This window comes from Neopsephotus bourkii, unplaced genomic scaffold (assembly GCF_033783945.1).
Source record: "Neopsephotus bourkii isolate Nb327-2 ecotype Australia unplaced genomic scaffold, CSIRO-AGI_Nbou_v1 NB_39, whole genome shotgun sequence".
NCBI classification, from domain to species: Eukaryota; Metazoa; Chordata; class Aves; order Psittaciformes; family Psittacidae; genus Neopsephotus; species Neopsephotus bourkii.
Genome location: NW_026900556.1, coordinates 427,274 through 495,986, shown reverse-complemented (window position 1 = coordinate 495,986; position 68,713 = coordinate 427,274). Strand labels below are relative to the sequence as shown.

General features: G+C 49.6%; 5 protein-coding genes across 5 annotated transcripts; 3 read left to right on the top strand and 2 right to left on the bottom strand.

The window, feature by feature from the left end:
* The first annotated feature begins 41,969 nt into the window (after positions 1-41,969).
* ATP5MF (ATP synthase membrane subunit f) lies at positions 41,970-43,761 on the top strand. The gene is made up of 4 exons (XM_061346392.1): positions 41,970-42,118; positions 42,214-42,321; positions 43,138-43,254; positions 43,581-43,761. Exons 1-4 carry the CDS (start codon positions 41,998-42,000, stop codon positions 43,607-43,609), a joined length of 375 nt encoding a protein of 124 aa, XP_061202376.1. The 5' UTR covers positions 41,970-41,997; the 3' UTR covers positions 43,610-43,761.
* A 1,104-nt stretch (positions 43,762-44,865) lies between these two features.
* CPSF4 (cleavage and polyadenylation specific factor 4) lies at positions 44,866-51,743 on the bottom strand. Its single transcript, XM_061346413.1, has 8 exons — positions 51,464-51,743; positions 50,487-50,537; positions 49,591-49,743; positions 48,710-48,805; positions 48,468-48,561; positions 47,702-47,774; positions 46,776-46,868; positions 44,866-45,905 (listed from the first exon to the last, which is right to left on the bottom strand). The coding sequence occupies exons 1-8, from the start codon at positions 51,564-51,566 to the stop codon at positions 45,837-45,839; spliced, it is 732 nt and encodes a 243-aa protein (XP_061202397.1). The 5' UTR covers positions 51,567-51,743; the 3' UTR covers positions 44,866-45,836.
* Positions 51,744-51,854: 111 nt separating this feature from the next.
* PTCD1 (pentatricopeptide repeat domain 1) lies at positions 51,855-57,082 on the top strand. The gene is made up of 8 exons (XM_061346222.1): positions 51,855-52,291; positions 53,397-53,537; positions 53,735-53,953; positions 54,549-54,650; positions 54,967-55,722; positions 55,949-56,065; positions 56,408-56,590; positions 56,802-57,082. The coding sequence occupies exons 1-8, from the start codon at positions 51,875-51,877 to the stop codon at positions 56,985-56,987; spliced, it is 2,121 nt and encodes a 706-aa protein (XP_061202206.1). The 5' UTR covers positions 51,855-51,874; the 3' UTR covers positions 56,988-57,082.
* Positions 57,083-57,427: 345 nt separating this feature from the next.
* Positions 57,428-59,512, bottom strand: BUD31 (BUD31 homolog). The gene is made up of 4 exons (XM_061346402.1): positions 59,318-59,512; positions 58,392-58,514; positions 58,009-58,175; positions 57,428-57,692 (listed from the first exon to the last, which is right to left on the bottom strand). Exons 1-4 carry the CDS (start codon positions 59,409-59,411, stop codon positions 57,642-57,644), a joined length of 435 nt encoding a protein of 144 aa, XP_061202386.1. The 5' UTR covers positions 59,412-59,512; the 3' UTR covers positions 57,428-57,641.
* A 606-nt stretch (positions 59,513-60,118) lies between these two features.
* Positions 60,119-67,969, top strand: PDAP1 (PDGFA associated protein 1). The gene is made up of 6 exons (XM_061345928.1): positions 60,119-60,264; positions 62,971-63,062; positions 64,965-65,072; positions 65,358-65,479; positions 66,473-66,624; positions 67,157-67,969. Exons 1-6 carry the CDS (start codon positions 60,252-60,254, stop codon positions 67,213-67,215), a joined length of 546 nt encoding a protein of 181 aa, XP_061201912.1. The 5' UTR covers positions 60,119-60,251; the 3' UTR covers positions 67,216-67,969.
* The last annotated feature ends 744 nt before the right edge of the window (positions 67,970-68,713 follow it).

The window sequence follows — 68,713 nt, the reverse complement described above, 5'->3', positions numbered from 1 at the left end:
GTGCCTTCAGCACTGCCTGCACAGCACCCTGCTCCTCTCCTCATCCCCTGCCTGAGAAGTTAAGGTCTTGTTCCTTATGTTCCTATGGTGCCACTTGCTGAACTAACCCCCGGACCCCCACATGCCCCATCTCCCATAGGCCCCAGTGCAGCTCTGCTCCCTCTCCAGCACAGAAGCCTGTACACTCCTCAGACTCAATGGGGATTCACTCTCTCTTCACACCCTGCTGGGAAACAGAAGCTTCCAGGGACGCAGGTTGTTCCTAGCGGATGGAGAAAGCAGGGGGTCACACTCACCTCCAAGAAGGGGCTCTGTTGAGGTTGTGGATGGAGCTGGAATGGTTTCTTATGTGCAGGGTCTCCCTGCATGGCCAAGGATGCTGGGAGCCAGTGGGGCATCCCTGAACCCCAGCTCTGAGCGGTTTGGTTGCACAGCTGACCATTGGGAATGCACCAGATGCCCATGGCATTGAAAGGAAATACCCCATCCCACCATTCCTCAGACCAAGCAGGACTCTGAACCCAAATCCTGCCCCCAGCCCCTGTGTCATGGTGCTTTCTGAAGCTCAGATTGCCTTGGTGTGCCCCAGGGACCCTCAGCATTGATCGGTATGTCAAAGACTGTCCAGATTTGGCTGCCTTGCCAAGGTTATCTCAGTCACCTCTGCCAGGCTGACTGCTCCTTTGGGACAGCATGGAGTTCTTAGACCCTGCTCAAACACAACCCAGTGTGGAAACCCTATGGAAGGAGGCAAGCTCAGAGATGGAGACACCACACTGGTCCTTGGGAAGCTGGGCTTCCCCATCTCTGCCACAGTCATAGAAGCAGAGAACAGTTAGGGTTGGAAAGGACCTTAATACCATCCAGTTCCAACCCCCTGCCATGGGCAGGGATGCCTCACCCTAGGCCATATCGCCCCAGTCTCCTTGGTCACCTCCCTTAATGCCTACGATCCCATCAGACACTGGTTTCCAGCTCCCAATCCGCAGTCACTGGTTTTGATTCCGGCTCTCAGCCAGGCCAAGCAGGATCCTTCACCCACGCGATGGTACCCAGAGCGTGCTCAGCCAAGAGACAAGGATCCAGGAGTGCGGGTGCATCCCCCTGCCCACCGATCCCTGCTCCCTGCTCCATGGACACGTGCACACGCGGCAGCAGGATGGGCGATGCCAAGCGCTCCTCAGGCACCGTCACCTGATCTCCACAACCCATTCCAAGCCATTCCCGGACAAAAATAAACCCGGGAGCGCTGCAGCGGAGCCGCTCTGGCACCGAGGGCCCAGGCTGAAGCCATTGTTCCAGTGAGCGTGCTGGTTCCAGTGACTGATCCGGGAGCAATGCACATATTCCCCTCGTGGCTCCCCATCTTCCTGCTGCAGAGAAACAGGAGCGGGTGAACAGAAAAGGATGTGCTTTTCCCTCTACTGTATGACTTCTCTTGTTGATGGAAGGTTCCCTCCTTGCAGGCCAGGCCAAAGCTTCCACAGGGATTGGCTTTTTCCTTGGAAGTTCCTATTTGTTTAAATTAAAAGGCCAAAAAATCTCCCTTGCATCCTGAAAATTGGAAGCCTGAAGCTCCATCTCCCCCCGTTCTGGCAGAGCACCTCACCCCTGCGGTGCAGCAGCATCTTTTTGCTACGTCAAACTGGCATCTCCTCGCAGCTACAGCAGTGCTTCCAGCCATGTAAAGCAATAGCCATGGTGGGGCAGGCTGAGACCTGCCAAACTCATTTCACTCCTAAGTCGGTGCTAACACTCAATGCAGTAGCTGTGGTTTTGCAGGGCAGTTAGAGCTGGGTGGTGACTGAGGGGACACCATTGGGATGCAGGCTGAGGAGGAGCAGCAGTTTGGGGTCAGGACTCCACCAACACAAGCAGGATTCACCCTTCCCCTGGTACACGCTGGGCTTTCGCATTCCTTTGGGAGGCTCTGAAGTTGCCCTCACATCCCTCATGCCTCCTGCGCTGCAGGAACAGTGCAGGGACTCTGCCCCAGAGCATCTTTACCTGCAGCTATCCCAGCACAGAGGCTGGCTGAGCTCTGGGCACAGAATCACAGACATGCCCCAACCCTGCATGAAAAGCCCTGGGAAGGCTTTGCCACAGGAGCCTCCCCCCAGCAGAACTAAGAGCGGGCATCAACTGCATCTCTTCACACTCCAGGTGGCCAAGTGACTTCCAGGGCCGCTGCCTGGAGCAGAAGACATCAAAGTCCCTCACATGCAGCCTCCTTCCAAAGAGCCCGGTGTGCTCACAGCCTTGGCACAGTGATAAAACAGCAGGAAAAGCCAGATCGGAGCAGCAAGCTGGGAAAGGAGGCTGCAGCAATATGGTCCTGGAGGAAGCAAGAGCACAACCCCTCAGCTTCCCATCCCTGCTGCTACCCTCGCTTTCCAGTGTGCCTCAAGTGTCTCAGCCTCACAAAGAGCTCATCTCCTGGTGTTTGCTGGACCGCAGCCCCATCCCCATCAAACAACAGCTTAAACTGTGGGGCATCCACCAAAGAGCCTCCTTGCTCTCCCAGCAACATTCCAAGGGAAACCACAAGGCACTGGGGTGAGCACCAGCACCATGCAGGGATAACACCCTGCCTGCCCTCATCCTGCTTGCTTCTTATCCCTCTTCTTCCCCCCAAGCCTGACTTCTCTCACCCAGGCCATACCTGGTTCTGCTGAAGGCATCATGACTTCACTGTCTATTTTTACCCAGCCCACTGCTAAGTAAAAGCAGAGTTGACACTGGCTTTTGTAGGGGAAAAAAAAAAGAAAAGGCATTTTTCTTATTGTGTGGGAAAAGATCCATGGGTTGGGTTTTCTTTTTCTTCCCCCTTAACTTGGAGATCGCCCAAAGCAAACAAGTGCTGTTAACTGGAAAATAGGATGATTCACCAGTCCCCTGGGCAGATGGTACCCGGGTCCTCTATTCTCCAGCTCCTGGCAAGGGAAAATACCCCCTCTAAAACTTAAATAGATGATCCCGTATCCATCACAAGATCCATTTGGCAAAGGCAGCACATCTTCAGTGACCTCCTGCCTGTGCCCAGACCGCTTGGTTCCATCTCGGTGTCCTGCATCAGAGGGGTAGTTTGGGGTGTAAAGGGACAGAATAGGGGCACAGGAGGTTTCCATAGCTGGAAGCTGAGCAATGCGTTGTGTTACAGCCCTGAGCAAAGGGATGGAGCAGCACTGAGCCACTGCAGGGACTGATCACTATGACAAGGTGTCTCCTCCTCCGTGGAGCATCTGCCACGCAATGCCCTTGCTCTAGGGTGGTGAGAAGATGCTGACATAGGGAAAAGCTGGCCAGCAGTTCCCTGTGGGTGAACAAACAGTGGGGCCAGAGCAAAGAAGCAGCATTCCTTTTCCCTGAAGCCTCTGACATGTGCCACAGAGAGACCGTTTCCTTCACCGTGTGACTCAAATCCCATCTGGATAGTGCTGGAATCTGCTGTCCTTCCCAGAGATAGGGAAGGTCTGTTTTTAACTGTCCTCAACTCCTCTCTCCCCTGGGCAATGGGACCACTCAAGCTTATTCACCCTTCATACATTCCCCTCACAGATACCCCTATTCTGGCCTCACCAGCAGTGGGGCTGTCAGTGCACCCCAAAGCACATCCCACAGAGGAAGTGCTGTCCGTTACCAGTGTCCTTTCAAGGCAGGAGCTGTGATGATGGAGCTGCGGTGAAACCAGGAGCTGAGCAGGTCCTGAGCTGAGCCAGGAGTGAGCTGTTCCCTCTGGAGATGCTGGTGCTGGACATCAGGGTCTGCCTTTCCCTGCCTGGGACATTACAACAGCAGAGGAGCCCGAAGCACAGGCTGAGAGGCCAAATTCCCAGCACTTTAAAATTCCCCCTTGGAAGCTTTTTGGCTGCTGGAGGCCTGGGTTATTTCTGGCTGTGCTTGGCAGCAGTGTTTTCTTCTTGCTTTGGAGCAGGGCAGGGATGAACAAAGAGCTCAGCTCTCTGCCTCCATAGGGACAGCCCCGATGCCCTGACAGCACTGATGTGGAGCTGCATGTGCCCTCTCCCTGCTCTCCAGGCCAGGGATGGGGACCAGCTCCTGAACACAGGGAAGTTTCTTCCTTACTCACCTTGAAGTCAGACCTTTTCAGCCCAAAGAGGCCCCCACTCCTCCCAACAGGTCCTGTTCTGCTCCATGGACTTTATCCTGCATCACTGCCGGAGGCAGATCGGAGACATTCGGGTTGCAGCAACGCTTCCGCTCCTACGAGGGCTCTTGGGACAGAGAGAACAAGGTTCCTTAAGCAAGCCAGACATGATAAGCCCCACAGTAAATGCAGTGCCACCTCATTGCCCACATTGCCGCTCTCTGGGCACTTTTATTAGCTCTGCATCCTCCTGTTGCCTTAGTGCTTTATGCAGATGCACCCACTCAACCCCCTCAGCCTTGGGGTAGGCAGCGACCTGCTGCCTCAATACCCACTCCTCCGCCTCTTCCCCAATAGGAGGCTGTGACAGCCACTAGGTCACATCTAGGAATGCCTGGAGAGGGATTGAGGGGAGGAATCCCATTTGTTTTTGGATGCCAAACATCTCAAGTAAATGATGCTGTTCCAGTTTTAGAAAGAAAACACAGGCAGCACCCAGGAGTTTAAGTTTGGCAGCGATGTGGGCACCCTGGGGGTGGGAGGTGTTTGGGTCTGGTGGGTGTGGAATTGTTTTAGGGCTACGGCTGCTCCTCTAAATCCCCTCCTTGCTCCCAGGGAGAGGGCTGGGAAGCGCTGTCTCTTCTGCAGAAGGCTCTGAGTTTGCACAGGGATGCTCAACAGAGGCAGGTTTGTACCGGAAGGGTTAAACCCACCAGTTCTCCCAGTAAACTGAACCCATCCCCTCTGTAGCACCCAGCAATGTGGTGTTCAGCTGCAGCAGCAGGAAGGGGGTTATAGCCCCTGCTCCAAACCACCCCAGCTCCTCCAGCTGGAGGAACAAGGACCAGCGGATCAAGGGCTCGGTGGTCCTGGGGGTGATAGGTGCAGAAGTGACCTCAGCATCCGGAGCAGGGCAGGTGGCTGGGATGGGGTGGGTGGTCTCTGGTCCATGGGAAAGGGCAGGGATGTCCACACTGAACCTCCCTGCACAAGGAGCCGATGTGCAAACATCCCATTCACTCTGACCACAGACTGTTTCTGGGTCTGGCTTCAGCTCAGAGCACAGCGATCTGGCACCCCCATACCCAAACTGCCCCACAGCTCACCTCAAACTCATCCCCAGGGACTCCTTCCTTGGATCCAGCCCCCATCCGAGCTGGTGGATGCTACAGGAAGCTGGTGGACACCAGTTAACATCTTTCCAGAGGGCTCAAGGCCTCTTTGTTCATACCCCAGCCGGTGCATGGTGGCAGTTCAGATGGACACTGGGGACAGATTGCCTCTGCGATGATGTCTGGGGGTGGGAAGGCTGTTCCTCCTGTGCAGAGGGGTCAGTATGGCATCAAGCAGCCCTGGGTACCCACATATCGCTGTGAACATCCCATAGAACCTGCTCCATTGGCCTTTCCTCTCCCAGACCTTGCTCAGAAGCAGAGGGGAACAGTGGGCAGGAGAGATCAGCTTATTTTAGCCCAAGCAAATAAACCTGCAGGAGATCATTGCTGCCACAGGCTTCTTACAGACAAGGACCTGCTCCCTCTAACAGCACTGCAAGGGGCCCAGCACCAAGCCCCACAAGGTGCCAGGAGACAAGGGCACTGTCCTTGTGTCCCACACATCCTGCCTCTGCCATCATCTGCTGCTCCCCATGGAAATGTGCTGTTTTCCCTCTGCTACCAAACCCTGCCCAGTGCTGGGTCCAACTGGAGCTCCCCTGCAGCGCTTCAGCCTCCCAGCATCAATCCATCTCCCAGACTTAGTGTGGCAAGTGCATCATGGAAAATAGTATTGATCCAGCAAGGTGGTGACTTAATCTGAGGGCTGTAATGAGGCAGTGATTTACCCTTATTACACAGAGGTAAGTACAGCTTCTGGGTGCCCTGTGCCAGAGGGGAGGACGGGAGGTGGCTTTGCTCTTGCCCAATTCCTTATCTGGGAAGGTGCCTCCAAAGCCACAGTGGTGTTAGGGAAAGGCTTGGGGTGGTTGTGTCCAGAGTGGAGTCAACACTTTGTGCTGGAGTGTCCAGGCTCTTGGTCATGTCCATAGTCACAGGGAGTCCAGATCTAGCTCCCAGCTGCATCTCTCAGCATCTCTTCAGAGCTTTCCTCCATCTCCTGGCTTCTTTCTCCCTGCTCACCTCTAACTCAACACTAAGAGGCTTCCTGTTTTGAAACAACATGTCTTGGCTTCATGAAAGATAGAAAACCCAGGAGAGAGCACCCGTTAGGAGAGTTCCAGCCTGTCGCTAACTCACTTCACATCCCAGATGAGGTCCTTCAGCTCCATTTCTCCATTAATGCATTACACAATCACCCTGTAACTCAGATGTATTTGCCTTCCCTTCGCTCAGATCACGCAGCTTAACTGGACATCTCCTTTGTGTCTTCAGGGCCTTTGGGACATAGCCAGGATAGAACTGGGGGTTCTATCCAGGACTAAGGCACTGCTGTGGAATGGAGCCAAGAGCCCCAACTGTGCCTGAAAGCAAGTGGGAGGGTGATGGGGTAGGGTGATAGGGCAGGGTGATGGGGCAGGGTGATGGAGCAGGGTGATGGGGCAGCGTGATGGGGCAGGGTGATGGGGCAGGGTGATGGGGCAGGGTGATGGAGCAGGGTGATGGAGCAGGGTGATGGGGCAGCGTGATGGGGCAGGGTGATGGGGCAGGGTGATGGGGCAGGGTGATGGAGCAGGGTGATGGGGCAGGGTGATGGGCAGGGTGATGGGGCAGGGTGATGGGGCAGGGTGATGGGGCAGGGTGATGGAGCAGGGTGATGGGGCAGGGTGATGGAGCAGGGTGATGGGGCAGGGTGATGGGGCAGGGTGATGGAGCAGGGTGGGGAGTGGGGCAGGGTGATGGGGCAGGGTGATGGGGCAGGGTGATGGGGCAGGGTGATGAGGAAGGGTGATGGGGCAGGGTGATGGGGCAGGGTGATGGGGAAGGGTGATGGAGCAGGGTGATGGGGCAGGGTGATGGGGCAGGGTGATGGGGCAGGGTGATGGGGCAGGGTGATGGAGCAGGGTGATGGGGCAGCTGAGCATCAGCTGAAGTGCTCCTCACTTGTGAGCAGCCAGGTAGTGCAAGGAGGGAAGCTGCAGCCCTTAGTGAGCCATGGGCTGGGGGACATGTCCTCTGTGGCCTGGGGCAGCTCACACTTACAGCAGCAGCTCGGTTCTGCAGACCATCAGGGTGATGGCTTTCATTCAGAGCCCTCTCTTGCTGATAGCAATGATTTTTCCACCCACCCCAACCACAAGCTTGCAGTATCAGTTTCCACCATCCTGAGCCCAGCAGAGACATGATCATTCCCAGATTCCCGAGACACCATCACCATTCCTCCTCTCAGCTGGAAGCAAGTGCAGGCTCCTGATAACTCTTCTTTCTGTCCATGGAGGAAATGGGGTGTGAGAACAATCCTGCACACACACACACACACAGGGTAACAGCCCTGCTCCCCCTGAGCTGAACTCAGGCTTGGAGATGCCTCTTCCCTGCTCTCTGCCAGGCCTGGGATTGTAAGACACTGTGAATAGAAAACAAGTGCTTCCATCTCCTTAAACCAATGATCCCATCGATGTCTCAGCACAACCTAAAACAAGGATCTCCTCCTCCTCATAGCTGGTGGAGGCAGGACACAAGCACATGTTGGTATGACTGTCCCTGCCTCCAGGCCTGTCGCTGCTAGCTAAAAGAGGGTCTCAGCACATGCAGAGCTCTCCCCAGTCGTGATTATGGAGGTGCTGGTATCACTGGGACACTGCAGGGTCAGATTGTCCTGTGAGCTCCTGGTGTAACCAACCTCAGCATCATGTGAATGTGCTGTCTTAGTGGTCTCAGGAGCAGGATGCTGGGAGCAACATCCTGAGGTTCATTCGCTCTTCCCAGCTGTGTGTGAGCTTCTTCCTCCTGCTGCAGGAGATCTGGGCAGTGAATGTGGATCCCCACAGAGATGTGGAACATAAACCAGGCAGCCACATGCGATTAAACCCAAACAAAACCAGCAAGAACAAAGCAAACAAAGCCAAAACCAAACCAGATTAAAAAACCTCCTGGAAACCAGGAAAGAACCACAGGGAAGGGAAGGAAAACGCTTTCTACCTTCTAGTCCTTCAGGAGGGCATCATGCATAATGCATCCAGATCGACAAAATCCGGGCAACCTCATCCCTTCTCACGTGTGTACATAGGAAAAGGAGACCACCAAGGAGAGGGGTCGGGGAGGGATTGCCCCCTCTGCTCCTTCCTCCCACCCACCACCTGGCAAGGACAAGGAGCAGCGTTAGCGAGCTCGGGGACCCCACTCTCTCCCCCGTGGATAACCCCATCCCCGATGCTCTTGTCTCTGCACACTGAGGAGGCACCGCTCCAGAGACACGTTCTCCCAAACAGCCTCCCCTCACCGCCTCCTGCCTTGCAGAGCCTCGTACGTCAGCGCCTGTGGAGGAGAAGCGGTGGTGGGCTGGGGACCGAACTTTGGTCGGCGTGGGCAGCTCCACCGACACGCAGCAGCAAGGGCGAGGTTTAACGGGGATGTGCGACAGGATCCAGCAGCTTCAGAAAGCCCCAAGGGCTCTCCCAGAGGCTTTCATGCAGCGCTGAGTCTTTAGCGGCATAGGGATGCCAAGAGGGGAGATGGGGAGGGGGAGAGAGGCTCGAATAGGATGAAGAGGCTGGAGAACTGCCCCGTCCTTTCTCACTCTTTGCCATGCAAACGACATTTCCCTTTCAATGAGCTCTGAAAACCCTCTCCACCTTGGCAGGGCTTGGAGAGAGCAGGCTAAGTCAGATCCATGCAATAACCATGCCCTGCAGCCAGCCTGAAATTGTACCCCGCGGCTTGATGGCAAACTCCTGCCTTCGTCCCCAGTAACCCTCATTTTCAAACCAGTCAGCACGGGGGGTTCTTTGCAAGCAAAGGAGCTGCAAAGAGGCTGCTGAGAGAGAGGGAGAAAGGTTAAACAGACATTGCACTCTGAAAGGGGGGGGAAAGAAGGATCCAATTCAGCTTTGCAGCTTCTAAAAGAGCCTCGTTAGATCCTGAGTGAAGCGTGCACAAGCAGTTTTGGCAAGGAGAAACAAAAGACCTGAGGGGAGTGAGGGAAAGGATGAATGAACAAAAGACAGGAAAGCTGCACACGCTTCACAGTCCCTCACGTTCACTTGTCTCTTGTTAATGCCCAAGCCCTTTTCTTCATGAGGCACCTTTGGGAAAGGTGGGAAATGGGGCTTGGGAGATTTACCGCTACCGGGTTTCTCACTAGATCCTATTAAATGAAAAGAATGGGACTGAGGAGAAATTCCCAAGGCGAGGAAAAGAATCCATCCTTGATTGACAGGCCCCTGGGGGGGGGGCTGTAGCGGAGATGCTGAGCTGAATTCAATTACAGACCTGGTCAGAAGGAGGCAGGAAGATGTGGCTTCTTTCACGGTGTCAATTAAAGAAGCAACTGGGGAACAATAGACTTCTCCACAGAGCCTCTGCCCCATGAGTCAAAACATGCTTCCATCCGGCACTGCCTGATGGCTCCGTGGCTCCCACTGGGAACATATGGGCTCGCGGGCAGTGCAGGGATGCCAGAAGGCATCTTTGCAGGCTGGGCACTGGACAAAAGCAAGGCTTGTGCCCTCTGCAGAGATCACTGCTCTCTGCAGGAAGGTGGCATCACTAGCAGTGATTAATTTGCAGCCACTGGCCTTTTCCTTTGTGGCACCTGAGCAGAGCCAAGCGCACCGCCTAGCTGCATTACTGAGCTTCCTCACCACATTTGGGTATAGAGCTTCTTGTGTCCCTGGTTAGCATTTCCCTTAGGGAAGGAGGAAATAGCTGCTCACACTCCCCTCTGGCCCTGTGAAGAGACACAAGGTGCAGAAGCTGTCAAAAAGGCATCTGGGCAGTAAAGGCGTAGCAGCAAGTCACACGCACACCTTCCTGGCTCATGGAAGCGGGTACAGTCCCACTCGTACCAGCTGGCTGCTGCCCTGCTTGCATCAGGGGCTGGGAGCAAAAAGCAGATGCCAGGGAATGTCACATCCTTTCGCCTCCACTGTCCTCTCTACATCTTAAGCTAGGTTTGGGTCTCCCCAGTTTCCAGTCTTCCATCATTTCCCTTGCAAGACCATCACACAGTTTAAGACCTCCTAGGCATGCAGAGCTGTCCTGGTTAATCCACTTACCTCTTCTCTTCCTCCTGTGCCTTGATCTTGTTCCCTACAGCTCATCTTCAGCATTAGAACAGGCACTGATAGAAGAGAAAAAGCCAACAGCAATCTGCACCTCAAACACCACGCACATGGATGCACCCAGGGATGGGCTGAGAGAATTTGCTAGGTGATGTCTTAAATGCAAAGCCAGGGGAAATAAAGAAGGGAAACCATGGAAAAGGACAAACAGGAGCAAGGAAGTTCCATGCTCAGCCAGGCAGGGCTCTGAGAGCATGGCTCAGAGAAAAGACAGGGTCAGATGCATCCGTGCTGAGCACCACCAAAGCAGGGCAGAGCTGAGCATGGCCACATCCTCTGCTTCCGATTCCTGTGGGAATGTGTTTGTAGGACCTGAGCACTTCAAAGGAGCCTCCACTCCATTGCCACTTTCTTCTCTACCTGGGATAACCCTGCAAATCCTCCCATTTCCAGCTAACGGGTCTCATCAAAGCAATAACAATACTATGTTCCTACTGACACCATTTTACGCTTTCAAAAGGATCTCTCTTTCTCCAGATTCCCCTTCAAGAGCTGAAAACATCCTTTCTTCTGCTGGTTCCTGCTACTTCCCTTCTCCTTTGAAACCATTCGTTAATGAACAGTCTCCATCACAACACAGGCGCCTGATTTCATACCACCCTGCATCCATCACACCTGACCAGGTCACAGGACACCATGGGCTGGTTCAAAGCTTTCCTGGCATCCTCACACACTGCCTCCAGCAAAAAGAGCAGGGAAATGGGTGCCAAAAAGAGCTGATCCCCCTCTGCCAGCACAGCCCAGGATGCAGGACTCATCACTATAAGAAGGATATGAGCTGATCCTGAGCTCTCTGTGTACTTACTGAAACAGGGAGCACCATAAAAGTAGCAAGAACAAAGAGATCCTACACAAGTACTTATATAGAGAGCTCTTGGGTGCTCCTGTCTCGTTGGTGCTAAAGTGGCATGGCTGGCACCTGAGGCAATGGATCCTCAAGAGATGGAATTATTCCTGGCCAGTTAATGGATAACTGCTAAGTGATGGAAGAGGCTGAACAGAGGGGATGTGTTATTGGAAGAACTTCTCTGAGGCTTTCCAAGGGAGAAAGAAGCCAAGAACAAAGGATTTGTGCAGTGTCACTTACAGGAGGAATTTCTGTTTCTCGTGCTCTTGGCTTATTTACAAAGATTCCCCAAAATCCCATAATGAACGGATGAGCAACGCTTCATTCCCAGCCCCAGAGCACAGTCCCTGTGATTTTAGGCTCATGCTGGAATCACTTTTCCATCCCATAAAGCATCTCCGTGCTTCTAGACACTTGCAGCATCTCTTCCCCTTCTTTCCCTGCCTTTCTCAGCTTCCTTGGAGCTTCAGAGGGTATCAGGATGTCCTGGAAGTGAGAGAGAAGGCAGCCCTTACTTGAGATGGTAACAAATGCTCTCCTGCCCCAATCAATAGGCTCATTCTGCAGAGTGGCTCTGGAGCCAAGCAGGCACCACATGTTCAGGAGAGCTGTCAGCAGGAATGAAAGGAGGGGAGAGAAGGAAGAGGCACATGCTGTACCCACTGACTAAACCCTGAGGCTTTGCTTGCTTGGTCCCTCCAGCCCTTGTAAAAGTCAAATGGACTTTTTAGCTGCGAGCCTGAAGGGGAATAGGGAGGGCTGGGGTAAGTGATGCAGGCTGGGCCATCACCTCCAGCAGCTCCCCCTGTTGCGGGGCTCAGGGGAGGCATGTCAAGGCCTTTGGTCTTACAGGAAGGTCTTACGTTAATACCTTGGTCTGGAGCTCCTTCTCCTGCAAGTTTCTCCTAGGAGCAATTTAGGAAGGCCATAAAAAGGTGGCCAAAAGTTAGACATCCCAAAAGAGACATCAGCAGAGAGTGCTGAAGGGCTCAGCATGAAGCTGAGTGGGGACTGAGGACTGCGAGAGGAAGGCAGCATCACCGCCTCTTTTCCCCCGTGCTGAGATGTAAGGCAGGACCAAAGGGCTGCTCAACACGAGGAGCGTTTCAGAGAGCACAAACCCTCCCAAACCCCTTCCTCCAGCCTCGGAGCAACCATGGCAGCAGCTGAAGCAGCAGTTTTCCCTGTTGGGAGAAAGGGAAGAAGTGAGGAACGCTTAGCAGGGAGGCGTAAAGGGAAATCCTATTTCACAAGGGCCCAGCCAGTCCTGCTTGTACCAAGTGACAGACCTGACAGGAGCGCTCAGTGACAGGATGCAAACAACGTCTGGCAGGTACAGCACACCAGCAGGGACTCGGCGATGGCTGCCCCAGAGGGTATTTGGATGCTGAGAGACAGCTCCCAGGTAACACGTGGGGCTTCTTAGTTGAAAACTGCTCCTTTTATCATTATCTCGCCTCCCACTGCGAGAGGCAAAGAGAAAAGAGAGAGGGAGAGGGAGAGTGGTTTGACAAGCTGCAAACTTTTTATGGGGGGAAGAAATGAGTAAGTGGGGGGGGGGGGAAGAAATGAATAAGGGGTGTAGGGGGGGGGAGAATAAAAGTACAAATCACTTTGTAAAGGAGGAAAAACAATGTCAAAAGGCTCCGAGCTGAGTCAGTGCCTTACAGGGCTTGTGTCTGTTGGAGATCAGGAAGCCAAAGGACTCCGCGTGTGTGCGTAAAGTTGACTTGCCTCCATTGCATCCACTTATCCCCCATTAAGCAGCAGGCTCCGGCTTGATCCCAAACAGCAAGGAATTAGCGTTACTTTACCCAGTGTTTCTAGAAAGGTTTCCATCTCCAAGGAATCCCAAGTGCTTCAGCATTCACCTGTGGGGAATGCAGGACTGACATCCAGGCGCTCCTGGGGTGCAGGCTGGCGGTGGGACAGGCTGCTGTGTACAGCAGTGATGGGAGGGAAAGCCTTGTGCTCCTGTGACAGCTATAGGATGTCTATTATGCAAGCAGAATGGAAAAGGGTTGGCTTCCAAGGACACGGAATATAATTAGCCTATCTCAGAACAAGCAGCAATCCCACCCCTGCTAAGCTGCTCTCAGTTCAGCTTCAAACAAGACATCTCCCCTCGCTGCTCTGCTGCCTGCATCTCCACACACAAGAACCAGACACTGCTGAAGCCTTCAAGGGACGAGTGGCTGTAGGTCTCCATATAGTTACAGGAGATGTTCAGTGGTGGAGCTGACTTAGAAAGTTCTTCCTTTCTGCCCCCACTTCAGTTTTCCACCCCCTCAGCTGTACTGATGCAACTGCTCGGTGGATCTGTGGGGAAATCAGGCTGCAGGAATGATCTATTTCTTAATGATTTTGATCCTTCTTTGTTGTTTCTTTGCTCTCTTTGAAGACACATTCACTCACATCACTTCAGCACAACGGGTTCCTCGCAGCCCCCAGTCTCAGAGCAGCACAAAGCTCGGTGAAGAGCGGGGAAGAAGCTCCCAGGGGTGAGAAGGAAAGCAAAGGTGGCCTCAAGGTCCCTTCCCCAGCTCCCACTGCCTTGTGGTGGTCTGCTATGGACCCACCGTGATGCATGCATCCCCCTGGGGATCCCTGCAGCTCTGCCAAGCCAGCTCCATCCAGATGTGCCTGCAGCTGGCACAGGGGGACACTTCCACTCTCTTGCTTCAAAGATGCTTTGCTTTGTGTCTCTGGCTTCATTGCCATGCCCCAGCTGACTCCCAGTATGGCAAAGCTGCTTTGTAAAGGATGCCATTGAAACTGCTGCTTCTCATGGAGCTCCCTCCAGGGGAAACTGAGTCAGCTGGAAGTGCAGGGTTCCAAGGACATCCCAGAGCTCTAGGAAAGAACTTGAAGGAATAGATGAAATCAGAGCATTTAATCCCTAATGTGACAGCAGCCATGGAGGTGCCAGCCCCTGCATGCTTTATGCCTTACCTGCCTCCTCTCACAATACAGCTTCACCTCTGCTACAACACATGGCAGTGGTCCTCAACTACATTGCCTCTGTCCTGCACCATTCCCCACATCCTCCATATCAGAGCTAGGGGTGATTTTGTTTGTTGCCTTGAAAATAGCTGGTGTGCCGATGCCAATGGCTCCAACAGGGAGCTGTCAAGCTTCCCTGTACACCCCTCTGCACCCTCCAGACAGTGCATCGGAGAGGCATCTTGTTTATGGGCTTGACACCGGGTATGACTTAACCAGCTTTGACAGGGGTGATCCTATTTATAGGAGGAGGCTCCTAATGCCTCTCATTCAATGTCATGTTGGGGAAAAGGTGAAAAATGAAACAGAAATGACCCCTGAGTTTCTGCTTTCAGTCATGGACATTTCAGCTGCTGACCCAGCCAGGATGGGCAGCACTGAGCCACTTTCCTCAAGGTCAAGGTTCACATCGCAGTCCAGCTTCACCTCTTGGAATGCCCTTCCCATCTCGGTGGGTGGCAATCCTGATGCACTTCAAGTCTGGACCCCTTGCGTTTTGGAGCATCCCAGAAATTCAACCCTGGCTCAGCTCATTCCATAAGGATGGGCATGGGAGGAGCTCAAAGAGAGGTGCAACTGCCATCATTACCACTCAGGAGTTGCACAAATGCTTTGCTGAGCACCCTGAACACAGGTCAAGCAGAGAAACACCAACCACCTTTATCCCTCCACACACACCAAAGCCTTCAGCAGGGGTTAGAAATGAGTCTTTTTCCTTTTTCCTGTGGGTTATTCCAGCATTCCAAAGGATGGCTGGCCACCAGTGAAAGGCCTATGGTCAACTCCTGCCTCACAGGGCGATATCCAGAGCCCACCAAAGCTGCACCGCTCTGTGATGAGCTGTGCCAGGAGACAAGCACAAGGCATCTTGAGCTCCAGGCGGCTCGGATGAGTCAGAGCCAGTCGCCTTTTTCCCTGCGGTGCAATTGTACCAGGCCCTGACAGCATCAGCATTATCACTGCTCCACATCAGAGCTGTCAGTCCTGAAGACAATGGAAGGTGTGTGGAGGGGGAGGAATTGAGCATCTCCGCGCTCAGTTGGCTTCCCAGGCTGATGGCAATGTGGCGAGCGAAGAGTTTTTGATGAGCAGCCTGCTGTCGCAAGAGGATTAAGCGAGGACGTCAGTGAGTGAGGCAGCACTGAAAGGGAAAGGCAATACTTCTTGAGCTCCCTCCACTTCTGTTTGGTGGGGAGAGCTCTGGAGGGCACTGGAAGGTTCAGATCCACCGGCTCCACTGGGGTCTGTGAAGGATTCAAGTCACCTCCTCTATGCAAACTCATCTGTAACATCTCAACCTCGTGGGCTGCTGTGGCAGTGATGATGAGAAGGAGAAGAGCCTTGAAAAGCAAAGTCCAGGGGCATTTAGTGAGCGAAGAGAAAACCTCTTGATGCGAATGAAAGGATCAGACCCTGCCAGAGCTGAGCTCTCTACCGAGGAAGGGGGTGTTTGAGCCTCCCCCAGCCTTGCTGGGAAGATCACCCACATGGATTCTCAAGCGGCCCCTCGTGTGCATTGTCCCGTGCCTCTCCCGCGCGCTCGCTCGGGGGTAGCTTCCTGCGAACACCCACGGCGTGATTCGTTCTCTTCCCTGCGCATCCCTGACGAGATGCCGATGGAAAAGCTGACAGCAACCGGTGGGCAATGCTTGGGGTCTCTTTGCCCGCCAGCCCTGCCTTGTCTCACTGCTTTTCAGCACCTACCTGTTGTCCCCATCTTGCACTTAACACAGTGAGGTCCCTCCGGAACACAAATCAGCTTCCTATGCTGTTTGTACAGCACAGAACACAAGGAGTCTGATGCCATCTAGATTCGATGTTAATCCTCCTAAAACCAGACGTGGGGAAAAGCGTTGTGTTGTTTATTTTCCAGATACAGAAGTTAGGTTCGAGATAGGGTAAGTGATTTGATAAAGGTCTCAGGAAATCTATAAGCATTGGCAGAATAGGGATCGTTTCTCCTGGATCTCAAAGCAATCCCTGAAGCTCCAGAAAGGGCTTAGAACAAGTCTGTTTCTCTAAAGTGCTGAGGCATTATGTGAAATGAACTGGCTTGGTCTGCAAAGAGCCAGCTACAAAGGGTTTCTACATGGTCATGGTAAGACACTGATGAGAGAAGATACCTACAAGCTGGAAAGCTTAACCAGAAATGCAAGTTGCTGAATGGATCACAGTCATTTGGGTGCTTTTTGCTGCAAAATAGCAACAAAATGGCTGTGGTTTTACTGTCCCATGCAACCTGCTCTGCCCATGCTCCAGATATACCCAGGCACTGTGTCACTATGAGCTGCTGCAGGGACACAAGTCACCAGCTGTCCTGTATGATCCCAGACTGTGACTTGCCATCCAGCTTCCACAGGTTAAATGCTCTGTGATGGCTGTGAGTGGCATTTTGTCTCCACATTCTTCCTCTGCAAGTGACACATGGGGGAAAGAACACATTCAGCACCAGGGGAAAAAGCAGTAAAACAAGCAGAAAGGGAGGAAGCTGAAAAATTAATCAGAGCTCAAAGTGCTGTCAAGTTTCTCCTCTTCCCTTCCTATGTGGCCACAGAGCCATCACCAGAGATTAAAACTGATCGACTGACCAGGTCAGGGCAGGGAAGATGGGATAATAACACAGTTTGTCAGTCATTGGCACAGAGTAAGAAAAACCCTAGCACCCAGCATCCTGTGCAGTGAACAAGTACCTTATTTCCACCATGTGCTGTGCTGGGACCAGGCTAGCTGCACCATAGACTCATGGAAACACAGAGCGGTTTGGGTTGGAAGGGACCTTCAAAGGTCATCTAGGCCAATTCCCCTGCAATGAGCAGGGATGTAAGCTCTCAGCAGAGGACAGTGAGGACACAGGTTTGACTCCCTTAGGTAGGACCATTCAAAGCCAAACCTGATCAGCTTCAGACTCTCCTTGAAGACGATTTACAGATCTCTTCCTCCACCCCCCTTTCTCTATAGCTCATCCCTGTTCTCTTGCTGTGAAAAGTTTGGTTGTCTTCTCCTTTTTCTGGCTGAGTCTTTCCACGGCAGTTAGCTGCCATGGTGATAGAAGTTACAGAAATTAGTAAGAAGAAGAGTCATAATTAACAATTGACTGACAGTCCCATCTGACCTGAGACAGTAGCTGAAAGCTGCCTCCTACTTCAATCTGCTTGCCACAAAACAGCCAGGAACACGCATATTTGCTAGCCAAGGTGGTTTGGCTATTTGGCTCCGTTCCTACAGTGGCTGTCCTCAGCTGATTTGGTGTTCGGAGCATCAGTGAGGATGTGTCACCATTGCCCTCTTCTGGATCAGCAACCGAGTCTGCTCCAAAGCTTGGGAGATGTCACCGTCTAGTGATGGCAACGCGTGGTGACTCTAAGGGTAACGTTTCATAGGTACCTTCTGCACTTGTCTTTCCAGCATGGTGACTACATTGCAGTGCAGGTTTGCAGCAGATAAATGGATCCAAACAGATGGAGAAAGCAGAACAACTTCACTGCTAAATATATGGCTAATTCAAGGTCTTTGTCAATGCGTACCACTGATAACTAAAAGGTTGGTGATTCCAAACCTCCTGGAAACAGGGTGGTTTTGGGTCCAAGTAAAAGGAGATGTGTGGTTAACCTGAGGAACTCTTTGCCACAGGATGCTGAGGAGGCTTAAAATGTATATGAATGCCAGGGGAACCTGGAGAAGTTTGTGGAATAGAAATCCACCGAGGGTTACTAATTATATAGAACTTCTAACCATTTATATAAGTTATATTTCCAAATGAAATACATATTTATGAAAGAAAAGTCTCCCCAGTCCTGCCTAGACACCCTCTTCGGGGCTATATATATAAGCCAGGATACTGAATCAGCCCTTTGCTGACCCAGTATAAGCACACTTCTGTTGTTATGAATATGGAAAAGCACACATCTAATCAGGGGTCAGGTCCTCAGCTTCTGCCTCAAGGTTTTATTCAGCTTGAGGCAGGCGGGGACTCAGTAATTGCTTAGCGACACACTTGGGGCCTGGCCCACCATCAAGCTCTTGAGATCTGGTGTTTTTGTAATGCACAAAATTATGCAGAAGCTGCACTGTTTTATATGGGAAGAAAATTAGCTAGACTCAACGAAGCACATTGCTTATGGACTGAGCAAGGCAATTTCTCACACTCAGCTGGAAAGTATTTCTCCACTTGTCTTGTCTGCTGGCGTACGTGCGATATGGAACCACGGAGCACCAAACCTGACTGACACTGGAAATTATGGGGCTGCTGTCAGCATCCAAGGACTGAAAATAGGCAGCAAATAGGAAGCTGGTGAGGAGTTTCAGCAGTTTGACCCAGCTCCATAACGGACTTTGGAGTCAAGAGCAGGTTGATGACAGCTGTTAATCCCTTCTAGCACAGCCCAGCCTTTCTCTGGGAACACAGCTCTGCCTGTGTTCCCTACTGGTGGAATAATGTATCTCCCAGAAAGGGTTCATCCAGCATGGGGGAAAGGAAAGAAGGGGGGAATGATGAGCCCTAGCAGCAGGGGAGAATTAAGGAGAATGATGGGTGAGAGAGGCAGTGGATGTCTGGCCCATATGAGAACAGTGGATCCTGGGTGAATGAGGACAAGTGGGGACATAGTAGGAGGGCACACATATCCCTGAGCCAAGGATATAGGGGAAAGGATGTACACAGACCTCTTGATTCAAGGGATGGATCACAGGGGTTTAGGGTGTCTCTGATGTTGATCTGTCAGTCCGGGACTATCCAGAAAAGTAAGAATGGAAAGCAATGTACCCCTAGTCCAATGCAGTCAGCCCAAGCATGAAGCCTTAAGTCTGAACAGTGGGACAGAAGGGACAAACCCACAGCTAAGGCATCTCAACATCATCTCCAAGGGGTCTCTGCCAAATGAAGACCCAGGCACTGTGCTGCAGAGGTCTAGAGAAGAACCTGCAAGACGGAGCTGTTCTCTGTCATTTGTCAAGGGGGATAAATGGGATCTAGCTCAAGTAGCACACCGCACACATAAAAAAGCCTCTTTAGGTTCTGGATGATAGAGTGCCTGGCAGATAGATCAGGGACTAAAAGTCAAGATTCCTGACCCCTATTTAAACTCTGGCACATGCAGATTTCCATTGGACAAAAGACACACTCTGTTCCATTCCCTGCTTTGCAGTGAGTGTAAGTCATCGCCTGCCCTAGCAAAACAACCTTCTCCATTCATGTTTGGGGAGCTCTTGGATAGCAGAAGCTGTGCAAGTGCAGCACGTTACCTCTCCAGCAGCCTGCAAGAGCACATCAGCTGCATTTAACCTCCCCTTGAATCCAGTGGCAGGCCACAGCGATTGGCGGGTCTCGCGTGTGTGTGACTGTGAGTCACCCAGTATTACTGATCTTCAGCTGAAGCTATTGTTGTAAGTGACTTGGAGCTGCCTACAGACGATCCTTCAGCATAGGGAACAATGGAGAAGCTGCACATCTGAAGAAAGCCTCCTCTGCATGGCAACCTATTGCCATCGTAACCAGCATCAACAAGAGCAATTAAGACAATTTCAGAGCATCACCTCCTCCCTCTGGGGTCTTAATGAGAGCACGCTCAGAAGGGGGCTGGAGCAGAAGCAAGCAAAGGCTGGGAGATAACTTGTGTGGGAAAAGAAGGGTAGGAGAGTTTCAGATTCGGGGGATTGCTTCCTCTCTACCCCATAGCATAATGCAAAGGGCAAGCAGGGGGAGAGCTTCAATCAGCTCTGTGGTAGATAGAAAAAGCTCAGAGAAGCAGAGCTTTTTTGCTTGTTTAACCCTCAATTCAGCTGCCAGTCCCCTGCAGAAGTGTTTGCTGACATACCCAGGTAACTAGAAGCAGTAGCATGGGTGACATGGGCAACCCTCAGAAGTGGAACAGGGTTCAGACCCACAGATCTTAGTAGAAAACAGGGTTGGATTGGACTGATGGCCTTTTAGAAGCAAGGTCTTAAGGAAGAAGCTTGATGGTTATCTATTCCAGAAGGTAAAGACAAGCCTCAATACAGTGCTGTTGGATTAGTATATAGGTTGTTTGCACATGCTCCTTAAAGCTTTGCTATATGTTAGTGATCTACAAGCATTCAGATGACTGAAAAGCTGTTTGTGGGTGGCAATGCAGTGAGGAGAGAAGGAAAATTGGGAAGCTCTTCTATGAGTAAACTGCCAGGAGATGAGAGCTTACATATTAGAAGGACTGACCTGTATAAACACTCCAGGGAAGGAAGGGAGACAGCTCCTATCAGCTTGCTGATGATACCTCTTCTTCTGGCAATCTGTCCCTTTGCAATGGAAAAGAAATGGATGGGGCTAAAGAGCAGAGCTTTTGTTAAGGTTTTCATAGGATCTAATATTGCAGGAACCGTATGATTTTCAATTGACTCTTCTCAGATTTAAGGAAGAAGTCAGAAACTAGGTTCCTACATTGTCACAGTGTATAAATAGCCCCGAAGGAGGCATAACAGGAGCTCACTAAGGTTTAACCCAGTACAGCAAATGATGTACCATGGACTCAAATAGTTTTATAAGAAGCCATAGGATTTTATCTAGCTACTCTTGCAACAAGCTCATCAGCTTCTGTGTAATGTAGGTGTAATGACAGCTATCCATGCTTCAGGTGGATCACAAAACTCACCCTGGAGCCAGAATGGTTCTTTCCATTCTCTGAAGAGACAATCTTTTCCTTCTAACTTGAAATTTCCTATCACAGATCTGATTGTCTGCTTAAAAAAAAGGGAAGAAGTGGCACATTAACTTGCAGAGAGGAGAGAGGAGCTAAATCTGAGACCTCTTATCTGAATCTTCTCGATGCCTAAGTGCTGGGTAATTGGAATTGCTCTCGGAGCCATAAATGCTGTTTTGCTCAGATGTTACTAACCTCATGTAGTCTTCTCCTTTCTGCTTTTCTAGCCCAGCAAAACCCTGGTTCTAGGAACTCAGAACATGCATAAAATCTGACCTTTGAATGGAGAGACATCCTACAGAAACAGCAGATTTGTGCTTTGCAAAAGGAGAAACTCACTCTCTCTGGAGTCAGGAGCTGTTCAGAAGCAAAGCATCACTCAGCCAAGCCATATGGACCTGCTTTCCCTTAGCTAAGATGCTTGACAACCATAGTTCAAACCCTCCCAGCCAAGGGGCTTCCTATCATCAGGCAGGTCTTTAGGAGCGATGTGTCACGTAGTCATGTCATTGTTAATAGCAGTTGAGGAAACTGAGGCTACCTGCTGTGGTCCTCCTTGTCTTGTGCTGGTTCTGCACGCTTCAGATTGGATCTGGAGTCCACCTGCTAAAGCCTATATGAGTGCATAAAGAGGAATAACCATTAGCAATTGCTGATAGTCAAGACAAGACAGATTTCCCCACGGGTATCTCATTTAGGTACTGCCTGGAGGGGAACGAGCGAGGATTCAGCAATTCTCAACATCAGCTTACATATTTAGGAACCTCGTATCAAATGCCTTGTAAATAATAGCAAAAGGGTCATTTGGCAGAGCAAAATGAGGGGATGTGAACAGCTGAATCTGTTCTTTACCACTGAGTCACCAAGGGACGTGGAGCGAGTCACCTTATTTCTCCATGGTTCAAATAGTCCTTCGTAAAATAAGGCCAACAGAAAAGCAGGTACAGCACTTTCTGTAGCGCCCTGGTTTGTACCTGGGTCACGCAGGAGTTTTCAGTGCAGAAGAAAGGCCTGCAGAGAGACATCAGTGTTTGCTAACCCGTGCTTTATAATGCTCTGACATCTGGAAGGGCAGAGCAGGATCATTATTGGCCCCCATTCCCCTTATTAAGAGGAAATTAAAAATAGGAAGCGGTTATAATCATCATTTTGGACACCATTCCAGTGGCATCATTCTCAACATGCTGTTGGGATTATAATGTAATAGCAAAGTGAATGTCAACCTACAGTTCCTTTTTTCACTGCAGCACAAGTGTGAGCAAATATCTCCTGCTCCCTCCTTCCCTGGCATCCACTTCCCAATATGGCTATCTCCCTCTTTCTGAGGCCCATTGTAACACTAACAAAGGCAGCCAAGGGGTATTGTTAACATCCAAATGATGGAAGGGGACATGGAAAAAACAACCCAACAGCATCTCTAGAGATGAAAACAATCAGCTTGCACCATTCCAGAGGGGAAGAGAAGAATTCCCCAGATAAAGCTTTATCAGTGTCCCTGTCTCTTGCTCCAAAGCAACGTGCTGCTGCCCATTTTGAGCTCACTGGTTTTGCTCCACACAAGGAAGAGGGAACCTGCCTTTGGAAACATGCCTTCCTGCATGGAAAACCAACTTTGCTTGGGAAAGGCGTGCTCTGCGATTCATAACAAGCCGTCATTGACGTGACAAACCTTGTTGTTGACTTGGAGCCAAATCTTGAGGTCCTTGCCTGAAGGATGAGAAGGATTTGACCCCAGGACTGTTATTAGCCTTGACATCAGCAGCTCCTGACATGGGATAGTTTTCCAGTGAACTTGCTTGAGAACGTTTAGAAATGTCAAGTGCCCGAGCCACGAGGACACGAGAGCGAGAAGGTGTCAGGTTCACCCAATTGAATGGGAGAATTCCAGCCCTCCCCCTGCTCCCGCTGGCGATGGCAGTGCTGCTGACAATGTATGGGAGCGTTACGCTGCGTTATCAGACCTCCCCTCAGCACAGCCCAGGGGGGAGAGCCCTGCTAAGTGGGAGCAATGGGAATCCTACACACAGACCCACAACAGCACTTCTTCAGCACTGATTGCATTGTGACGGATGGAGCTTACGGCAAAGGTGTTCAAAAAGAGGATGGACACTGTGTTAGGAGGACAGGAGTCTGCCTACAGGTTCTGGTTGTGGAGCAGTAGTATTTTGCCAAAGGATAGCTGGTATCATGGCACACTAACTGGCAGCTTTGAGGATAGGGAAGGAGAAGAGCAGTGGAGACTAAAGAAGTCTACTTCTACTAAAGAAGTACTACAGGTAGCTGTAGGCATAGTGATCCCCATACGTTTACTCTTACTTCACAGAGGCAAGACTTCAGTGCTTCACCTCTAGCACAGGAGAGACTGTGTGTGAGTTAAAATCTCTGGTCAAACTCTTTCTCCATGCTGGGAACAGCTACAACACCCTCATTAACACTTGCAAAACAGCTCACCATGGTTTAAACCAAACCTCTCAACAGCCTTTTCCATTCTGCATCGTCTTCGCTACGTTCAGTGCTGCCAACTTTACATGGGAATGTATCCACACCTAAATTACACAGTAAACCTTACTCCTGTGCTCATAAACTCAAGTCACCCTCCTGGCAGCTGACACTAGTCAAGGTCTAACAGGACCTACCATGCCTCCAAAAGACATATACCGTGAAGACGCCATTCTTGAGTTATACTCACATTGTTTCATGCAGCTAAAATCAGTCCCATTAACAATAAAGATAAGGGCTCATAAACCATATTGATCACATCCACCCATCTATCTTGCCATCTCTCCACGATTTCCATAATCCTTGAGAGCACCACTTGTTAGCGTGCTGCAGGAACTCATCCAAAATGCTTTAAGATCCCTCCATTTATCATGGAGGATTCACCTTCCCTTCCATTAGGGAAAACAAAAGGTTGAAATTCAAGGGGAGGGCTCAAATCCCCCCGGCTGATTGGCTGGAAGATGCCTCCTCACCCACACATCCTGCTCAGAAACATCCCCAAATACTGTTGAGCAAGCTGAAAACAATTGTGTTGGAGGGGCTGCTAATACCCTATCGGTTTCACATTCTCAGGAGGGTTCCCAGCCCACCGATCCGCTGTCCTATATCAGGCAACGAGAGCGTTCAGCTGGAAACTTTACCCTGGCTCTACCTATTGTCCAATGTTTTCCTTCCTGCCAGATGATTGGAATTGCACCCGTTGTTCATTTTACACCTGCTGTTTGTGAATATCCCTGGGTGACCTTTCCGACGACAGCGAGCACGGGGGGATTTCTTGCTGGAGATGCGCATACATGCATGCAGGAGCGCATGGAAAGGGAACAGGAAGGGGCCTCCTGATGAATGATGAGGGATTAAAATAGCTCCTGCCGGGGCCATAGTGGGATATTGGAGAGCAGGAACGATGAAGCGGATGTTTGAAACAGAGTGAAGTGTCGATCTAAGCACAGAGGGCAGAATAGTGTTATCGGATCCCTTCCTCTTTCCAGCTCTCTCCTTGTGCTCACTCGACTGAGCAATGCCAGCCCCAGAGCTTCTTACAGAAGAAGCATGTCTCTCTCTGAGATGCTGAAAGCAAGGTCTGGAATGTCTGAAAACCTTTTCACTTGGGAATCTGAAAGGAATATCTGCCCTATGGCCCCATCATCCCTTCCTTACCTTGGTGCAACTGACCTTAATGGCATCTCGGGAAGGTATTAATCACCCCAAGAGGGATGTGCCAGTACAGCATGAACAGGAAAAGCCATTGGCTCTGCAGTCCTGCATTCTAGCTGGTCTGAGGAAGTCACAGGTGCTCAGATATCACTGTGACCAGCTTTAATACTCAGATTAGGTTAAACAGATCTCACCCACATTAGAACTGCTGCATTAAGAGCACTCTGGTTATTAAAAATTATTTATGGGCATGGATGAGAAGAGAAAGTGGCCACGGGTTGCAGCCAGGTCACCTCGCCATTTCCTACAGCAAGCTGGTGCTTGGCTGGAGAACGTGGAGCTAGGATACAAGTAGGAGCAGGAGATGGCACATTTCCCTCCGAGGGAATACTAAATATTGGATAAATATCTCAACACAGTGGTGGATGTCTGCTGAGTGGGAGCAGATGTCTGGGGACAGGCAAGCCTGACCCTGGTGGAGGAGAAATCAGTGATGTGGATATCAACATGATTGTGTGTGCACGGTGCTCAGTTACAGGCCTCCATCCTTCCTGCTACAGCAGTGATCAGTGTGCCAAGCAACCCCTCTCCCAGCGATCTCAGCTCAGCATAATGCATCCTTGCACCAGAGAATGGCTTAGGAACCGATTCTGTTCAGAGACAATGGGGCAAATCTGTCTGGTTGCACAGCTCGTCTGTTCTCTAACCTGGCCAAGCACAGCTCAAATGGAAAAAGGCTTCCCATCTCTGAACCCCAGGTCCAGACCAAGCTGGAAGAACTGGGAGCAACAGCCCCAGATCCTCTGTCTTGTCACTCCAGGATGACAATCACTTCCCAAACTGAAGAACGACGTTCTGACAATTCCCACTGTAGTTTTAACCCCAGAAGACATTGCTCACATCTTCTCCTGATCAAGTGCTGAAGGCAGGACTGTTCCTGCAGAAAGCCTGCCTGCAAATGCCAGGTGAATAATCTCAACAGAGAGGAGATGGCAAAAGAAAGCACGTCCCTGACTAATCGCTCTGCAATGGTGTTCTTGCGATTCCTTCCTCTGAGACTTTCAGGCCCTGCAAAGAGCATTTCTAAGTGCTCTTGGCCAGAAACTCACTCAAATGCATGGACAGCTGCACACAGGATGATGCACCGTGGGCAGTGTTGGAATGGGGCTCTGTCAAACCTTCCTGGAAACCAGGGGAACAATAGCTGTTATCCCCCCCCTCCCCAAAACCGATCCATCAGCTAAGTGAAAGGCGAGATTGAAGATCAGGGATGGCAGATGAGCTTCTCTCTGCAGCCTCATCAATATGCTAACAGCCATCTGCATCTCTGGAGTCAGTTCTGTCCTTGGCCAACTCAGTTTAGAAAAGGTCTTGTTTTTCTTGGGCTGGTTTTATTTACAGCTGCTTGACCGAGGCAGAGAGTTCACCAGCAGATGAATGCAGCCCAGGCTCTCCCCAGTGTAAGCTCTTGAGTGAAACATCTGGTTAAAAGGCAAGGTCAAACAGGCCTGAAATGGGAGAGGGCCACAGACTCTTTCCATAGATACGCAGCCAGCTGGGAAAAGAACAGGCTTTTCTGGGTATGTTGGAGTATTTGGCTGGGAAAAGAAAGGAAGAAAAAAGAGGGAAAGAAACAGATACTGCAAAAAAAGCCAGGGATTGAGAGGCTGCCTCTTTTACTGGTTAAAAATCAAGACCACCCTCGTTGCCACATGAATTGCTGAGTCTTATTTAGCAGGAATTCTAGTTGTTCCCAAATAGTCAGAAGGTCGCTCCAAGTCTCTCATTTATGCATATTTATCAGTGTGTGTATATATATATATATATGAATTTATTCCTCACTATTCTGTAATTAACTCAGATACACATCTCAGGCAGAAGACCTTCTTCCCACTCTGTCCTTTCTCTTATTCACCTGTCACAAAGAGCAGCAAGGACAGAGACCTGACCTGCAGCACACTGCAAACCTTGATCCCACTGCTGCCTCAGGGCAAGGACCACCCAGTTGCTCTGTGTTCATACAGCACCTTGCACTACTAGTGCCCAAGTCGATGTCTGGTTGCAATAATGACACAACTAACAACATTGTTTGTGAACAAGAGCTGCTGAGAATCAAAGAAACCATTCAGGAGCCAAAAGAATGAATCCTTCCACACAGCCCCAGGGAATGTTAGCAGTAATCTAACATTTAGGTTTTCCTTGTCTTTACAAAAAGCCTCATTCCTCAGAATAAGAAAGTCCCATGTGAACTATGTGACCAACCAAGTACACAGAACACCTACCAAGAGAAAGAGCTTATCATGGAGACACAATGGGAACTGTCTGGTGAACTGGGATTGATTCACAGACAACAAAAACCAGCAGAAAAGACTAGATTCACATTACAGTGATTCTACAGCACAAGCTGAGCATCTGTAGTAACACTAATCCTTAGTAATGATGTTCAGAGAGAAACAAGTGAAGAATAGTTGTCTGAGCACGGGACCAAGCACCTTCTGAGCTCTGATGCTTCCTCCTTTAGGGACCTGCGCTAAGTCTCTCAACCTTTTTGTGCTTGAGCATCCTCCTCTGAAAGGATAAGGACAATAGCAGCCATTCACCTGCTTCTACTGGGTAATGAATGATTCAGATACTCTCATCGACCTCTTCAAGTCCTACACACAATATCTGATGTGTCATGCAGCAGTTCACATCCGCCAGAAAGCTATCATCTCTTAATGGGACTGAGTTTCAAGGGTGATGGACAGGAAGGACCTGGCCTCTGAAACTTTTTCCTCTGGCATCTCTGTCCAAGCTGCTTTGGAGAAGGATCCACTTTCCTATGAGGGGAAGTACAGTGGGAGAGGGTACAGCCTGTGCTGAGTGCGTGACTGTCATTGCACTGGCTCATGCTGGAATCCGGACATCAGGACCAGAAGCATCTTTTGAGGCACAGCACATCAGTGCTGCTTCCATGCACCAGAAATAAAGGGCTCCAAATCCAAACCTGGAAGCAAACCAAAACTACCAGAAGACCATCCTACCTCTCATGTGCATAATCTGATCCCTAATTTGCATGCATTGCTTGTGTATCTTAATCCCAGCTTTCCAGAGGATGCTGCCCCATCCCTGATCCTATCATCAGATGGACTACATCTGCCCAAATGAAAGCCACAGTTTCACTCAGATTTTCTCCACTAAACCTCTGGATGCAGCTACTACCCAGGTCCTTGCCTTGTGCAGTCCTTGGTTTTAATGCAGAGATTTCCTTTCACAAGCCTGTCACTTGTCCCTTTCAGTCACTGTTCAGGCTGCCTGGACATGAGCAAGCTCCATCCTGGAGTCTCTGTGCTCCAAGAAACACAATCTGCACTTGCAAGCACTGGCTAGTGTTTGCCTGGCTTGGAGCACAGATCCTGTGCAAAACCCCACACAGACTAGCCAGTCATTCATAATAGTCTGTAAAGGGCACATCTGGACTGGGACTGGGACATGTCTGGGGGTGCAAATGCAGGTCGTTGCTCACTGGAACACAAACCTCACCTTCCAAAACTCCTCTGCGATCCTATTAAAAGCCAACCATAGAACTCTGCAACTTTCTGCACCCCTCATTCTGTAGGTAGTATCCAGTGAAAAGAGATGTTTGCTCCAACCCTCTGGTATCTGTAGATAGTATTGGAGGGGTAAAATTCAACAAGGTCCTATGTTTTCCCCAGAAAGTCTGGGGGACAACCTCAAACTCATTCCTTCCCCTAAATAACAAGCAACAAGAAGCAGACAGAGAGTCTCACCCCTATTCCTGAATTAATGACTCCTAAAATTGAACCAGTGTCAGGAAAAGGTGTATTTTCAGGCCCTCAGACTTAGATTTGCCAGGACAAACTGAACAGCTTTCAGGTAGGTAGACCTGATTTACAGCACCAAGTACACACATGCTGGAACCCATTCTAGAAACTGGGCTTGAGAAGCAACATGGTAACATGTTTTGTCCTAACATAAAGGGTCAAATAGTTCCCTCCTGCCTCTATGTATTTATAGGTGGATTCAGGTCATTCCCATCCTCTAATAGGCAAAAGGGTTTCTCGGTTGAAGTTGCACCAAGGTGAAGTTTGTCAAGGTGTCCCCTCTCTCTGCTGCCAGAAGGGATTGAACCACACTGAGAACTGTCTGGGACTGAGGAGATTTTTCTTCCTCCTCCTTTAAGCAGAAGAGGTTTGATGGAATCAGTAAAGCTGTTCATTTCTCTGGCATTCCTTAACGTTGTTTTTGTTACTTCTATCCAGCTTGAAACATCCTTTCCTAAGGAACATTCATTACAAACCTACTGCTTCCCTGCACCCAGGCAATAGAAACATCCCAGTTGGATCTGGTATTGACTGGGAGCAGCAATGAACCCATCCATCCCTGCTCCCCTGCAAAGAGCCCCTGCTGTGCTCTGCTGCTGGGTGGTGATGTCCTCCAGCACCGCATCCCAGCTGGGAAAGGTCCCTGCCCTGCTCCCCACAGCTCTCATTTAGGAATCACCATCCCTAAGCAGAGGACAGGGAATCCTGTGGGTACACCTCCATCACCTCCCCATATCCTTGGTTTAGGGGTGCTCACTGAAAGCATCTGCTGTGGCTGGGCAGCTATCTAAGCACTTCTGAATGCAAGCTCAGTCGCGCTTCCACGGGCTGGGGTCACACTCCTGGATCACCAACCTTGAGGGCAAAATCCTGAACCAGGGAAATGGTCCTTAAAGCTTGTTCCCTCTCTAGTTATTCACAGCAGGGATAAGTAAGGCCTCATCTATAATCACCTAAAACCATCACATGATTCATGCTCGCACAGCACAACAGCTGAGCACGCTGCAGGATACACAGCAACATACATTGGTGATGCACCATTACACACTTCCCCATTGCAAGCCCTGTTGAAATGCTGCCATCAAATTATTTCAACTGATCAAAGCAGGAAAAAAATAGAATATTAAAGCCCCAGATAACAAATTAATAAGAATAAAAGCATGTAGGTGAGAATTAAGAAGGCATTAACATTCTGATGGCATCTGCTGCCTAAATTAAACTACAGGGAAAAAAAAAACGAGTTCAGCTGACGCTCAGGATCAGGACAAATAGTTCTCAAATGGAAATTACAGTTTTGAAAATGATGCACCAAAAAAGGATCCAATTTAGGACATTTCTGATTTGTGAAGTTCTTTCTCCAGGTGGGGATCTCAGGCTTGACTGGAGGGCTGGCAACATGATTGGCAAGAAGCTGGAGTCTTGCTGCATCCTCCAGCAGGACCAAACTGGCCCGTAGCCAGGCTGGGCCAGTGTCTCATCACCTCTCTGGTCCCTCTGGAGCTCTGTCCCATTTTGGGATTAGCCTGCATGGATATGGTGTGTAAAGCGTGTTTCAGTCATTCATATAGACACCAACATGGACTAGGAGGAGGAATTACACCTGGATTTTCCAAGGAGCTCGGTGTTAAATTATGTGGATAACTGCATCCGTAATTTACATGAGCAGTTACTGTGACAACTAATAGTGAACGTCATAAGTAGCCAGTTGAGCATGTAATGACCGGAGTTATATGCACCATCATGTCTCTTCGGCACACCAAATTAGGTGTGCATACACATTCTGCATGCCCCAAAGGATTTCTAGCTCAGCAAAGAGCCTTAATTTCACAACACAAGCCTGACCTCAGTAGCTGAGCACAGCACAGACACCTTATGCAATGCAAAGAGCTGGCGCAAACTCCACGGCCCGGGTCGGAATGGATCCTCAGACAGTTAATTAATTTTTACTGCTCCTTTGTGAACTGTAAATTACCCTTCATTTCCTAGATTTCTGTCCCATTTTTCACCTGCCTTTCTCCAGTGAAGCAGTAAAAAGGGGATGAGTGCCAATAATGGGCTCTCGTTGTGATAAAAGCAGTCACGACTCGCTCGCGCTTCGAACAATGCTCTGCTTATGACCAGAATACAAAGGCAGTTGGGTTTCAAGAAACTGTCCAGAGATAATGACTTTTGCTGGAGATGGGAGGATAGGAGGAATGTTTTAAAACAAGAGGGACAAGGGGAGTGCCTGCTTTTGCAGGACAAACACAACCCAGTTCCTCTCCTGCAGAGGGTTAAACCCAACATATGCAATCTTCACTTGGAGACCAAGTTCATCAGTATTGCCTGCATAGAGTGAAGGGAAACTGCTTACAATGCTGAACTGCTAACAGCCTCCCCTCCTCACTCAGACAGGAAAGAGCCTCTCTCCAACAAAGAGTGACCTTCAGACCACACACACATGCCAGAGTCTTTAGAGAGCAGCCCCTGAGCAATTGGTGCTGGAGCAAAGATGAGTGGCTTCTTTTCAATACTGCCGTGACCCTGTTCAAAGATTAAAGCTGCTGATGCTGTTGAATCCAAATAGCAACATCCTGCCAAGGAAAAACCTTATATACCAGTACATAACAAACCTGCCAAGATGTGGTTCCAGTGTATGTTCTTTGCTGATGCCACTGTTATCCAAGCCTGTTACCTTCAGCCACAGGAAGCAGCTGTAGGGAAGAGATCATAACACACCTGAGATGAACTTTGTACAGGCTCTGTTGAAATGCAGGGCAGCTTCAGCACGGTGAGAATGCCTTCACCCTTGTGTCAGGACACCAGTATTTGCATTAAATCAGTGAATAACAAAAGGGTATTACTGGAATCTTCATGTGGTTGCATCTATTAAATGCCCCTTGAAAGGCCACGGCTTCAAGAACATACAGAGTATCTCCGGGTCCGTGCCATTGGGATGCTGCAGGAATGAGAACACAGCATTGCTGGGTGCATTTATGGGGCCTTCAGCTTATTAACTACTTATATTGCCAAACACCACATTCCTCAGCTCTGATGGAGCCTCTTTAATCTGAGCTGCAGATTCCTGGGTTGAAATCCCTGCCAGATAACTGTGCACAGTGAGTTAATGGCCACAAAACCTGAGCTTCTCTTGCCTCAAGTCATTTACCCATAGCATCAATGACGTTATCATGTTCAGCCCGTATTTACTACAGCTACAAGCTGATTCAGAGAAACCTGGAGTACAGGATTAATCATTACTCTTGGGACGTTGAAAATGGATACCAGAACGGACTTCCAAATTAGGTATCTAAAAGTCCTGCATGTCCCAGGAGAACCCTATTACATCTCCCTACTCGTTCTAATGGAATCTATAGTACATGAGCAAGGCTTTGCCTCCCACAAGCCCTCCCTGCACTAATTAGCCCCAGCTCAGACTGCTGCTTTCAGTAATGGCTGGAGAACCACTTTCTTCAGGTTACTGGGATGGAAAGAGGAAATGCCTCTTGCAGGATGCAAGTCAACCACAGCCAGTGGGTCTGGGCCATGGTGGAGGGATGCAGAAATGGCTTCTTCTTCTTCTTTTTTTTTGCCTCAGAAATAGAACTCACTAAAAATAGCAGTTCCTCAGGAACAAGACTGCCTGAAAATAGCTGTTTCTCAGGAGCAGGGCTGGCTGCTTCTGAAAGAAGTAGCTATTAACGTATAATTGTCCCTGAGGCTGGGTTCTGAGAAAATGCTGTACATACAGAGGGCTGTAAAGAGATACGTTCACAGGCAGGAAACACAGGCACCCCTCTCTTGTCAGAGGTCCTGTAAACTCCAGTAGCTCACATGCGTGCTTTTGGATTACTGATGCTAGGCACAGTCAGATCCACCACAGCACTGGGCAGTACTTTCCTCTCTGCTGGTTAAAGCAGCACTCTGGAATCCTCTTACTATATAGACCAGTAAATGATAAAGCCTCTATCAGCTCCAACCAAACCAACACTGGTTCTTCTCCCAGGACTGATAAAGGCAGAGCCAGCTCTGAAACTCCAGCACTCTCTTCCCATAGAAGATCCAAGAACTTTGTTAAGTGGCAGGTTGTGCAATCCACTTCCAGTTTCCTGCTCTACTCAGCACTTGTTTTCTCACACAGATGCTACAGGGCAATAAATCTTCTGAAGAATGGCCCTACATTTCGCCCACTATGGTGTTGTCTTACAATGAGGGAAGACAAATGGCTTGTGAGATTGGATGATGGGTTGGTTATTCCCTAAAATGTCTCACTCTTCCCTCTCATCTCACTATGGGTTCAACAGCTCATTACTTGTGTCTTCTTTTCCTTCCTGGCACAGCCAATGTCTTACAGAGAGGCCATTCTTCTCCCCGTAAGGAAAACTCTAGGTTGCCAAAAGAAGCAGAGATTATAAAAGATCCAAAAGAGGTGAATTTAAAGCAACAGCCTAAAGGGAAGGGTACTGCAAAGGGGGCTTTTGACTGATCGATGCCACCATTTCAATCCCACACCACCAGCAGCCTCTGCTGAGAGCATCCTTGGATCCCAAAGGCCTGAGCCATCACTGGATGGAAATCTACAGACTGTTTCTTCCAGGCTCTACTTTAAGTGCTCCTTCAAGTCATATCTCTCCTCTGTTCCGCAGTGATCTGACGCTTCAGCAGTCTGATAACAGCAGAAGCAGCTTTCTGGAGGAAGGCTGAAGTTCCAGCCCCAAGGCAAGTCTTTTAGCTTAAGAAATTACTTCCTTTTTTCCTGACCAAATTCCAGCAAAACGAGTTGCACACTGCTTTCAATTACAGCAGGCTGCCGTTTTCCTTCAGGAGCCCACCCTTAGTTCTGTGAACAGGCTTCATTTTAACCTTGTTTGCTTAGGAGGGAGGACCAGAGCCGCTGCAGAGGCTGATTTTACATACAAACCTGTAAAATACAAACTATACGGTGCCAGAAGTCTGGTGCCTGACCTGGGGCCAGGCAAAACTAGAGCAGGTTTACATCCCTTTGCCACAGAGCCATGACATCTAGCCTCACAGCCAGCCGATCTTTCCATTCCCTATTGAGAGGTGGTATTGCTGTATAATGTATATGTATAACTGCGTATATAAAGGGAAAGTTATACCAAATACAGATATACACATACATCCCTTGCCTTTTGTTTTGTTAAAGTTTCCAAAACTGCCTTAGGACCCTCAAATCAAACAGCCCATGAAAGACAGAGCGCTTGGCACCGCTGCCGCCTGGTAGCAGCAGCAGGGTGAGGAGCCTCTGCTGCTCAGAGCAGTTTGATGAAACAAGCACTTTGCAGCAGCCGTCACACAGCACTCATTAAAAAATACTCCACATTTGTGTAGCATTTATCATCCAAGGAGCCCATCGTGCTTTACAAAATGCAATTAATTCAACTTTACAACTCCCCTCGGAGAGGGATGAGGAAAACGGAGAGCTGCCTTAATCCATCACCAAACTGCAGCAGGCACTGGGGGAGAGGAGAGCAGCTGTTCAGCAGCATGGAGCAGCACTAGGGCAAGAAGTGACTCCAGGCAAAGTCACCCAGGGATGTACCAACACCTTGTGTCTGCCTGAACTGTGCACTTCCACTATAGGTTAAATCCCAACTCTTGCCTATAAGAGGGTGATTTTTCTCCCCTTTCCCAGGTTTAAATCGGAGACACCTAACAGTGCAGTGTGCTATCTACTGAACCCCAGCAGTGCTACGCACCAGGGGCAGAACCTCCCCGAACCAAGTGAGACAGAAGATATAAAACCATACAGCCACAAACTGCATCTCACAGTACTGGAACGCTGTGCAAGCTGGTGCTTAAAGTGGAGGGAGAGTAAAGTCCCCTTAATCCCTTGCTTACTTCCCTCTCCCCTCCCCATCAGTAAATCCACACCTGTTAAAGGTCACCCTGAAATGAAATACATCTGAATGCTTCCTGCTGCGGCTTGGCTCCCCTCTCCCAGTCCCTTGCAGCCCTTCCCACTTGGTGCTGCACAGCAGGAGAGGGAAGGAGGGTGCCCACGTTTGCCCTGTTGGAATGTCAGTGGCATGGCTGAAATCCCACTGGACTCTTAGCTGATCTTTAGAGAGGAATCTCTTTCTCACCCTGGCTTTAAGCTCAGTTCTTGCCAAGCACACAGGATAATGTGGCCTCTGATTAGACATATCGGTGCTGCTTTCACTACCTTGCAAGAAACTAGAGCTTCATCTGGTGCAAGGTGGGGATGGAGTGCAAAGCATCGCTATTTGTAAGTGATGTGTGACAACAAAACCCACAGACATACATGCAGGGAGAGAGTGATGCAAACAAACACACGTGCATCCATGCTGCACCACAGAGAAGCACTGAGAGAAGGGAAAACAGATGGAGGAGCAGGTATCTTACCAACTCACCCACCACCTAATCACACACAGCCATGAATCCTGCAGTGGTGACTGCATCTATGGATTGGAGAAGGAGGGATGGTCTAACTCTGGATGTGCAAAGGCCAGTTCATACGACATACCTAGTGAGAGGCAATTCCCTGCCTGGACCTGAGCTGTGGCTCTCCCATTGCAGCCCTACAAATCTCCTGATTCTTTTGTGGCTTGTAAGATGCTTAGCTCACCTGCTGGTAAAAGAAGAGAAGGAGGTTTAAAGGAAACAGCAGTGTTTCTTGGATCCTAAGCACTTCCTTCCATCTGGTATCTTCTTGCTGTCATAGGTTAAGTGACTGCAGCCACCAGGAAGAAAGAGAAACCCTGGGATACTGGGATACCAGCCCTCCCAGAAGTGTTCAGTGGGGAGATGCACTGGGTAGAACTGGAGACTGGTGGTGCTCTGAGATCTGCAGGAAGCAACATCAGTGTGTGCCATAGAGCTGTGGGAGTGATAACATCCCAAACCCACCAGTGCCTTCGGTCACATCAGACTCACGTTAGCGACTGAGCTTCTTCCAAGATACAAGGTACAGAGGGAGAACATCCATCAGCTGCTTCAGCTGGGAAGGTCAGACAGACAATATCCACACAAGGCTGTGAAAGTGCTCATTATTTTCATCAGATGTAAATGTGGGAAGAGAGGAAAAGTACAGGAATTTGTACTTCTTTTCTCTGCAGAGACCTTAGAGCAGTTTCCAGTGCTTGAATAGGCCAACAAGAAAGCTGGAGAGGGACTTTTTACAATGGCATGTAGTGACAGGACAAGGGGGAATGGCTTTAAGCTGTCAGAGGGGAGACTGAGATTAAATATAAGGAAGTTCTTCCCTGTGAGGGTGCTGAGGCACTGGCACAGGGTGCCCAGAGAAGCTGTGGCTGCCCCATCCCTGGCAGTGTTCAAGGCTGGGTTGGGTGGGCCTTGGAGCAAGCTGCTCCAGTGGAAAGTGTCCCTGCCCATAGCAGGGGGTTGGAACTGGATGAGCTTTGAGGTCCCTTCCAACCCAAACCATTCCCTGATTCTGATTGTGTTGGAGGACCTGACAGTGGATTCAGAGATGGTAACAGGGTGATGATACAACCCTCCTGCCAGGACACTGACACTTAACCAGACACATTGTTAAGATGGGATTCATCACACCAATCTTCCCCATGCTCCTGAAGGCATTATCTGCTTGCACAGATGGAAGGTGTGTCCAGCACTGCCCTTCTGGATTGATACCACCACTGGCCCTCCCAATGGGTGCATGTTTTTCCTCTTCTTAGCATGAAGAAAGTGATTTTTACTGGTGCCTGGGTTTGCTTCCATGTTTGTCTATGGGAAGCAGCAGTGTCAGGTACAGCTGTTGCTGCAGGTTTATCTTAGTGAAAATCCCTGCCTTGGGTTTGCAAGTGTTTTAATGAACGTGAATTATTTCAGTACACTTTACCACTGATAGCATGTAATTACCTCCCCACAGGTATATATTTAGCTAACCAGCAGGCTGAACAAAGACCTACACAATAAGGGACTTTTGCAACTGATGCTGCATACAAGCAAAGGGCAGCAAGATGGGACCAGAGGAGGAATCTCTCTGTCCCAGTCTGAAACAAGGGTTCCAGTTTCTCCACCTGAGAAGATAATCATAACATTCCCTCACATACATTCTCAGAGGAGCATGAAGATGCATCAATACTCAAGTGCTGTGAAGGAGAAAAGAACTGTGTACATGCTAAACTATTAATCACTGGGAAGTGGTCTGCTTTGTAAAGTGTTTTGGAGTTGACTAAGGAAAGTGGCTCAGTGATAACACAGAGCAAGCAATTTGCTTCCAGTCATAGGTTAATTCTCCCAACTGCTTCTGCTGGGTCAATCCTCAGGTGTTATTATCTACACAAGGCAATTCACCATTTTCCAAAGGCCATGGAAAAGATTCCAAACTCCACCCCCCTTTCTCAGCCTGTTCAACTCAGGGATCTGGTTTCTACCACAAGCACAATGTTAGATGAATGAGGTTGAGACCTTTGCAGAGCAGCTGCCCTGCTCTCATCACATCCAACTGGTCATACAAACAAACAATAACTGGATCAAGCTACCTGGGACCAGAATGACTTGTTGATGAAACCTGCATCTCACCACTGAGCTTCTGGCAGTGCTGGTAGCCCATGATTTCTCTTTCTCCTTGATGGCTGCAGCCACTTAGCTTATGCTGGTTGGAAGACATCAGATTGAAATAAGTGTTTAGGAGCCAAGAAGCATCCTGTGCCAAACTGGGTTTCAGAACCTATCTGTCCACTTGTGTAGGTTTGATCCTTTATTAAAAGCACTGAGTGCTTTGTCATCCGTTTCAGTGGGCACAGGATCAGGTGGGTAAATCCTCATCTCTTGACCTTCCTGAAGGCCACTCTGTGCTGCTTTACACACCTATGGGCACTGTGTCTGCATATTAAGCTCAACAGGAGTGAACAGTATGCAGCTGCAGCAAAGAAAGGCAACAGGATGCTGTGTTTCACCAACAAGAGCATCACCAGCAGAGATAGAGAAGTCATCATCCTACTCTACTTGGAACTTGTCAGGCCACACCTGGAATACTTGGTTCCATTTTGGTTCCTGCTATGCAAAAAGGAGGTGGGCAGGATGGAGAGGGTCAGAGAAGAGCCGCAAAGATTACCCAAGGACTGGGAAGCCATACAAGGAAAGGCTGACAGAGCTGGGCTTGTTCAGCCTAGTGAAAAGAAGGCTCAGGGAGACCTTATCAACATGCTGCAGTATTATAGAGTGGCTTCAAAGAAGACAGAGGCTCCTTTTTACAAGGAGTCCCATGGAAAAGATGTGCAGCAATGGGCACAAGTTACTGCTGGGGAGATTCTGACTGGACTCAAAAGGAAAACATTTCCCAATGAGAACAATCAGCAACTGGGATAATCTCCCCAGGGAAGTGGTGGATTACCCACCACTGGGTTCTGTTAAGATTCAGCTGGACAAGGTGCTGGGACATCTCATCTAGACCATGCTTTGCTAAGAAAGGCTGGACCAGATAATCCATATGAAGACAGGCTGAGAAAGTTGGGGCTCTTCAGCTTGGAGAAGAAGAAGGCCAATGGCATCCTGGGTTGTATTAGAAGGGGGGTGGTTAGTAGGTCGAGAGAGGTCCTCCTTCCCCTCTACTCTGCCCTGGTGAGACCTCATCTGGAATATTGTGTCCAGTTCTGGGCCCCTCAGTTTAAGAAGGACAGGGACCTGCTGGAGAGAGCCCAGCGCAGGGCAACTAAGATGATTAAGGGAGTGGAGCATCTCCCTTATGAGGAAAGACTGAGGGAGCTGGGTCTCTATAGTTTGGAGAAGAGGAGATTGAGGGGTGACCTTATTAGTGTATATAAATATAAAGGGGGAGTGTCACGAGGATGGAGCCAGGCTCTTCTCAGTGGCGAACAATGAAAGGACAAGGGGTAATGGGTACAAATTGGAGCACAAGAGGTTCCACTTGAACCTGAGAAGAAACTTCTTCTCAGTGAGGGTGACGGAACACTGGAACAGGCTGCCCAGGGAGGTTGTGGAATCTCCTTCTTTGGAGACATTCAAGACCCGCCTGGACACGTTCCTACTGTGATACTGTGAGAAGGGAAGGCTGCGTGGAGACCTCAGAGCAGCCTTCCAGTATCCAAAGGGGGCCTATAGGGATGCTGGGGATGGACTCTTCCATTAGGGACTGAGTGACAGGACAAGGGGTAATGGGTTAAAACTTAAACAGGGGAAGTTTAGATTGGATATAAGGAGGAAATTCTTTACTGTGAGGGTGGTGAGGCACTGGAATGGGTTGCCCAGGGAGGTTGTGAATGCTCCATCCCTGGCAGTGTTCAAGGCCAGGCTGGACAGAGCCTTGGGTGCCATGGCTTAGTGTGAGGTGTCCCTGCCCATGGCAGGGGGGTTGGAACTGAATGATCTTAAAGTCCTTTCCAACCCTAAGTGTTCTATGATTCTATGATCCTTGAGGTCCCTTCCCACCTGATGTTCTACAATTACTGTGTTATCAGTGACCACCAGGCCCAGGTGAGACCCTGAATTTCCAAGGGGTGGCACACACCACAGAACAGACGATCCCAGCCTCCTCCCAGACTGAGAGATGTTGTGTTACACTTCTTACTTCTCCTTTACTTCTCCTTTTCAGCGACATTAATGAAGTGTTACTTAACTTTTCAGGCCACAACTGTGGGTTGAAAGCTCCAATGTCATGTGTTAGGGCTGCTACCGGAAAAAGGAAACCTCTTTCATACCCATTGACGTCTGTTGCAAACACTCCGGGTTTCTGACTGACGTAGTCCCTATTATTTCTATGCCATTACTTATAAACTTCACAGCATTTTCTAGAGGGGTCTTCAGTAAGCTGAAAACCTCAGGGCAACACTCCATTAGGCTTTTAGTTTTATAGGTTGGGTTAAACCTGCTTGCAATCAGTAGGTTGAACTGCATGCCTTTATTTAGGGTAGCTGAAGGAGACATTAAGTCTATTTTCACCCACAATGCAAAACTGCTCAAGTACCTGAAGGCTCTGGGAGGACAGTTTTGGGTAGGATATTAAAAGGAACAAGGTTATGTGTGGCTGAACAACACAGTTCAGGTGGAGGAGGAGACAGAAGACAGCACATTGAAACAGGCAGGGAACAGAAACTTCAAAGAGCCTGAACAATCATTGATATAAAACCTGAATACAAGAAAACAGAGGGATTTGGGGTCACACTGCTGCCTGGAGCAGGTCTGGAGCTATAAGTAAGGAAACTGGCTCTCACTTGCGTGATTCCTTCTGTGTTCAGAAAAGCAGGGCTGTGAGCAATCTTGTAAGCAAACAGAAATACATCAGAAATGCCTTCCTTCATCAGTCCTCCTCCTCCCCCCATCTGCATCAACCAACAGGACCCTGTGTTTTGGCCAGCAGCACAGGTCAAAGGCAGGAAACGTGTGCTGCAAAACCTCCCACCATCCAAACCATTAACTCTTCCCGCTTGGTGCAGGATTAAGATGGCACAAAGACAACAGCACTATGCCTCTCTTACTCTACCAGAGCAGAACAAGGCCAAGGGTTGGGTCAGTGCTGTCTCTGCTTGCACGGGAGATGTTCCCTTGTTACTGACTTCCATTCCTGCCCTAACAAAGCAAATGCCTCCAGAGCTTGCTATAAGCACTCTGAGGAACTTGATGTGCTATTCTGCTCTGCAGGGAACTCCTGAAAATGAGGCACCCACAACTGGCTTTCTTCCTGCAGGTGAATTAATGTGCCTTGCATGAGCGATCCCATTTAAAACAATAGGTCGCCTTGCAAGAACGAGGGAAGCGAGTCTGAAGCATGCTTTTATGCAAGGAGTATAAAAAGGCCACACAGTTCATCGGGGGACACTCGGCAATAAAACGACAGTTACCTGTAAAGTGAAATAATAAAGGATAAATTTTTAATAAGGGTATTTTTAACTCATTTAACAAGGACTAAATTTGGAAGCCTTTCTTCAAGGGATCAGGCACAGTGTTCTTCCCTAATCCTACTTTCTAATAATAAGGAAAAGGAAAAACAGGCAGTAATCTATTCCTTCTGCTTTTATTTTTAACGCTATGCTATGGGAGAGCACTATTCCATGTAAATAAATGAATTTCCATAAACAAGCAGGTGAAACAGACCAGCCACTGTGTAAGACGCCTTACAGAGTACCTCAACTCATGTAATACCGGGTAACACAAACCCTAACGCAGGGATACTGTAGTGCCAGGAGGAATGAATGTGGAATAAGACTTTATGACCTCAAGGAAGTTCAAGCTGCAAAGATCAGTTTATGGAGGAGCTCTGTGGGCTGCGTTCAGCGTCCTTGATTTAGTTTTCACCATCTCCGATCCGTCTCAACAGCTCTAAGTGCGATGGGGATTTCATATCCAGGCACTATGGGGTCCTGGATGCGCTGTCAGACACAGCGGTGGATGGCTGCTCCCCGTTCACTGCTGTTATCACTTCGCTGTCCATAAACAAGACCTAACTCTGATGCGAACCTGGATGATTCCATGTACAACCTCTAGAGGTCAGGCTCATGGAGAGCATCCCTCCTGCGGCTCCGTTGTGCTACATGCGGGTGACACCTGCCGGAGTCCTCACCCCCGTCCCACCACCGATGCTGCTCTCTCTGGGCGCCTGAGTGCATTAAATCCCCTAAAAAGCCACTCGGGAATACGAAATAGTTCCTGACGGCTCCTTCCTATTGCAGGGAGGCAAAAGATGTCTTTATCTGCACGTTACCTCTTCCATCACTCTGGTTATGCAGGTTTACTTCCATTGTATACCAATGCCTTTGGCATCCTTCCTGAGGAACTGTGGTAAAATGCAGCATATTCCCATAGGGAAAAGTCCTGGGTGGGCAGTGAAATAGAACCGCAGGGTACGTTATTCATCTGCCACCTAATCCCTATGAAAAATACAGCTAAACATTCCACCTCAGAAGACTGCAGGAGAGGGGGTGACCCCTGAAAGAGGTCTGAGAAGCCCTCATCTCTTACACTGAAATATGATAGCAAATCTATAGCATGTTGCAGTATAGCCTATCTATGGATGCACATTTACAGGGCTAAGAGCTTGTTCAGAACTGGAGAAAAATCATTTGTGGGACACCAGCAGCCCCCCCCAACCCGATAATGAGGTCTTGGGATGATGCTGATGGAGAAATGGTGGGGTTTTCTCTCCCTGCTGTTTCCTCACAAGCTGCAGCGCTAACACCCGACACTCACAGGGATGCTGGCACCTTCTACCATCAGAGTACACCCTGCATAAGGTGTAAGGAAGCAGTTCTGCCCTGTGAGGGTGCTGAGGCGCTGGCACAGGGTGCCCAGAGAAGCTGTGGCTGCCCCATCCCTGGCAGTGTTCAAGGCCAGGTTGGACACAGGGGCTTGGAGCAAGCTGCTCTAATGGAAGGTGTCCCTGTCCATGGCAAGCGGTTGGAGCTGGAGGAGCTTTAAGGTCCCTTCCAACCCAAACCGTTCCATGGTTCCATTGCTGCTGCTGCTGCTGAGATCTCTCAGGGCAGGAAAACCCTCATGGAGACCCCAGCGCAGTGACAGGCCTCCATGCTGGCAGGCCCCCACATGCCCACTGATGGAAGCAGCGTCTGCCGCCCCCATTGAGGAACCAGCCCCTCGGTGAGGAGATGGGAAGGGACAAGGCGACACCACCGCGGCCATCACCTCCTCTGGGGGCCGGTCCGGAGCGGGCCGATGGAGGTCACCAAGGGAGGCCGGACCCCCCCAACATGGCGCCAGCCCTTCGCCACCCGCCCCAACATCCGGGTTCCGCCCGACCTTCCTCCCGGCAGCCTCAGCGCGGCGCTTCCCTGTCGGCCCCTCACAGCGGCAAGATGGCGCAGCCGCCGGGTGAGTGCGGCGGGGCCCCAAGGTGACCGCGGCTCCCTCCTTCCCTCCCTCCCGTCCCCTCTGACCGGCTATGTCTGTCTCTTTATGTGCTGCAGTTCTCCTCAAGGACATGAAGCTGATGGACGTGAAGCTGGGACAGCTGCCCAGCTGGCTGGCCATGAGGGACTTCACCCCCGGCGGCATCCTGGGGGCCATACGAAGAGGTGAGAGGAGCTGTCCTGCTCCGCGGCCGGCGGGAACAATGAGGGGTGCGGATCCCTTCTCCTGCCGGAGCTAAGGCACATCGGTGCATGAGCATCGCTGGGTGCTGGATGTGGAGGGGGATCTGGTACTATCGGGCTGGTTCGGGGTGATTTTTTGCTTTCTCAGAACAGCATCTCCTTTTTAGCATCGTGTTTTTCCATCGGTAGATTTGTTTCTTGCTTGGGCTTTATCCACCAAAGACTTGTTTTTGTATGCCTTCTTGTGTAAGTTTTGACCCATGCCCTTTGCTGTAGATTTTATGTATGCTCTGTGGATTGTATGCTATGGCATTCGGGTAGATTTAGAGTCATAGAATGGTTTGGGTTGGAAAGGACCTTAAGATCATCCAGTTCCAACCCCTTGCCATGGGCAGGGACACCTCACACTAAACCATGGCACCCAAGGCTCTGTCCAACCTGGCCTGAACACTGCCAGGGATGGAGCATTCACAGCTTCCTCGGGCAACCCATTCCAGTGCCTCACCACCCTCACAGTAAAGAACTTCTTCCTTGTATCCAATCTAAACTTCCCCTGTTTCAGTTTGAACCCATTACCCCTTGTCCTATCACTACAGTCCCTAATGAAGAGTCCCTCCCCAGCATCCCTATAGCCCCCCTTCAGATACTGGCAGGGTGCTCTGAGGTCTCCACCCATCCTTCTCTTCTCTGAGACCCTCGCATGTTCCTTAGAAACCATTTACCCAAGCTGTGTGAAACCAGGCTGTTTTGAGACACTGCCCAGTGTGTAACTCCTCTGACAACATCCTTCCTCCGCAGGTTACAACAGATACTACAATAAATACATCGATGTGAGGAAAGGGGGCCTGGGTGGCATCTCCATGGTGCTCGCTGGTTATGTGGTTATCAGCTACATCTGGAGCTACAGCCACCTGAGTAAGTAAAAGCACTGTGGCTCTATGTGAATAGCATGGCTTGGGAGGCTGCTTGTGTGGATGGCTGTGCACACCACTGCTGCTTGAATCCCAGCCTGTGAGCAAGCAGGCTTCATTTAGCTGCAAAACACTTGAGTATTTACTAACTTATCAGATGGCCAGTGGTTTCTTGGTGATGTAGCTCTTGTTGCTTGTCTGACCTGATGGTGCTTAGAAACTGCATGCTCGGGTTTGTCCTCAGAGTGCTTTCTTTGCTGTAATTTCAGGTGTGGTGTGTATTTCTGGTGACTTCAGTAAAACTAACCTGCTTTGTTTTGCATGCTGCAGAGCACGACCGCCGCAGGAAGTACCACTGAAAGTGTGGCTTTCAGGAAGTGAAGGTACAGCTCTGGAACAGACCTGGCTACTGAACAGTTACCCTGACTGAAGACATCACAACTATTCATACTAACATCTGTACTGTTATGACCAATAATAAAGTGCAGACACTTCATGTGTACTGAGCTGACACTCTCGTAACTGACTTGTTCATTGTACTGTGCAAGTGAGGTTTTGGCTTCTCAGTTTCACCCCTAAAACCTAAGGGTTGGGAAACTATGACAACTGATCCCTGTTTTAACTTTGAATAAAAGTAAAAAGCATTAGATTACTTCTTAATGCCCATTAGTACAGGATGGAAGTAGCTGAAAGGATGCATTTTGATTTGAAAGAACAGTATCTGAGCTTTAGGTGGCTTGGTGGTGTGGCCATGTGTTTCTGATCCTTAGTCAGGCTGTCAGCTGGGGACTGCAGGTATTTGGGCAGTTTCCAGTTGGTCTAGCTTTAAAGAGGCCTGCAACTCCCACACTGTCACTGGGATTCTAATGCTGCTTGCCTCTGATAACCTGATATTTCTATTAAAACCTTGCTTTCATTGCTAACAGAAGCTGGAGGGCTCTTCTGAATGTGTATAAGCTTATATTAAAACGGAAACTACTGCTTGACTTCAAGGCAGTGCTGGGAAGTTTTAACAAGAGCCACAATGTTCATAACTGCAGCTTAAAGGAGCATCTGAGGGTTTGGTCCCATTCAGCAAGCACATCCTGCCATGCTACCTGCTGATGCTTGTAGCTGCAGGTGCAACATGCAGTATGCTTTTCTGACCAGGAGGGAGAGGGAAAAGCACTTCTTAAGGGATGAGAACAATCTCTGAAGAGCTATGGTGGTAACAGGAAGGCTTTTGGGTTTGCAAAGCATCTGTTCAGATAGGGAAGACCATCAACTCAACTAGATGAGGAAGGTGACCAGGTACCAAAGTGTTCTGCTCCTTTTCCATATGTCCAGTTACACACAGGTAACACACAGTTTAACCACTGTTCGGCCTCTGCAGGCACAATGTCTTACAAGCAGCATCCAATGGTCTGTCATGAAACACCTGCTTTGGCTGACTCTCCACAGTGAAATAATAGCAGTCATTCAACACAGGCTCTGGTCACTTCATCCAGGCACATTGCCTTGTTCTTACAAGAAAAGAAATTCACACCCAGTTTTTTCCATCAGTCCATTTCAATAAAAACAAACCAAAAAGGCAGCAAAGGAGAGGGCTCAGAATCAATGAGGCTCACATTGTCGGTACATTTTTTGTCTTGTTTTTAATTGGTGTTTTATCATTGGCCCTTTGGAAATAATCTTCTCACAAAACGAAAGGAGTTTGGCTACAAAAATTGCTCTCAGAACACTCTACCACTTTTAAAAGCAGTGTTCCATAAGAATATATCTCTTCACTTCTCAGTCTTTAGGCTATGGAAATACCTGCTCAGTGTGAGCTGGACGTCGGGGGGCTGAGACAAATCTATTCCTGTCTTCAAGCTGTGTTCATTTCTCCTTGCTGTTTGCAAAGGGAACATGAGCACAGGCATGGCTTTCCTATAATCATTGTTCCTCACTGTTTGGCTAAGCACAGAGATGCCAACTTATTCTCCCCTTGATCAGTTCTCACCCAGAAGATGAATTTCGAACCTTCAGTATAGCAAAAAGCACAGAAACAAAGCAAGTGGATAAGAGTTTTACAGCCTCACATACGTGAAGCCTTAAGTGAGCCACCAGGACAAGCTCATCGACTACAACAGGCTGGACCTGGGAACACGACTTTGCTTTTTAAGAGCTACAGGACAGCAGAATCCCTGCTTCCTCACTGAAGGGAAGGCATTTCAAGTATGAGTTTTCCCAGTCTGCCTGCTTCCATAGGTTCCCCAGAGAGAAGTGGCAGAAGGAAAACACTTTAAAGAAACACTGGCAGAAGACACATTTAGGTAGAGTGCTGCACCAGTGAGGGGTTTGCGTTATCGATTGGCTTTTAGATCTACCTTTCAGCAGGGCTCAGTGAAGAGAGGCAGAGGCCAAAATCTATTTTAAAAAGGTTAAAACATAAAACAAAACAAGTTGTGGACAGTTACAAAAATGTTGCTTAGCAGCAGCCAGCCTCTGACCAGTTCTTTCAGTAATGGCATTAAAAAACCCCCTGATTAATAGTTCAAGACATAGTGCTAGGCAGAAACCTTTTCTCAGCGTTAATAACTCCCTCGCACTCTTCGTTCTGCTTTTTCACTGTCCACTGAGAAAGGCCAGATGTCCTTTGGTGCATCTGTTGGCATAATGACCTTTTTCACCACACTAAAAGAGAAAGGAAGAGAGAGCAATTATTACACAGTTACAGCTCGTTTCCTCTGGCTGCCTTTATCAGCAGCATCTGTTCAGATGCTGTGTATGGAAGATGCAGCATTTTGCAGGGGAAGTGAACCACAGAGTCACAAGGGACGTGATTTATGGGCTGTTTCCACTCCTTGGAGCAAAAGCTGCTTCTGTGCTGGGAGCAACATGATGCCATGTTATTGTACTACAGAAGAGAGAGCTCGCAGCGCACCGCTATGAACAGTGCAGAGCTCTAACACACAAGAAGATTCCAAGACTATTCCACCTAACGGGCACTGTATCAAAGATCTGTGGGACACTCCCAGTCAGCTATCCTGACTTAGGGCATCACCAGCAGAGAAAGAGATGTCCTCATCCCACTCTTGACACACATTAGGCCACACCTGGAATACTGGGTTCAGGTTTGGTCCCTAATATGCAATAAAGATGTGGACAGGCTAGAGAGGGTCCAGAGAAGAGCCACAATGTTCCAAGGAGTGGAAAGCCATGTAAGGAAAGGCTGACAGAGCTGGGCTTGTTCAGCCTAGTGAAAAGAAGGCTTAGGGGAGACCTTGTCACCATGTTCCAGTATTAAAGGGTGGCTACAAAGACTAAGACTCCCTTTTTACAAGGAGTCACATGGAAAGGATGAGGGGCAGTGGGGACAAGTTACTGCTGGGGAGATTCTGACTGGACACAAGAGGAACAACCAGTCACTGGAATAATCTCCCAGGGAAGTGGCTGACTCCCCAGCACTGGATTCTGTTAACACTGAGCTGGACAGGGTGCTGGGACATGCACTCTGTACTTCCTACATCCAGCACCCTCTGCTTTCCCTCCCCTCTGGCCTACCTTGTAGCAGGTGACTTGCTCCAACGGCCGGGGTCCTCTGTTCCCAGCGTTGTTATTTTGAGACTGCATGACTCCGATGACTTGGGGTGTCCTCTGTTGGTCAGGAGAAGAGTTCCGAGTCGTTAAGTGCATCAAGGATAAAGAACTTTCCGGCTGTTACTTTGTTAGAAGGGAAAAGAGCACCCCATACATCAAATGATCAATTTTCCTCCAAATCTGTGTGTGGGTGCTTTGCCAGCTGGAGTAGCACAGAGAAGGAATGGAGCACTGAGGCTTACAAAGCCCAGCAATTCTGTTTTTCTCTGGAAAGCAGATTTAGGGAGTAGGTTTAGGCTGCCAAAATATCCCTTGTCATCACTGACAGGTATCACATAGATTACAAAAACTGGCAGATTGCTGCACAACCACGTATGAGGTGCTTCTATGTCACGTGGGAGTGCTCTGTGACTACATCTCCACGTACAGTTGAAGCAATGGTAGGGTTTTCATCACTAACAGCACTCACTGTTGTCCACTGCTTCATTATTGCATTGCACCCTCTCTTCCAGGCAGTACCCCTAAGTAACAGAACTGCTACTGTTGGCCTTTGAGCTGCAGGACAGTACCAGTGACCAAGGTTAACCAAGGCATGGGGAGAAACAGAACAAAGCAAATCCTCACGGTACTAGGATGAAGGCAGCAGCCAGTCTGTTGTGATCAGATGGTGGACATGAGAAGGCTGGAAGGAGAACAGTGCTTTGTGATTGATTAGGATTTGTTCTCCAAGTCCTTAAATACAAAAGAGTATCATATCCTCTCATAAAAATAGGGTTTTCCCTCATTCAGTGAGTATTTCTCCAATAAAGACTTTCCAGCAAGAGCCCAGGTGTCCAGTTTTGACTACAGAGCACTGCAGGCAGTGCTTTGCAAGTGAGGGAACTGTGTACCTTTTGCTGTGCTTGTGTTGGTTGAGGCAGCGGTGGTTGCTCTGTGGTTCCCATTGGCAGTTCAAACCGAGGGCTGGATTAAATGGAAACAAGAAAATTGATCCTTAAATCATAGGTCAACATTTTACCATCAGCTCAATTAACTCCAACCAACCAAGCATTCAGCCAAGTCAGTTCAGCCCATAGGGAACAGACTTTCCCCCTCCCCACTTCTCCTTCCATTCTGATGCTCAGCAATTATTTATAGGAAAATTACAATCTGGGATGTAGTACATCCCTCTAGCTGTGAAGTCTTCTGGAACAGAAGACTGAGCTGAGCTCTTAGGCAGAAGCTCTTCCCTGTGAGGGTGCTGAGGCGCTGGCACAGGGTGCTCAGAGAAGCTGTGGCTGCCCCATCCCTGGCAGTGTTCAAGGCCAGGTTGGACACAGGGGCTTGGAGCAACCTGCTCCAGTGGAAGGGTTCCCTGCCCAAGGCAGGGGGTTGAAATTGGATGAGCTTTAAGGTCCCTTCCAACCCAAACCATTCTATGATTATCTGATAAACCCATGTGATCCCACTGCACTGAGGAGATTTGATCTCCACTCTGAAGTCTTCAGGGTAACCCCCTAAAGAGACCCTGGCCCCATATCCTTAGATCATTACAAGAAACTAAACACTGGCCAAGTCTCCAAAGCCACTGGGAAGCACTGGAGCACCCTTGTTTGACATAGACCCGATTATAAACACAAACACAAGATGACAGGCCAAGCCTGGAAGCATACTCACTGCATGAATTTACAGCTAGGCCCCTCTGGACAGAATCCTACCAGGTAATTCACACAAATGACTCTCCGAGTGTGCCGGTGTCTGCAGAGGGGACCTGCAACACAAAGCTCAGCAGTTCACGTTCCATGTATACGTACCCCAGCACTCAGTAGCAGCAAGTACACAAGCAAATCACTCAGAGAAAGAACAGCAACACCCTACCCTTGAGTTACAGCCACAGAAGCAGCAACTGTGGGACATACCATGTTTACAGAAGCCTCTGTCATACCAGGGACAGTCTTTGATCTTAGACTCCGGGTCAATGTGCAAGAATGGGCATTCTTTGTTACTGCATTCCCCTGTAGCAAAGGCAAACACACTTATTAGTCAATTGTGCAGGTTCGAGATCAAATGGTTCTCAAAACGTTACCTGGCTCATGTAGCTCCCACAAAGCATTACCAGCATGGATAAACTCAGGCACAACAGTCATACTGCCTGCCTTACCCTAGACGAAGAACACCAAGGACTCACCCCTGGTGGGCAAAGTTCTACCAGGCTGGATAAGACACGTGTGCTTTTAGAAACAATGCACGAACTAAACTTAAAAGAGCAGTCATGGTAACAAAACCCAAACATTCAGTGCACCAGAAGGGTGGAGAAACTACAAATTGCACACTAACCTCAATCCAAGGAAACCTACAAGACTGTAAGTTTCTGACAGCAAGTTGCCTCATTATGTCCACATCTCCAGAGCTGGAAAGCAAGTGCATAAAAGTTTTGCACCCCCATGCCCTCTGCTGCTCATCGTCTCCCCCAAATAAAGAGTCATGCAAAGATCAACTGCTCGGCCTACTCAACTTGTACCCAAAGAGAACGTAAGGCATAAAACACAGTCAAAACTTGAACTTCCCAACTCTTTCCCCAAGGGACAAGCTCTTGAGAGAGGAGACATCTATAGTAGGTCACAAATTTAGGGGGGTAATAAAGTGAAGGACTAACACCTGAAAACATTACGGTTTAATATCATCAGACAGAAAAGAGATGTAACGCTCCACAGATGGATAACAGGGATGTACCAGGATCCTCTTCACCAGACTCCCACGCCAGCAAGGAATGCGAAGTAGGAGTTACAACAGCCCTTACCAAATTTGGAGTAGAAGTAACACTCAGGCATCTTGGTCATGTCATACTCGTGTAGAAACTCGCACTGGTCTCCCTTTTTGCACAGTCCTCGTAGCCAGTGTTTGCAAACAACTGTCTTCTCCCCACTGATGTGTCGGAACGGGCACATACCCCCTGCGGAAGGACAGGGCAAGGAGAAGGGAAAGAACAACACGTAAAATACACAGCACAAGGTGGCACAGGGCAATAGCAATGCTTTTTATTGTCTTCCTCTGCAAGACAGGGTTTGGAAGACACCACTTCTTGTTAGGAATTTAGTCTTTAGCGGTAATAGCAAAACAGGAAGGTCCAGATGAGCCTTATGTCGCCCAGTAAGCAACAGCCTCCAGCTCTTAATCATAGAATCAAGCACGTTGGAAAAGACCTTTAAGATCATCAAGCCCAACTGCTCCCCAGCACTGCCAAGGCCACCACTTATGGCCTCATCTATATGGTTTGTGAATGCTTCAGAGGTGGTGACTCCAGCACTGCCCTGGGCAGCCTGTCCTGATACCTGAGCATCCTTTGGGGAAGGAATTGCTCCTAATATCCAAGTTAAACCTCCCCATGTGCAGCTTGAGGCCGTTTTCCTCTTGTCCCATCCCTTGTTACGTGGAAGAATCCCAGCTACCAAGAGCCACAGCAATAATCCCAGCACATCCACAGCAAGATCTGTGTGTGGCAAGTTCAAACCTTCCTTTACTGGTTGCATCACTTATTCACCTCCCCACTCCTCAATACCATTATTTCCCAAGTGCTGCATCCTTCAGTCTCATCCTCACTCTAGGCTTTAAAACCACAAGAATACCATAGGCAGTGCTTGGAACCTCTGGTTTCCCTCTCTCCAGCCCCGTAATTCCATTGGAAACTTCACTTGCCTTTACCACAGGCCGCTTTTAGAAAGAACTCGCACACAGCCGCGCCGGATTCTGTGGAGAGAAGAAACATAACTCATTTTAACTCAGTTTGGTGGCAACTTTTAACCTATTTCCTTCCCCAGAGGGACCATTTGGTCCTTAATATCAAAAGGAAAGCAGTGCTTTGGTCCGGTTCGGGGAACTTACTGCCCTGCTTAAGTTCCTTGTTCCATTACGACCCTGGCAAACACCTGCGTTCTTGTTGTGGGGCAACCAAAGGGAACTTGCAGAGACTTAGTGGTGCTTGTTTTGCTTTCCACCAGGTATTTAGGTTGTGTTGACTGGGTTTCCCTCTGCTGTTAAGTCAATCGTGTCAGTGCACACTGCAATTACAGCCCTGGCAACAACAGCCTTACAGCTTTTGACCACAAGAGCCTGAAACAACCGTGGGTGCGTTATCCCTTTCTGGTCCAACAGGAACCACAGTGTTTGAGGGAGTTAAAACACAAACTGAGGAGCCTGGAAGCTTCAGCAAACAGAGTCTCCTGCAGACCACCTGCATCTGGTTATCAGACCAAAGGAAAGGCTTAGAGCCGAGACCATGGGTATACCCAAAGGAGAAACATAGAATAGTTAGGGTTGGAAAGGACCTTAAGATCATCCAGTTCCAACCCCCCTGCCATGGGCAGGGACACCTCGCTCTAAACCATATTACCCAAGGCCTCGAAGCCTCCCTATCATCAAAATACCTCATCCATCAGAAGGGAATGGGGATACAACACCAGTTACTGTGCAGGAAAGCGATGTTTATTCATGATAACGCCCCAACTTCCATTCTCCAGGCTCTCACTAAGCAGTAACACCTGGGTTAACACACAAACCTCACCGGGGACGCGGAATTCGGGTGGCTTTAAGGACAAGCCCTTAGCAAAGCGCTCAGATCCACGGAAACCTCCCCCCGTTCCCCCAACCCGGCTCCTCAAGGTGCCCGCACGCACTGTCCATGCCAGGAAAGGGCAACGGCTGCGCCCCCAGCTGCTGCTCCACGGCCAGCTCCAGGTCGAACTTGATGTGGTCCACGCTGGCGATGAGCTCCTGCATGGTGGCGGCTGGGGGCCGGCGGCAGCGGGCCGGCAGCGGGGGTATGGTGGTGGTGGTGATGATGGCGGCGGGAGCAGCGGGCGGGCGGGCCCGGGCAGGCCCGGCCCGGCCCGCTCTGCTCCGCGCCGGCAGCGCCTGAGGAACGGGGAGAGCGGCGGCGGCAGCACCCGGCCGCCCCGCGCCGCCCGCCCGCGGAATGCCGGGAGTCACCCCCGACCCGGCTGCGCCGAGCTCCGGCGCAGGCCGCGCCCCTTCCGCCCCACGGTAGGGGTAGGCCGGGCCCCGCGGCCTGCGGCGGGGCACGCACCATGAGGCCGCTGGGGCTGCTCCTGCCCCTGGCGTCGCGGTGCCGCTGGGCTTCCAGCGCTGTGCAACGGGGCCGGGCCGCAGCCGCAACCGGGAGGGCGCCGCGGCAGCTCCGGGGGCCGGGGTGGAGGTTGTTGGGGTCGTCGCAAGAGGTGCCCCGTAGCGCCCTGAGGGCGAGCGGCGCAGGGGAGGAACAGGAGGAGGAGGAGGAGGATGGCGATGATGAAGGTGTGGAGTTCGGGACGCTGTCTAAGGAGTTCTCCTCTAGGAAATACTATCACAAAGCGACCCCGCGCCTCCAGAATTTAAAGCTGTGGGAAGAGGGAGAGGAAGAAGCAGAACCGAAAGCTCGGCGCGGCCCCAGGAACACCCCGTATTGGTACTTCCTGCGGTGCAAGGCTCTTATCAAAGAAAACAAGGTTTGTGCCCGGCTCTGCGCTGGTTTGGTAACGGCACTGATGGGGAGGGTCATAGACTCATAGAACATCGGGTGGGGAGGGACCTCACGGGTCATCTGGTCCAACCTTTGTCGGCAAAGCATCATCTAAACGAGATGCACCAGCACCCTGTGCTGCTGAATCCCAACAGTGTCTAGTGTTGGGGAATCCACTACTTCCCTGGATAGGTTATCCCAGTGGCTGATTGATCTCGTTGGGAAATACTGTCCTCTTGTACCCATTGCCCTGTGTCTTTTCCATGTAACTCCTTGTTAAAAGGAGCCTCTGCCTTCTGTGTAGCCACCCTTTAAATACTGAGCATGGTGACAAGGGCTCGCCTGGGGCTTCTTTTCTCAAGCCCAGCTCTGTCAGCCTTGCCTTGTGTGGCTTTCCCCTCCTTGGATCAATTTTGTGGACCCTCTCCACCCTGTCTGCATCCTTTTTGCATAGCAGGGACCAAAACTAAACCAAGTATTCCCATGTGTGGCTCCACAAGTGCAGAGTAGAGTGGGATGATGGCTGTGTCTCAGCTGTTGATGCCTCTGTTGATGTAACCCAGCATCCTGTTGCCTTCCTTTGCTGTAGTGGCATGCTGTTCATCATCCACACCACTTGTGAAGACACTGAACAGTGTTGGGCCCAATATTGATCCCTGCAGGACCCCACGAGTGACAGGTCCTCAGTTTGAGAAGGAGCTGTTCACCACAACCCAGTCTCCCCCTCACCACACAGACCCCTTGTCTAGACAGTAATGTATCAGCTGCTCTAGGAGGAGACTGGGAAACTGTATTGAAAGCCTCAGAGACACCCAGGTAGACAGTGTCCACCGCTTGTCCTGCATCACCTAAGCAGGTTACTTATTCATAGCAGGTGATCGGGTTTGCTAAGCACAGTTTGTCTCTGAAAGATGCAGCTCAGTCCCATCTGTATCATCCCATCCCTTAGCATCTTTACAGAAAGGAGAATTAGTGAGGAATTCCATGCTCTCTGTAGGGCTTTCACCACAATCAGGCCACAGCTGCATACATCATACCCATTATAATTGATTCTTGTGCTGCTTTAGCATGGTTTTTCCTCTTCCCTGCAGCTGGCAGAGGCTCTGGAGCTGTTTGAAGTGCAGATGCTGAAGGAAGAACGTGTACAGCCAGAAGAAAGCAATTACACGGTTCTAATCGGTGGCTGTGGAAGGGTTGGCTATGTGAAGAAGGCGTTCAGGCTCTACAATGATGTAGGTTCATATCCTCTCCTCTCTCAAACCTTTGTTATGTTTTCTAAGTTAAAGCTGTTTCAAGCATTTGGTCACTTTGCTTTGTCTCCAAAATACCTTTGAGTTTGCACCTTTCTTAGCCTGAAACTTAAAAACATGTTCAAAGAGTCTAAAAGTCCTCTCCTAAAAAGCCAGTTCAAATCCTTCTCTTCCTGCAGATGAAGAAACGTGGCTTAACTCCCACCGAGGCCACTTACACAGCGCTGTTCAATGCCTGTGCTGAATCCCCATGGAAGGACTCGGGTCTGCAGAGTGCTCTCAAGTTACGGCAGCAGCTAAAGAGCAAGAATGAAGAGCTGAACCTCATCACCTACCACGCACTGCTGAAGGCCTGTGCCCTGTGCTCTGATCTTAGGATGTGCTTCGATGTACTGAAGGTAAATACTATATAATAATACCGTATTTAATGCAGTCTGCTCCAGTTACAGCTCCTGGAAGTTGCCATATTGCACAGACCACTTTTACTTCATTCCCAGCAGAGGTGATTACACATCACATGTTTGTATTTCATTGATCCTTGGTCTCATACAATGAAATGGTCTTGGTACGTAGCAAACATGAGGCTCAGGTACATAAAAGGAGGCAGCTGCAGAGGTTGGCTTTAAGACTCTGGTCAGAGACTCAACAAACAATGCTGTGTCTGTCTCCATTCCTCCTTTTGAAGACCCACATACTGATACCCAGCTTCTTGTTAAACTCTTACAGCAGCTCTTCTCTGAAGGGCCAGTCTGGGAGAAGCCAAAAGGATTGCTATTTCTGCTCCCAAATTTCCCATAGCTCCCAGGAGGAGGAAGCTGGGATCTGGGTGTGTGTTTCAGGGCTCTCTTTTTCCTGGAGCAATCATTCTGAGAGCTCACCTATTCTTTGTTGCTGCTGTATCCCCAGAAGACAACAGCAGTGCTTGAACTTCACAGCCAGCTGCAGCAGACATTCTGGGTAACTGGAAGTTTAATGCTGTCTCCGTTCTTGTAGGAAATCGTGCACAAGGGCCATGTTCCCACTGTTGAGACCTTCAGCTTCCTTCTGATGGGCTGCATAAAGGACAACGAAAGTGGTTTCCGATACGCCTTACAGGTTTGTCTTCGTAAGTGGGGACAGAAAAGTGCTTCTGAATTGTAGCTTGAATGCACAGAAGGCAGGAGGTTGCTCAGAGCTGGTGAAACAGGGAGAGTTGAGCTCCTCCTGGGACAAGCTCTGTAAACCAGACATCCATCAGGATGTCTCATAGATGGGTAAAACACCATGGATGATCCCACAGTCCAGTGGCATCTCATCATGCTCTAAGCTCACTCCTTTTCTGCAAGCAGACACCATTCACATATACAATCTGCCAGAAACTCCCCTGTTATTTAATATCATGTACACCTGATGTTCATCTTCTCCTCTTCAGGTTTGGAAACAAATGGCTAAGCTTGGGATAAAGGGTGACAGCCACACTTACAATCTGATGCTGCGTGCTGCAAGAGACTGTGGGATCGGTGACCCGGCTGTGGCTTCTGAACTCCTGCTCAGCCCTCCCAGGGAGAACTCACCTCAGCTCAGGCTTGCACCCGGGAGGCAGAAGGAAAAGGTTAAGAAGCAGAAGAAGGGATCAGAGAGTGGAGCTGCTGTCCAGCTGGATGTGGAAGCTATGGAAAAACAACTCTTTCAGGAAGGCTCAGGGCAGCCTAAAGAAGTGACCGGGCCACAAAACAGAGATGTGAACCAGGCTAAAGGAGAAGCAGCAGCTCTCGACAGCCCCACTTTAGCTCTCAGCAAGCCTGGGGCCTTGATGAGTAGAGGCCAGCATGAGATGGAGCAGGAAGAAGCACACCAAAGCCAGAAACTGCTGTTCAGCAACCTGCCCAACTTGCTGGATTCCAAGATGCCCAGCGGAGCCGTGGTTTCCTTGGGGAGAGTGGCTGCACCGTCCGATAGACTGGCTTTGATGGGGGATGTGGAGGGCTTCTTGAATAAAATGAAAGAGGACAATGCAGAACCCAACATTAAAACATTCACGTTACTGGCTGAGCTGGTGGAACCCCAAAGCCCCTCAGAGTCTGCTTTGCTGGCGCTCATAGATAAGCATAAAGTAAAAGTAGACGTGACCTTCTTTAACACTTTAATAAGGAAGAAAAGTAAACAGGGAGATCTGGAAGGAGCAAAGGTGAGGAAAAAAGACCCCAAAACTCAGCCATGTTGTTTTGGGCCTCTCTCATTAGCTGTGTGTTTTGTGAGACCTGTTCCTCTGTCCACACTAGCAACTGGGGATCCCACAGTGTTTTCCACAGGGTTAATGGGTAAGGATCTGTGGATTCTGTTGTAGCACATTCAGCTCTGGAAAGCTCCACCAAGGCATTCTGGAAACTGATGCCAACACTTGTGTCTTGCAGAGCATGCTGCCAGCTCTAGTGAAGAGGGGCCTATCGCCCAACCTCCACACCTTCTGTAACTTGGCAATTGCTTGCCACCAGGAGAAGGATGGACTGCAGTTACTGTCAGATTTAAAGGTAATAAAAAACCCCAAACCAAACCTCTGTTGCTTGGGGCTCAAGCTGCAGGAAGAGGCCAAGTGAATTGTTAATGCTTCTAAAAAGACAGGATATGATTCCTGTGTTGGGGGCTTGTGTTCTCACTCCAAAACCATGCAACTCCAGAGTAGCTGCCAGCTCAATGTCCTGTACCTGCTGGGACAGGAGAGGGCTTGCAGTGGGGTGTGCTGGCACTCTAAGCTGTTGCACAGGGCCTGCAACGAGAGCTGTGCTCCTCGTGGCTGCGAGCCTTTTCCTTCTGGGAATCCTGCTCTAGTGTGCAGATAAGCAAGTTTAACAGTAGTTTTCTGTTGCTTCCAGAAGTCTGGAATAACTCCCAACAAGTATATCTACAGCACCCTCATTGCTGCTGCTGTGAGGAAGCTGGATTACAGTTACCTCACAGAGATCCTACGGGACATGAGGAATAACCAAGTGCCTCCCAACGAAGTGATCATACGGCAGCTGGAGTATGCAGCACAGTACCCCCCAACATTCGACAGGGTGAGTAGCCACAATTGCTTCCAGCGTGAAGGACACACAAGGGAAGGGAAAAGGAAGTGGCTGCCTTTTTCCTTTGGGTTTGTTTGATCTGGCTTGCAGGCATTCCATAGCTGGGTCTTAAGGAGCAGCTTGTAGCTATTGCATGCTGGAATCAAAGTGAGCTCTCTTCTAATACTAATAGATACTTGTTTTGTTGGCTTTCTGTTTGCAGTATAAGTCAAAGAACCACTACCTGGAGAAAATTGATGGTTTCCGTGGCTACTACTATCGGTGGTTAAAAGTAATGGCAGGAGAGGAGACCCCCCACCCCTGGGCCCAATACCGGACACCAAAACATGCAGTAGAGGAGAGTGAGGCAGAAGCTGTGCAGGAACAGCCGGGGCAGAAACAGCAGTGAGCAGGATGCTCAAGTTCTCCACCTTCCTTAAGCAGCAAGAACTTGGAACTCTCTCCTTTAAACAGTAATAAAGCTCCTTGGTGTTTCAATGTGAATTGAGCTCTTGTGGTAACTGTGTAACACGATGCTTGTGCTTTGCTTTAAGGAGAAGCAAATTTTCAGTTGCAGAGGACTACACAGGCTGTAGTTTAACAAACCCTGTGCTAAATAACGAAGAAGCAACATCAGATGTAACAGTGGTTTAGCTCTGTGCTAGTTTTGTCCCTTTCCTGTATGTGTTTGTGTGTGAATCTATGCGCCAATTCCAGGTTACAGACCTTAGCAGAGCAACCAGGACGCATCCAACCCAACCAGGACGCATCCAACCCAACCAGGACGCATCCAACCCAACCAGGACGCATCCAACCCAACCAGGACGCATCCAACCCAACCAGAACAAGTCAGGGGGGCAGACTTTATTTTAAAATAGAGGGCTACACAGAACCACATTCCAAAAGCACCACCACTGTAGAAAGATCCAGGTGAGTACAGTGCTGGTTATTGCTATAGAGAAACAAGCAATCACACAGAAGGTGGCTGTACCTGCGCTAATAGTCCACTGCGTAGGATGACATCCCTCAAAGAGTTCAAAAAGTACTTTTAGGGCTAAAGGTGTCACCCAGAACAGCCTCTGCATCCACAGTGAGTGCATTCAATGATTCTCCCCTGGAAAAGAAACATAGAGGAGGGATTTGAGCCAAGTGACATGAGCAGAGAGGCCCAGCAGGCAGAGAACAGGTCTGCATGAGAAGGGTTTCTACCATCAGGTTTTCTGCTTTAACAGCCTTAAACAACTGCATGCCAAAGTTGATGGTAACTTAAGAAGCAATCAGATACCGGCTCTGCCAGCAAAGATATGAAATGTTGGAACTAGTGGCAATTACCAGGAAGAACAGCACTACCCCTCCTGCTGTCCCTGAGACAGAAGTTAGACTGGATGCTAGGGTCAGGACAAGGAGAGGAACAAGCTGAAAACTCTCACCACTTCCAGCTTGCTTTTGGGGACCCTGCAGATGCAGTTGGTTCCAAAGTTGGTGTCCCGTGTCTGGATACACCGGAGGCAGCAGAGGTTCTCATAACCCTGTTTCTTCCACTTTGCAATCAGGTTTTTGTCAGCGTATCCTTCCTTGATGCAGTACTCATAGAGCTCTGGAGAGGAGCAAACAGCATCACACATAGCTCTTGGGAAGTGTTAAAGAGTCACCATCAGGAATTACTACCTGCAGTAACTAGTAGGTAAAGCCAGAGAGCTGCCAGCTTTCCCTTCCTTCCCCATACATCTCATCCCTCCCCACCAACACACCCATGCAGGCAGACGTCTGTCTCCATTCTCCCCCACCCAGGTAAAGCCTTTGCCTTCCTCACCTCTGCTGATAGCTTTTCTTTTATAGAAGAGGTCAAAGATGTAACGTGTTTTCTGGTGATGGATCCTGAAGATAGGCCAAAGGGATTCCACTTTCCTCTTCCCTTCGTGAGGCTCAGTCTCCGCTGGGGGGGAACACAAATAACCAGGTTTCAGGTGCCCATCTTAATTCCTCAGTCACTTTGCAAGAAACTGTTCCAAGAACCTTTATACTAGTGCATGACAGAGATAAGACTGAGCGTAATGGGAGAAGATTCACAGAATGATAGGATGGTTTGGGTTGGGAAGGACCTTAAAGCTCATCCAGCTCCAAGCAGGGACCCCTTCCACTGGAGCAGCTTGCTCCAAGCCCCTGTGTCCAACCTGGCCTTGAGCACTGCCAAGGATGGGGCGGCCACAGCTTCTCTGGGCACCCTGTGCCAGCGCCTCAGCACCCTCACAGGGAAGAATTTCCTTATGTCTAACCTTAATATAATTCAAATAAAATGGATCTAACCTGGAAGAGCTCCTTTCATTAATAACACCTGAATGACCAGAATGGGGATGATGTGACCTGCACTGGGGGGGGGCAGGTGACTTCATGGCTGCCCTGGCCCATCAGACCAGACCAACAGCATGGACAAGAATGACCAGTCCCTCCACTCACATCCGTGAGCTTCAGCCAGGGCTCAGCCATAGCTGCCCCTAAGCAATGTGTCCCAAACAAAGTGCTCTCAAACCAGTACATACAGGAGAGAATGCCCAATACTGCACAGGCTCAGCCTGCAATATTGCTGCAAGGCAGAGATGATAAAATATATATAATTATGTATGTGTATTATCATCTGTGATGGGCTATTTGTATTAGAGGAAGCTGTGCTTCTGGAGGTGGTTAAGGTTCAGCTGGTTCCAGGGTGACATCCCTGAGCAGACCCAGCTCCGCACTCACCTTCCCTCATCTTCTGGTCCAGCTCATCCAGCGTTGGCTCTATCAGCTCCCAGCCATCCGGCGGAGGCTTCCTGCTCCTCTTCACCTTCGGCATGGCCTCAGCAAGGAGGAAGGCGAAGGAACCAGTGATTAACTGCACTCAAACCTCCGGGTGCTCCAAACTCCTTAGAATCACCATGATAACACAAAGTTAGACACAGTTCTCCGAAGATACCTGTGCTTATTTATTGTTTCCAAGGTAAAAAAGGAGTTCTTGAAAGCGGCAAATCTCCCCGTGCTAACACCGCATCCCCCACCACAACAAACCGGGTTTTCCCTCAGCGGAAAGAGGCGACACAAGGCCCTTCCCTACCGCGGGCCACCCTGAAGCAACAACTTCCATCAGCTCCGGCTCCACCAGCCCCACTGCAACCCTGTCGCTGACGGAAGAGGAAGGCCCCGGCCCCGGCCCCGGCCCCGGCCCCGGCCCCGGCCCCGGCCCCGGCCCCGGCCCCGGCCCCGGCCCCGGCCCCGGCCCCGGCCCCGGCCCCGGCCCCGGCCCCGCTCACCTCACCTCTCCAGGCCGCAAGCTCCGTCCCGGCGGCGCCACCGTCAGCCGCGGGGGCCTTCTGCACCCGGTCCTGCCCGTGGCCCCGCCCCATTGGGCTGCCCTCCGCAGTGCCTGAGCAAACCCCACCACCACCGTACGCTCCCCAACCTCGGCCGGCCCACTGCAGAGATCGCATCTCACCGAGAGGCGAAGCGGCCCCGTTTTACGCTGCGTGCTGTCTAGCGGCGAAGCTGAGCGGGGAACGGCAGCGTTGCGGGCAGCCCCGCGGCGGGGGCCTCGCGGGCGGCGGTGACTGTGCGCGCGGAGGTGGGGCGCGTTCCGGTGCCGGGTCACGGCTCGGGGCCGTGAGGGGGGGGCCTCGCTGCAGCCGCCATCGCCGCCGCGATGCCCAAAGGAGGTGAGGGCCGGGCTGGACGGGGCGGGGGGGTAAAGCCGCGGTGTGGAGGGGTTGTGGGGGGGCGGGTCTGAGGGAGGCCTCGTTCCCCCCCACCCATCCCCGGTATTGAGGAGGTGTGGGGGGGTCGGGTCTCCATTCCCCTCATCGGCCTCCTCCGGCGGCGGATGGGGGTCTCGGTTTCCGCGCCCTGGAGGGCTGTGGAAGGGTTCCCCACCGCGCTGAAGGGATTTCGGGTTTAGGGGTTCCAAACGTGGCTCCTTTCATGTGGGTCCGGCAGCTCCGGACGTGAAGGGTGGGTGAGAAGTAACGAGGGGCTGGATGCACCCAGAACCTTCTCCACATGCACCATCTGCATAATTGGCTACTGTGTGAGCGTCGGTGAAATGAGCCCTCGTCATTCCTGACTCGGGTTTGCCCCAGTTGATTTCATCAGCATTCCCAAGCGTTTAGTACCAGATCTGCTCCCCTGGGTAGGTTTTCCTTAAGCATTTGGTTTGTGTCCCTGTGCACAACGTTAGTGAATAGGGCTTAAGGTTTCACGTGCTTTTTGTGAAGGCAAAGAACCGTGGGGGCCTATCACCCTGGGTGCTGTATTTAAATGCCCCATGATTTGGGATTTACATCTCTGTATTGTATGGTTTTATATGTTTAAGACCTTTTGGTCCTTGGGAAAAGAGGGATATTTTCTCACCTGCCTCCCTAAGTCAGTAGCAGTTACTGTGTTGTTAGCAGAGTGGATTTTCACTGTTTAAAATGGGGTGGGAATTAACGAGCCATTGATACATTCTCTTATAGGTTTATTTCTGATTATTTGGGTTGTTTTTAATACCGTGATTTTAAAGAAAAGGTGATTCCATCAATATCCATCCATTCTCTTTGATTTAACTTCCTTTATTACGCTGTTGAAAGCTGAAGACAAATGTATTTGGAAGCAATCCTGCCCTAGGCACCCGTGGCAGGTGGTTCTGGCTTAAAAGAGGGTCAGACTCATCACCCCTCTTTTACAGATGGGGAAACCGAGGCACGGAGCACAGGTGCATTGTGCAGCACAGTGCAGCAGCTCAGTGGCAGGTGTAGGACTGCTCTGCTTGCCCAAGGAGTGGTTTGATCTCCTTGGGAAGAGCAGAGCTCCATCTGCACTGAGCTGAGCTCACCGTGGCTGCCACAGCTCAGTCTTCTCTATGTGCTCAAATGTAAATGAGATTGATTCACTCTTCCATTTGCTTCCTTTTAGCCATTTAATGCGAGATAATTACTCTTTAGTTGCTTCCCCTTCTTATTACTACTGTTTGTTTGCAGTGTTGAGGCTTTTGTGTCCTTCAGCTCTGTGAAATCCCAAGCCCAGCTGGATGAGAAGCTGCCCAGCGGCAGCTGAGCCTATGGCACGATGTTGGTTTGGTTTATTTGAGTTTGCTTGATGCTACATAGAGTGTCCAAGATATTCCTGTTCCACTTAAAGTGATGTCATTTGCTGGGCACTGAGGTAATGTCTCCTTCCTGGGCTGCAGCATTCCCAGAGGGTGTCAGTGTTGCCACGTGGGATGGCTGGGAGCACATGCATGGAAAACACACACCTTTGGGTGCAGCTGTTTGGTTTGAGTACCCCATGAGTTTCCATTGCTGAGTTTGGGGAGAAGAATCTCTGCACTTCCCCATTTCACCTAAGGGAAACATCTCTGGAGTCTCTAAGGCTTCACTGTGATCATTTACTCCAAAGCTTAGCTTTTATTGAGCTAAACCACATGAGGGTTTGTCTCTATCGAGCCAAGAGGATTGGTCAGAAAACAGTGACTTCCTAAAGCCCACAGAGGCTGAGCCTTCCTGGTGTTCCCAGTCCCACCAACTCCAACAGCAGGACAATGGCACAGTGCACATCTCTTCCTAAGAAAGAAGGAATGATCCCCTCAGCCATCCCCACTACCTTGTCCTCAGCAGGTGAAGCAGGGAGGGTGAGAGCAAGGATTTCCTCCTCCTTCAAAGCCTCCTGCAGCAGCAGAGAGCTGCTTGCCTTGTACCAACCTTGTGTATCAGATGTACCTTGAGCTCCCCAGCTCAAGGCTACACACGACTCTGCTCTGCTTGCTTTCCAGTAGGAAACACAAACACAGCAGTCACTTGCAGGAAGCATTAATGGCTTCAGAGGTCTGTGGATTAATGAAGTGCTGAAGTTGAGAGCAGATCTTAGCCCCACAGCCCAGCCAGCTGAGCTGCATCTCTCCTCTTCCTGGTTCCTAGAGCTTGTTTTGATTATTCCTTATAAAGCAGTAAAACATGGAGGCTCCTTCTAGTAGTTCTTCCACTCTCGTAATTCCTACAGCTTCTGTCCAATTAGCTTCCTATTCTTTCTTGGCACAGCCTTACACTAGGGGAGGGGTTAAGGAGGGAAGCTGGTGGGAGGGTTAGTTGTAACCATGCTGCCTCAGGAATATGCTGTGTGGTTCCTCCTGTGCAGGAAACACAGGGAGTGGCTGTGGGACTGAGCCACTGAAGGAATTCCTTCTCTGACTGTCTTTCTATGGACCAATAATCCCGATTTTCTGTGCCACTTACCCAAAACTCTTGGCTTTTGTTGTTGTTTAGATTCTGTCAAAGGAGCTGGTTTGGTTTGTCCCATCTGCACTGAAAATCCACAGAGTGCTGCAGGAGGAGGAGACCTTTCTGGAAGCTTATCACTAAACAATATATTGACTTTACTTTTCCATACAGGTAGAAAAGGAGGCCACAAAGGCCGAGCAAGGCAGTACACCAGTCCTGAAGAGATCGATGCCCAGCTCCAAGCAGAAAAGCAGAAGGCAAGGGTATGTGTTTGCCAGTGTTGTGTGCTTATGGTCCCAGGTCCTGGCATCACTTGCAGTGTGTGAGGAATCAGCTTAATCAAGAGGTGCAGAGCATTCTGGCAGTGATCACAATGTGAATTCTCAATAGCTGTGCCTGGGGAGACTGGAAGGTGTCATCCAGGCTGGCTCCTCACTGAAATGAGGCCAAGTAGACCATCCAGCTCACAGCTGGAAGGGTAACAGATGGGAAAGGTGATTACACAGCAGCTCTGGACATCTTTTCCTTCTGTATTGAATCATTCCAGTCTCCAGTGTCAGCTCATTTTTATATCCATGCTCTGCAGCTTGGTTATGGAGAATAAGGGCTCACATCTTGACAGCTTATCAATGAAATTACTGTATTTGCCCTCTTCTAGACTTAAAAGACCAAACTCCTTTGAGTGTGTCCCTGCCCATGGCAGGGGGGTTGGAACTTGATGATCTTAAGGTCCTTTCCAACCCTAACTATTCTATGATTCTATGACTTCTTCCTATACACGATTTTCTTGTTTGCTTCTGACTTGTAGGGAAAGATAACAGAGTTTTCTGGCCTGAGTCCTTTTTTGAGCATGATTCTATCCCCTAGCATAGGATTGTAACACGTTCCACACCTACCTGACTGATGTTATAAAAGGCATGGCTACATTTTGCAGCACTTGCTGTCTTATATCCCCAAATTATCTCACTGCTGATTTTCTGTGACTTGCTGAAAGTGCTGCCTAAGCCCAAAAGGACTATTCCAGCTGAAGCCTTGTAGCACTGACTACAGCAGGATAATTACACCCCATATAGGAAATACTGATGAATACCTCTGAGAAGATGACTTTCAAGCAGTCATGAGCCAGATTGTTGATTCCTTTTAATGTTCTGAGCAGCTGTAACTCAAGATGATGCTGTGGTTTGCTGCTTAGCCACATATTCCAACTTCGGGTTGGATCTCTTCTTCCTAAGTACAATTCCTCTTGGTTTGTTTTTTGATTCCATCTTGTTGGTTCCATGCCATCTTTCCAAATACTGAAACCATTTATGGGGCTGATCCGGTCTTCCAGTATGAATCCAGCTCCTACCAGTGCAGTGTCATTCACAGACTCTGGAAGTGTTCTCTACTTCCGAGTTGTTGATAAAAATACCCACTGGAAATAGAACAGAACAAGCAGGACCCTGCTTGAAATATCTGTGGTTTCACAACGAACCAGAGAACTGCTCTTTGGGAAGGATTTCTCTCTTTTTGTTGTTACATGTAATGTTATTTTATCAGGGAAAGCTTAAAAAAACCCCCAAAACTAACAAAATTCCTCTTCTACTGCCCATAGCCCATCCACTTGCTGGGATGAGGAATATCTGGCAGTGGGTAAAGCAAACTATTCATGCCCATGTTGGTACTTCTAATCTAATTCCTAGACTTCTGACTGGTATAAGCTGTGCTAAATAGGCTGTGATTTCTTGGCTAATAATACTCTGGTTGATGGTTGTCAAGTTTCTCTTCTCTAGTGCTGTTCTTTTGCCTAGTTCTAGTTTGAGACCCAGCTCTACGCTACATCCTTGTAGTTTCCAGTCCCTGAGATATTGTGCACTGGAAACCTGGGCCAAAAAGTCTCCTGGAGACCTTTCATTTGGGGAAAGAAAAGTGCCAGTTCCCTCTTTAGCAGTCTTTCTCCTGGCCTATTGCACAGGGAGAGCAGCAGAGTTGATTAGAGGTGATCTGCTGGGGCAGATGGATACTTACATGCTGAGAATGAGCTCATGTTCTGTAGCAGCACCTTTAGTGTCACAGGGCCACATGAGGAACACCAGTACTTAAGGCTGATCCAGGATGATCTCATTTAAGAATCGCTGTTGGATTTGGGATCTTTATTGACATATATATCCTCTTGTTCCCTGTAGGAAGAGGAGGAGCAAGAAGAGGGAAGTGAAGGAGCAACAGGGGACCCCAAAAAGGAGAAGAAGTCTTTAGATTCAGATGACAGCGATGAAGATGATGAGGATTATCAGGTACTGTCATTCTCAGGGCACTTAATGCATTTGCACCACCCAGATCCTTGGGGCCAAAGAGCAATGCAGTCTCCTGATTACAAGTTCTCTTTGAGAGCTACCTTTAATAAATTTAGTGATGGAAAAGCTATTTTTAGAAGCCAAAAAACAGGCTGAAGATGCCTGATGGTAGGGACCTTGGCTCATCAATGGTTTTGCTGTCTGGGGTGTGTTGCTGAGCCCTTCTATGACACAGGGTTGGATATATGAGAGCTTCTTAACCTTCCTCTTGTTCTTGCACCTTAGCAAAAGCGCAAAGGAGTGGAAGGGTTGATAGACATAGAGAACCCCAATCGTGTAATTCAGACAACCAAAAAAGTAACTCAGCTGGACCTGGATGGACCTAAGGAACTGTCACGACGAGAGCGGTGAGTCTTGCCTGCTATCCCAACAGGAGCTAGGGCATTCCTGGAATCTCATCCTTCCAGGAGTGTCCCTGTTGGGAATGTCTATGTTGGTGTTTCAGGGAAGCCCTTTCAACACGTTGGTGTCTAAAGCAGGCACTGAACTGTCAAACAGGACTCAGTGGGGTTCAGAATGTCTTTCCTTACAAACTTTATGGAAGTTGGCTGTCTCTGGGAGTCGCTGTAACCATCCTGGAGCCAGGCAGCTTGGCCAGGGGAGCTTGTTGCTGTGAAGTGGCTTTAGGCCATTCCCGTCCTGAACTGTTAGGCCAAAAATCAGCCATAACTGAACTCCATTATCCCTGTGGGTTCTGCTTTAATCTTACTCCAGAAAGTGCCCTAGTGACAGGTAGCGGTCACCAGGCATCATGGTGACGTTTTTGTGTGAGCAGATGAATCAGAGGAGAACCAGAGTTCAACCTTCCAGCTCCATTTAGCAGTGGAGAGTTTTAGAGTGGAAGATTTAAGCATCCTTCTTTGGGCTAGATTGCTTTGGCAGAAGTATACTATTGAGTATAGTGGGGGGTTGGAACTTGATGATCTTGAGTATATTGGGGGGTTGGAACTTGATGATCTTAAGGTCCTTTCCAACCCTAACTATTCTATGATTCTATGAGGGTAAAGCTGGGAAAATCATGTTGTGGTGCTGGGTGCTCTGGGGCTAATTCACCTTACCTCATTGTGTAATCAGCTACATTATTTAGCTAATTATTTAGCTAATTCACCTTACCTCATTGTGTAATCAGCTACATTATTTAGCTGAATGTAGGTAGAAATAATCTCTCACCTTATCCCTGTTCAAACCTGTGCTTGAAAACTGGGGTTAGGCCTCTGAGGAAGGATCTCTGAAGGATCTCTATCCTCCCCATCCTTCCCAATCCGAAAGCCTCCCCCATTCTGCCTGTACCTACCTGCTCATGGATGCTCTGGTGACTTGTATGTGTCTCACCCAAACAGGGAGGAAATAGAGAAACAAAAGGCAAAAGAAAGATACATGAAAATGCACCTAGCTGGTAAAACAGAACAAGCAAAGGCAGATCTCGCCCGACTAGCCATCATTCGGAAGCAAAGGGAAGAAGCTGCCAGAAAGAAAGAAGAAGAAAGAAAAGGTTAGAGAGTAATTAATCATAACCCTCTTACTTCTCTTTGTGATGGTTGCAAAGTCTCTCGTGTCACACGTAGTAATCCCTCACCCCCTGAGATAGTTGTGTCTTCACAACTGCCCTCATCAAAACCAGCTTCAGATGTTTCACTCTTACAAAGCTCTAGGACATCTGATCAAGGAGCAGGGAAAGAAAGAAGGGAATTGCCCTTGATGTCCATGTTGTCCTCAGCTGCCCAGGCAATGCTTGCTTCAGTTTGGGGGTTTAGGAGGTTCTTTGCACATGGGGGATCCAAACTGCCCAGGGAATTCACATCACTTCTACCTGCCTGGACTTCCTTGAGGAGCACATCTTCTCAGTGGATTCCACAGGGATATTCATGCATCAGCACCAGGGTAATTGGTGGATGCCTCGAAAGGGCCAAGGACAGAAGGGGAACACGCAAGGGGGGCTCCTGCTCTTAACCCTGGAGGGATGTGCCAGGGGTTGGGGGGGAAAGCTGGATCTCTTCATTACCTGCTTTGTTTTCCTCCCCCAGCAAAAGACGAAGCGGCCATGGCAGGTAAAAGACTGCAGTCACTATCCCTTAACAAGTAAGCACAGGACATGCAAGAGGAGGAAACACCAGGGAACTGTGCCTGGTGCCTGCCAGGACCTCTGTTGTGTTGCATATACCACATAGGGTCTGCCGCGGCATCGAAGTCACCTTCACCTCCAAGAGACACTGACGATGTGTTTGTCCTCATCCTGGCACAGATTTCCATTTGGGGTTAGGGGCAGCTGCTATCTCTGGTGCAGAGCTGTGCTGAGCAGCAATTCTCTGTAACAGTTTGAAAACCTGAATGTTTTTGGCTGGTTTTAGGGTTAAAAACTCATCGGGGTGGGGGTCAGGGTGGGAGGGAGACGCTTCAACTATTAGATTGCAAGAGACTAGATTGTGGGGTCATTGTAGGGGGGGAACATGGGGTGGGGAACTTTGACTTGCTAGTGAAAGCCCAAAGGATAATGTATCTGAGGAACCTTTTTGGGGGGTAAATAGCCCATCCAATTTTGCTGCAGGGTGTTGCAGTATGAGCTGGGAACCTGACTTCATGGACATCTGGAGTGCCGTTCCTTCCCGGTTTCATCCCTCTTTTCTTGCAGCCAGTCTCCCCTTTTCCCTCCTCTTCATTTTTACTTCTATTTCCTTCTCCTCCTTAGGGATAGTGCCAGTTTTTAACCATGTCATCCTTTGTTTAAAGGAAAAAAAGAACATCAATTGTATCAGATGGAACAAAACACTTGATAAAGCTGAAAACCCAACACCAACCAAACTTGTATATTTGGCTGATTAAAGTGTAAGTTATCAGAAGGGCTCCATCCTCAGCTTGTGTGTGTGTGTGTGTGTATGTGTGTGAGTGGACCTGAGGTGCAGCACCAGCATGGTGGTGAGGTGACTTCTTGCCTCTGCTCTTTGCTGTTGTGGTGCTGGTTGTGGTGTGGAATCGGGCTCGAGGTTCAGGAGCTCCACCAGCAGATGCAGCCTGGAGGCAAAAAGCTTTTGCTGCTGTCTCTGGTGGACACCTTGCACAATGGAGGTGGAGAAAACCATTCCCTTGGGCTGCTGGCCAACCTGGTCACTGTGTCAGGAGGCCAGTCCTGGAGCTGTTACTCCTGTCTGCTGGAGCAAGGGATGCTCTGACCTGCTGTGCCCCAGGAGATCCATGGAGCCCCATCTCAGCCAGAGACTCCCATGCTTCCCATACTAGAGGAGATCTGATCCTAGAGGTGAGATGAGAGCGCTGTGGTGTCACTGCCATTGAGGTGACCCTTGTGAGGGTGACAAATGCCACTTGTTCTGTGTGGCTGCAAGGGACTTGGCTGGGATAGAGGGATGTGCTCCAGGAACGTCGCTCATGCCATGGTGAGCTTGCTTTCCCTGTCACAGGTAGAGGGGTGAGCCCTGGAGCTGCTCCCCAGCACTGCCCTTCAGGCCATGGTCGAGCTCAGGGCTGGGCTGCTTGGAGGGACAGGCTTTGATGGGTTTAACCGAGCTGATCCCACGAGGAGCAACCTGGGATCACCCATTGCACTGCTTCCTTTCCCTTGCAGACAC

Excerpts from the sequence above, each read along its gene's own strand:
- BUD31 (XM_061346402.1), bottom strand. The coding sequence starts at position 59,411 with ATGCCGAAGGTGAAGAGGAGCAGGAAGCCTCCGCCGGATGGCTGGGAG. Across the intron at positions 58,176-58,391 it reads AAGAAAAGCTATCAGCAGAG|AGCTCTATGAGTACTGCATC; the intron begins GTGAGGAAGGCA and ends GCTCCTCTCCAG. Across the intron at positions 57,693-58,008 it reads CCAAAAGCAAGCTGGAAGTG|GGGAGAATCATTGAATGCAC; the intron begins GTGAGAGTTTTC and ends TTTCTTTTCCAG.
- CPSF4 (XM_061346413.1), bottom strand. The coding sequence starts at position 51,566 with ATGCAGGAGCTCATCGCCAGCGTGGACCACATCAAGTTCGACCTGGAG. Across the intron at positions 49,744-50,486 it reads AAAAGCGGCCTGTGGTAAAG|GGGGTATGTGCCCGTTCCGA; the intron begins GCAAGTGAAGTT and ends GTCCTTCCGCAG. Across the intron at positions 48,562-48,709 it reads CAGAGGCTTCTGTAAACATG|GTCCCCTCTGCAGACACCGG; the intron begins GTATGTCCCACA and ends TTTGTGTTGCAG.
- PDAP1 (XM_061345928.1), top strand. Across the intron at positions 65,480-66,472 it reads GAACTGTCACGACGAGAGCG|GGAGGAAATAGAGAAACAAA; the intron begins GTGAGTCTTGCC and ends TCACCCAAACAG. Across the intron at positions 66,625-67,156 it reads GAAAGAAGAAGAAAGAAAAG|CAAAAGACGAAGCGGCCATG; the intron begins GTTAGAGAGTAA and ends TTCCTCCCCCAG.
- ATP5MF (XM_061346392.1), top strand. The coding sequence starts at position 41,998 with ATGGCGCCAGCCCTTCGCCACCCGCCCCAACATCCGGGTTCCGCCCGA. Across the intron at positions 42,119-42,213 it reads CAAGATGGCGCAGCCGCCGG|TTCTCCTCAAGGACATGAAG; the intron begins GTGAGTGCGGCG and ends TATGTGCTGCAG. Across the intron at positions 43,255-43,580 it reads CTGGAGCTACAGCCACCTGA|AGCACGACCGCCGCAGGAAG; the intron begins GTAAGTAAAAGC and ends TGCATGCTGCAG.
- PTCD1 (XM_061346222.1), top strand. The coding sequence starts at position 51,875 with ATGAGGCCGCTGGGGCTGCTCCTGCCCCTGGCGTCGCGGTGCCGCTGG. Across the intron at positions 53,538-53,734 it reads CGTTCAGGCTCTACAATGAT|ATGAAGAAACGTGGCTTAAC; the intron begins GTAGGTTCATAT and ends CTCTTCCTGCAG. Across the intron at positions 53,954-54,548 it reads TGTGCTTCGATGTACTGAAG|GAAATCGTGCACAAGGGCCA; the intron begins GTAAATACTATA and ends CCGTTCTTGTAG.